The sequence below is a fragment of the Somniosus microcephalus genome, unplaced genomic scaffold (assembly GCF_052327205.1).
Source record: "Somniosus microcephalus isolate GS21.2 unplaced genomic scaffold, FLI_Smic_1.0 unresolved_chr3, whole genome shotgun sequence".
Classification (NCBI taxonomy): domain Eukaryota; kingdom Metazoa; phylum Chordata; class Chondrichthyes; order Squaliformes; family Somniosidae; genus Somniosus; species Somniosus microcephalus.
The window spans coordinates 23,884,703-23,956,597 of record NW_028225181.1 but is presented as its reverse complement, the minus strand read 5'-3'; the positions used below and the strand labels follow the sequence as shown (position 1 = coordinate 23,956,597).

At 53.9% G+C, this 71,895-nt stretch overlaps 1 protein-coding gene across 1 annotated transcript; it reads left to right on the top strand.

Annotated features, from left to right (window-relative positions):
- Window positions 1-35,407: 35,407 nt before the first annotated feature.
- Window positions 35,408-68,994, top strand: LOC147091319 (haptoglobin-like). Its single transcript, XM_085976738.1, has 7 exons — window positions 35,408-35,642; window positions 45,776-45,843; window positions 47,067-47,201; window positions 49,158-49,232; window positions 65,429-65,563; window positions 67,127-67,201; window positions 68,219-68,994. The coding sequence occupies exons 1-7, from the start codon at window positions 35,638-35,640 to the stop codon at window positions 68,992-68,994; spliced, it is 1,269 nt and encodes a 422-aa protein (XP_085832864.1). The 5' UTR covers window positions 35,408-35,637.
- Window positions 68,995-71,895: the final 2,901 nt, after the last annotated feature.

Genomic DNA, 71,895 nt, shown 5'->3' with positions numbered 1-71,895 from the left:
TGGTGGTCGCTTAGTCTGTACCTGGTGAGGGTCTGTCTCTGTTTTGTGTCTCTGATGGTCGTGAGGTAGTCTGCCAGTTTATATTCTCTTTTTAGGGCCCGGTAACATTCTAATCTGCTTTGGCTTTCGGTTATTTTGTTCCAATGTTCCAGGTAGGTTTCTTTGCATTTTTTAATGATTTGGTTCACTCGGATTGGTGTTTGGACGGCTGTGTTGGTCTGGGGCTGGTCAGGGTCCGGCTGAGTACTTAGTTTCAGTAGCAGCTGACTCAGGGGACTCTTTTCTGGGTTTAGCTCTTGGGTCTGAAAGGCTTTGAAATGAAGGGTGTCTGGGGAGCTAGATTTGAGGTGATTTAGGAAGTTTAGTGCTCGTTTTTGGATGTTTATTATCAGTGGGTATCTGCCTAGTTCGGCTCTGCATGCATTTGTTGGCGTTTTTCTTTGGGTGCGAAGGATGCTTCGGCAGAATTCTGCATGTAGGGCTTCTATTGTGTGTTTTTCCCATTTAGTGTAGCTTTGGTGATTTAGCGGGCCCCATACTTCACTACCGTACAGTGCAATGGGCAGGATTATGCTGTCAAAAATTTTGAGCCAGATTTTGATTGGGATTTGGATGTTGTAGAATTTTCTTTTTATTGCATATAGGGCTCTTCGGGCTTTTTCTTTTAGTGCATTCACTGCTATGCTGAAGCTCCCTGATGCTGTAATAGTTAGACCAAGGTAGGTGTAGCTCATAGTGTGTCCTATAGTGGTATCACTGAGGGTAAACTGGTATTTGTTTTCCTGACATCTGGGTCTTTTCTGAAAAATCATGATGTTGGTTTTCTTTAGATTTACTGTTAGAGCCCAATTTTGGCAGTATTTGTCGAGTAGGTCTAGTTGTTGCTGTAATCCCTGTTCTGTGGGAGACAGCAGAACCAGGTCGTCCGCATAGAACAGGGACTTCACTTCTCCATCCAGGAGACGGAGACCTGGTGACTCGCTTTGCTCCAGCATGTCTGCTAATTCATTTATGTATATGTTGAACAGGGTCGGGCTCAAATTGCAGCCCTGCCGGACGCCTCTTCTCTGGGTGAAGAAATCGGTGCGTTTGTCTCCAATTTTGACCCCGCATTTGTTTTTCAGATACATTGATTTAATAAGGTCATAGACTTTGCCCCCTATTCCACACTGAAGAAGTTTATAATAGAGCCCTTCGTGCCATATAGAGTCAAAGGCTTTCTTGAAGTCGATGAAACAGGCGAATATTTTCCCATTTTTTGTTTGGTGTTTATGTTTTTCAATGAGGGTGTGAAGGGTATAGATATGGTCGGCGGTGCGGTGTTTTGGAAGAAAGCCTATTTGGTTTTTTCTGAGGATATTATGTTTGTTAAGAAAATCAAGTAATCTACTATTTAGAATACTGCAGAATAACTTCCCTAGACAACTGTTGACACAGATGCCGCGGTAGTTATTTGGGTCTGATTTGTTTCCGCTTTTATATATGGGGTAGATTAGTCCTTGGCACCAGATATCGGGAAAACAGCCTGAACGTAATATGATGTTGAATAATTTGAGTACCGCACCCTGCATCTCCATATTGCTGAACTTGAGCATTTCATTTTTGATGTTGTCTGGGCCACAGGCTTTCTTTAGGTGGAGAGATTTTGTTTTTGTGGCCATTTCTTTCCATGTGATTGGGGAGTCTAGAGGGTTTTGGTTGTCTTTGATTGTTGCTTCTAATGTGTGGAGTTTTTCTGTGACCTGATGTTGACTTGGGTTTGTTTCGTTTATTGGGATGTCTTTGTAGAGGTTTTCAAAATGTGTTCTCCAGATGTCGCCATCTTGGATTGGTAATGCTTGCAATTGTGTTGTACTCAGGTTATTCCACATTTCCCAGAATTGTTTTGGGTTGGTGGAGTTTTCAATTTCTTCTAGTATTTTGTGGGTATAGTTTTGTGTTTTGTTCCTAATGGTGTGTTTATATCTTTTGAGGGTTTCATTGTATCTAGTACGTAGGTCCGGATTGTTTGGTTGGCGATGCTTTTGGTTTGATATTTTTCTCAGGTCTTTTCTGGCATTTTTGCATTCGTGGTCAAACCATTTCTTATTTTTATTTTGTCTTTTGTGACTCTTCCTCTTCTGTTTCACGAGGTCGGCTTTTACAGCTGCCTCATGAAAGATCATATTTATATCCTCTATGGCCATGTTTACCCCATCTCTGGTGATCTCATATAGATTTTCTTTAAATTTTGAAATTTTACTTGTGAGATCAGGTGAATTTAGTGCTGTGATGAATTTATCTCCACTGTCTGGGGCCCATCTGTATGTCTGGTTTATTTTATGTAGCTTACTGGGTTCCTTTTTTGTGTCTGTAGTTTGGGCAGAAAGTTTAAGGTACACATTTATTTGGTTATGGTCTGAGAGGGGGGATTGCTGCCTGACAGTGAATGCGTTGATATCGCAGGGGTCCAGGTCAGTGATTGTATAATCCACCACACTAGACCCAAGAGTTGAGGAATATGTGAGTCTCCCTAAGGAGTCCCCTCTGAACCTACCGTTAACTATGTACAGGCCTAAGGCTCGGCAGAGTTGCACTACCTCCCTACCGCTTTTATTTATTTCACAATCGAGGTTGTTTCGGTTTGCGATGGCTGGTGTGACATATAGAGGGGTCTGGCCAAACACATGGTTGTTGCCCTGTGGGTCTATGAAGTCAGGTTCACATCCTGTCCTTGCATTTAGGTCCCCACATAGTAGCACCTTTCCTTGGGCCTGGAAATGGCTGATTTCCATGTGGAGAGTGTCAAATATCTCCTCTTCAAAATATGGCGATTCTATTGGAGGTATGTAGATCGCACATAAGTAAACATCGTTTTTTGCTATTCCTATATTTTTATCTAATTTTAGCCATACGTGTGATTTTCCCTGTTTTATCGGTGAGATGTGTTTGTTCAGTTCTCCTTTATACCACACCAGGATTCCCCCGGAGGTTCTGCCCTTGCGTGTCTTAATGTTCTTTACTGAAGGCACAATAATTTCATGGTACATTGGGGGACAGTGGGTCGGCATGTCCTTTTGGCACCATGTTTCTGTTAACACAATTATATCAATGTCTTTTATAGCTTTTAGGAATTCAGGGTCTGTACTCTTCATCCCAAAAGTTGAGGAGCGGAGGCCCTGGATATTCCAGCAGCTTATGTGGAAAGAACGCATTTATATAGTTCAATAAAACGAAATAAAATGGACCTATTTTGTGGGATGAGTGTGGAAACACTATTTTCTATACTGCTAAATGATGATTTAGTATAAATTTCATGAGGCATGCACATATATCTATCTAATAGTAGTAATAATACTGATAAGATAACAATAATGATAATGATAAATAACAATATTAATAATTTCTCCGGCTTTCTATCAGGCTGTTCAGCATCGTCATGATCTTTCTCAGTTCTTGGTCTACAGTCTGTGGTCTAGAGGGTGGTCTTGGGTCAGGTATAAAAGCACGGTTCTGTTGTTGGTTTTGTAAAGGGGGGTGGGGGACATTGGTGGTCCTGTTTGGGTTACGGCTCCCAATGGTAGAGGGGGTGGGAGGGCTGCGTCTTTTGGCAGTGTTTATGAGGTTTTTTGCAAAGACCCACATCCGCTGTTTGAGTAGATGTATTTCGTCATAGAGGTCCCTTGTGTTGATGTTTGGATGATGGGCCAGGTAGACGTTGGGGAAGACAGAATATCTCGTGTCGATCTCCCTGTTGGTGTTGTGGATTATATAGGCTGGGGTGTCCTTTCTGGGCAGTAGTGTGGAGATCACGATCCGCGCCTCGGGGAATTCCTTGCTGGCCTTTTCCGCCATCCTGCTCACCGCCCTAGCAGTGCCTTCCCGTAGGGTGCGTAGGTCGTTTGTGCCTGTGTGGATCACAAGCCATTTGGGGCTTCCAAGGGATTCTTTGTTCAGGATCTTCATTGCATGTTCTGTGTTGCTGCACCATTTTTTCAGGACTTGATGACCTGGGAACAGCCTCTGGGGGTCCAGAAACTTTCCGTTGGAGTCGGTCAGCAGGACCGCCTGAGGGGCTGGTTTTTCAGACTGGGTAGCAGTAGTCTGGGCAGGACTCGACTGATGGCTGGTTGTTGGCTGGGTTTCTGGGATATGTTGTGTGGCAGGAGCGGGGTTTGAGGCTTTCGGTGTGTCCTCGTGTGGGGGGGCATCTGACGGGTTCTGCGTCCCTGTGTGTGAGGACTGGGTAGCGGTAGTCTGGGCAGGACTCGACTGAGGGCTGGTTGTTGGCTGGGTTTCTGTGGTGAGCTGTGTGGCAGGAGCGGGGTTTGTGGCTTTCGGTGTGTCCTCGTGTGGGGTGGCATCCGACATTCTCTGTCTCTCTCTCACGCTTTCTCTGTCTCTCTCTCGCCAGCTTTCTCTGTCTCTCTCTCTCCAGCTTTCTCTGTCTCTCTCTCGCCAGCTTTCTCTGTCTCTCTCGCTCCAGCTTTCTCTGTCTCTCTCTCGCCAGCTTTCTCTCTCTCTCTCTCCAGCTTTCTCTGTCTCTCTCTCTCCAACTTTCTCTGTCTCTCTCTCTCCAGCTTTCTCTGTCTCTCTCTCTCTCCAGCTTTCTCTGTCTCTCTCTCTCCAGCTTTCTCTGTCTCTCTCTCTCCACCTTTCTCTGTCTCTCTCTCGCCAGCTTTCTTTGTCTCTCTCTCGCCAGCTTTCTCTGTCTCTCTCACCAGCTCTCTCTCTCTCTCTCTCCAGCTTACTCTGTCTCTCTCTCCAGCTTTCAATTCAATTCAATTCAATTTCAATTCAAATGCTTTATTGGCACGAAAGTTTACAGAGAACCATATTGCCAAAGCTTACATTGCAAAAAGGTACAGATTTCTAACATTCTGTCGGTGTCAATCGATTTGACATTTGTTGGGTACATACAATATTACTTTTAAACAATATTAATTTTAAACAGTCTTTGTACCTCATTTGGTACGTTCAATATTAATTTTAAACAGTCTTAATTTTAAACAGTCCTCAGGTTGTGACATGTTGTTACATATTTGGCCCCAAGGTATGGTCTGTCTCCTTCTCCTAGGACTAATCTCAATTTTGACAGATCATCCAATTCCTTGAAATCTGGGGTTGTTTGGCTTAGCTTGTTGAATAATATGTTTCTTGATGTGTTGAATTTTTCGCATTTTAGGAGGAAATGCATTTCTGTTTCAACCTCGCCAGCCAGACATTGATCGCATATTCTATTCTCTCTAGGCTGCCAAGATTTCTTGTATCTGCCTTTTTCAATTTCCAGTTGGTGGTCGCTTAGTCTGTACCTGGTGAGGGTCTGTCTCTGTTTTGTGTCTCTGATGGTCGTGAGGTAGTCTGCCAGTTTATATTCTCTTTTTAGGGCCCGGTAACATTCTAATCTGCTTTGGCTTTCGGTTATTTTGTTCCAATGTTCCAGGTAGGTTTCTTTGCATTTTTTAATGATTTGGTTCACTCGGATTGGTGTTTGGACGGCTGTGTTGGTCTGGGGCTGGTCAGGGTCCGGCTGAGTACTTAGTTTCAGTAGCAGCTGACTCAGGGGACTCTTTTCTGGGTTTAGCTCTTGGGTCTGAAAGGCTTTGAAATGAAGGGTGTCTGGGGAGCTAGATTTGAGGTGATTTAGGAAGTTTAGTGCTCGTTTTTGGATGTTTATTATCAGTGGGTATCTGCCTAGTTCGGCTCTGCATGCATTTGTTGGCGTTTTTCTTTGGGTGCGAAGGATGCTTCGGCAGAATTCTGCATGTAGGGCTTCTATTGTGTGTTTTTCCCATTTAGTGTAGCTTTGGTGATTTAGCGGGCCCCATACTTCACTACCGTACAGTGCAATGGGCAGCATTATGCTGTCAAATATTTTGAGCCAGATTTTGATTGGGATTTGGATGTTGTAGAATTTTCTTTTTATTGCATATAGAGCTCTTCGGGCTTTTTCTTTTAGTGCATTCACTGCTATGCTGAAGCTCCCTGATGCTGTAATAGTTAGACCAAGGTAGGTGTAGCTCATAGTGTGTCCTATAGTGGTATCACTGAGGGTAAACTGGTATTTGTTTTCCTGACATCTGGGCCTTTTTTGAAAAATCATGATGTTGGTTTTCTTTAGATTTACTGTTAGAGCCCAATTTTGGCAGTATTTGTCGAGTAGGTCTAGTTGTTGCTGTAATCCCTGTTCTGTGGGAGACAGCAGAACCAGGTCATCCGCATAGAACAGGGATTTCACTTCTCCATCCAGGAGACGGAGACCTGGTGACTCGCTTTGCTCCAGCATGTCTGCTAATTCATTTATGTATATGTTGAACAGGGTCGGGCTCAAATTGCAGCCCTGCCGGACGCCTCTTCTCTGGGTGAAGAAATCGGTGCGTTTGTCTCCAATTTTGACCCCGCATTTGTTTTTCAGATACATTGATTTAATAAGGTCATAGACTTTGCCCCCTATTCCACACTGAAGAAGTTTATAATAGAGCCCTTCGTGCCATATAGAGTCAAAGGCTTTCTTGAAGTCGATGAAACAGGCGAATATTTTCCCATTTTTTGTTTGGTGTATATGTTTTCCAATGAGGGTGTGAAGGGTATAGATATGGTCGGCTGTGCGGTGTTTTGGAAGAAAGCCTATTTGGTTTTTTCTGAGGATATTATGTTTGTTAAGAAAATCAAGTAATCTACTATTTAGAATACTGCAGAATAACTTCCCTAGACAACTGTTGACACAGATGCCGCGGTAGTTATTTGGGTCTGATTTGTTTCCACTTTTATATATGGGGGAGATTAGTCCTTGGCACCAGATATCGGGAAAACAGCCTGAGCGTAATATGATGTTGAATAGTTTGAGTATCGCACCCTGCATCTCCATATTGCTGAACTTGATCATTTCATTTTTGATGTTGTCTGGGCCACAGGCTTTCTTTAGGTGGAGAGATTTTGTTTTTGTGGCCAGTTCTTTCCATGTGATTGGGGAGTCTAGAGGGTTTTGGTTGTCTTTAATTGTTGCTTCTAATGTGTGGAGTTTTTCTGTGACCTGATGTTGACTTGGGTTTGTTTCGTTTATTGGGATGTCTTTGTAGAGGTTTTCAAAATGTGTTCTCCAGATGTCGCCATCTTGGATTGGTAATGCTTGCAATTGTGTTGTACTCAGGTTATTCCACATTTCCCAGAATTGTTTTGGATTGGTGGAGTTTTCAATTTCTTCGAGTATTTTGTGGGTATAGTTTTGTGTTTTGTTCCTAATGGTGTGTTTATATCTTTTGAGGGTTTCATTGTATCTAGTACGTAGGTCCGGATTGTTTGGTTGCCGATGCTTTTGGTTTGATATTTTTCTCAGGTCTTTTCTGGCATTTTTGCATTCGTGGTCAAACCATTTCTTATTTTTATTTTGTCTTTTGTGACGCTTCCTCTTCTGTTTCACAAGGTCGGCTTTTACAGCTGCCTCATGGAAGATCATATTTATATCCTCTATGGCCATGTTTACACCATCTCTGGTGATCTCATATAGATTTTCTTTAAATTTTGATATTTTACTTGTGAGATCAGGTGACTTTAGTGCTGTGATGAATTTTTCTCCACTGTCTGGGGCCCATCTGTATGTCTGGTTTATTTTATGGAGCTTACTGGGTTCCTTTTTTGTGTCTGTAGTTTGGGCAGAAAGTTTAAGGTACATATTTATTTGGTTATGGTCTGAGAGGGGGGATTGCTGCCTGACAGTGAATGAGTTGATATCGCAGGGGTCCAGGTCAGTGATTGTATAGTCCACCACACTAGACCCAAGAGTTGAGGAGTATGTGAGTCTCCCTAGGGAGTCCCCTCTGAACCTACCATTAACTATGTACAGGCCTAAGGCTCGGCAGAGTTGCACTACCTCCCTACCGCTTTTATTTATTTCGCGATCAAGGTTGTTCCGATTTGCGATGGCTGGTGTGACATCTAAAGGGGTCTGGCCAAACACATGGTTGTTTCCCTGTGGGTCTATGAAGTCAGGTTCACAACCAGTCCTTGCATTTAGGTCCCCACATATTATCACCTTTCCTTGGGCCTGGAAATGGCTGATTTCCATGTGGAGAGTATCAAATAACTCCTCTTCGAAATATGGCGATTCTATTGGAGGTATGTAGATCGCACATAAGTAAACATCTTTTTTTGCTATTCCTATATTTTTATCTAGTTTTAGCCATACGTGTGATTTTCCCTGTTTTACCGGTGAGATGTGTTTGTCCAGTTCTCCCTTATACCACACCAATATTCCCCCGGAGGTTCTGCCCTTGCGTGTTTTAGTGTTCTTTACTGAGGGCACAATGATTTCATGGTACATTGGAGGACAGTGGGTCGGCACGTCTTTTTGGCACCATGTTTCTGTTAACACAATTATATCAATGTCTTTTATAGCTTTTAGGAATTCAGGGTCTGTACTCTTCATCCCAAAAGTTGAGGAGCAGAGGCCCTGGATTTTCCAGCAGCTTATGTGGAAAGAACGCATTTATATAGTTCAAAAAAACGAAATAAAATGGACCTATTTTGTGGGATGAGTGTGGAAACACTATTTTCTATAATGCTAAATGATGATTTAGTATAAATTTCATGAGGCATGCACATATATCTATCTAATAATAGTAATAATACTGATAAGATAACAATAATGATAATGATAAATAACAATATTAATAATTTCTCCGGCTTTCTATCAGGCTGTTGAGCATCATCATGATCTTTCTCAGTTCTTGGTCTACAGTCTGTGGTCTAGAGGGGGTTCTTGGGTCAGGTATAAAAGCACGGTTCTGTTGTTGGTTTTGTAATGGGGGGTGGGGGACATTGGTGGTCCTGTTTGGGCTCCCAATGGTAGAGGGGGTGGGAGGGCTGCGTCTTTTGGCAGTGTTTATGAGGTTTCTTGCGAAGACCCACATCCGCTGTTTGAGTAGATGTATTTCGTCATAGAGGTCCCTTGTGTTGATGTTTGGATGATGGGCCAGGGAGACGTTGGGGAGGACAGAACATCTCGTGTCGATCTCCCTGTTGGTGTTGTGGATTATATAGGCTGGGGTGTCCTTTCTGGGCAGTAGTGTGGAGATCACGATCCGCGCCTCGGGGAATTCCCTGCTGGCCTTTTCCGCCATCCTGCTCACCGCCCTAGCAGTGCCTTCCTGTAGGGTGCGTAGGTCTTTCGTGCCTGTGTGGATCACAATCCATTTGGGGCTTCCAAGGGATTCTTTGTTCAGGATCTTCATTGCTTGGTCTGTGTTGCTGCACCATTTTTTCAGGACTTGATGGTCTGGGAACAGCCTCTGGGGGTCCAGAAACTTTCTGTTGGAGTCGGTCAGCAGGACCGCCTGAGGGGCTGGTTTTTCAGACTGGGTAACAGTAGTCTGGGTAGGACTCGTCTGGTGGCTGGTTGTTGGCTGGGTTTCTGGGATATGTTGTGTGGCAGGAGCGGGGTTTGGGGCTTTCGGTGTGTCCTCGTTTGGGGGGGTATCTGTCGGTTTTTGTGTTCCTGTGTGTGAGGACTGGGTAGTAGTAGTCTGGGCATGACTCGACTGAGGGCTGGTTGGAGCGGGGTTTGTGGCTTTCGGTGTGTCTTCGTGTGGGGTGGCATCCGGCGGGTTCTGTGTCCTTGTGTGTGTTGTTTTTGTGTCCTCAGGTTTTTGGACCTTAAGAGGTTTGTGTTGCCTGCTGAGCCTTTCTACGGTCTCCTTCGTTTTATTTAGTTGAGTACGGAGTTCTTTGATCTCATTTCTTTGCTCCTCTATGGTCTTTCTCAGCTTGTGGATGGTGGACTCGTGTTCCGTTTTTAGCTGTTTGAATTCCTCCTTCAAATTCTTGGCCAGTGTTTCTCTGTATTCGTTGAAATCAAGTTCTAGTTTGGCCAGATTCTCTTTCATCATTTTGTTTTCGTTGAGAGGTGTGGGGGGGGTGGAGATGGTCAGGGAGGTGTGTGTCTCTGCTGGACTCTCTTCTTCTTCTTCCGCTTGGCTCTCATCATCCTCTGTTCGACTCTCTTTTGCCTCCTGTCCATTGGTCCTATTTGTGTCTGCCTTAGTTTTCAACTGGGGGAATTCCTTTTCGAAGGAGTCCAGATTTTCTACATTCCCCTGTATCATGATCTTTCCTTTTTTGTTGTAGTAGCTTATGGTTAGCAGGGGGTCATCTTTATCTAGATTTCCATCTTTACATATTTTCAGTCTGCCTCCACTGCCAATACCTTCGCTGGAGACGTATGCGTAGTATTTTTGTAAAGTCTCCTTCCATGAGGGAACGGAGTCGGTGTAGAATATGAGGTTGTTCTTCGTCTTAATCCCTTTGTGTGTGGTATAGTCAATGTAGAGGACCTCCGGGTTACTTTTTAGTGTTATGTCCTTGTGTTTTTCCTTTGCTTTATTTTTTGTGCATTGCTCAGGATATTTCATTTCCCTGCTCATTGTAGTCGTTTGTTTTTGTCTCAGGTAGATAACTTTTTTTCTCTTTTTTGTGTCGTGTTCCACCTTATCCCACTTTTAGGTCCAAAATTGAGAGTTTTTCAGGGGTTCATCTTTGATATAGCTGCTCTTAAAAGTTTCTCTCTCTCTCTCTCACAGGTTCCTGGTTCGGGTTGTTTATCGTTTCTCTCGGGTTTCTATTCCTTTTTTCTCGCGGGTTTGTTGTTCTTTTTCTAGGTTAATTAAATTTAGGTAGATTTAGGTAAAGCTTTTTCCCTCCGGACCCGGAGTTTTCCTCTCTCTCCTCGCGTCGGTCTCAGGCTGTTTCTGCCCTGGTCCCAGCCCCTCGGCTCGGCTGTGCAGTCCCGGCCCGGTGTTTGTCCGAGTTTCTCCGACCCCGGAGTTTCTCGGGTTTCAGGCCCCGGGCTTGCTCTCTCTCCGGGCTTCTGCCCTGGTCCCAGCCCCTCGGCTTGGCTGTGCAGTCCCGGCCCGGCCCGGTGTTTGTCCGAGTTTCTCCGACCCCGGAGTTTCTCGGGTTTCAGGCCCCGGGCTTGCTCGCTCTCCAGGCCCGACAGTCCCGACCCGATCCGGCACCCCTACCTCTCCACTCGCCTCTTTGACTGGCTCGGGCCGCTCCTCCCGGTCTGGGTCTACTCCTGTTGCTGCTCGCTCTCCTTCTCTCCGGTGCCTCGCTCGGCCCGGTTCCTCGGGCCTTTCTCCGGCTTCAGGCTCTCTCTCTCTCACACTCCCAATCTCTCTCTCTCTCACACTCCCAATCTCTCTCTCTCTCTGTCTCTCTCTCCAGCTTACTGTCTCTCTCTCGCCAGCTTTCTCTGTCTCTCTCTCGCCAGCTTTCTCTGTCTCTCTCCAGCTTTCAATTCAATTCAATTTTCAATTCAAATGCTTTATTGGCATGAAAGTTTACAGAGAACCATATTGCCAAAGCTTACATTGCAAAAAGGTACAGTTTTCTAACATTCTGTAGGTGTCAATCGATTTGACATTTGTTGGGTACATACAATATTACTTTTAAACAATATTAATTTTAAACAGTCTTTGTACTTCATTTGGTACGTTCAATATTAATTTTAAACAGTCTTAATTTTAAACAGTCCTCAGGTTGTGACATGTTGTTACATATTTGGCCCCAAGGTATGGTCTGTCTCCTTCTCCTAGGACTAATCTCAATTTTGACAGATCATCCAATTCCTTGAAATCTGGGGTTGTTTGGCTTAGCTTGTTGAATAATATGTTTCTTGATGTGTTGAATTTTTCGCATTTTAGGAGGAAATGCATTTCTGTTTCAACCTCGCCAGCCAGACATTGGTCGCATATTCTATTCTCTCTAGGCTGCCAGGATTTCTTGTATCTGCCTTTTTCAATTTCCAGTTGGTGGTCGCTTAGTCTGTACCTGGTGAGGGTCTGTCTCTGTTTTGTGTCTCTGATGGTCGTGAGGTAGTCTGCCAGTTTATATTCTCTTTTTAGGGCCCGGTAACATTCTAATCTGCTTTGGCTTTCGGTTATTTTGTTCCAATGTTCCAGGTAGGTTTCTTTGCATTTTTTAATGATTTGGTTCACTCGGATTGGTGTTTGGACGGCTGTGTTGGTCTGGGGCTGGTCAGGGTCCGGCTGAGTACTTAGTTTCAGTAGCAGCTGACTCAGGGGACTCTTTTCTGGGTTTAGCTCTTGGGTCTGAAAGGCTTTGAAATGAAGGGTGTCTGGGGAGCTAGATTTGAGGTGATTTAGGAAGTTTAGTGCTCGTTTTTGGATGTTTATTATCAGTGGGTATCTGCCTAGTTCGGCTCTGCATGCATTTGTTGGCGTTTTTCTTTGGGTGCGAAGGATGCTTCGGCAGAATTCTGCATGTAGGGCTTCTATTGTGTGTTTTTCCCATTTAGTGTAGCTTTGGTGATTTAGCGGGCCCCATACTTCACTACCGTACAGTGCAATGGGCAGGATTATGCTGTCAAATATTTTGAGCCAGATTTTGATTGGGATTTGGATGTTGCAGAATTTTCTTTTTATTGCATATAGGGCTCTTCGGGCTTTTTCTTTTAGTGCATTCACTGCTATGCTGAAGCTCCCTGATGCTGTAATAGTTAGACCAAGGTAGGTGTAGCTCATAGTGTGTCCTATAGTGGTATCACTGAGGGTAAACTGGTATTTGTTTTCCTGACATCTGGGCCTTTTTTGAAAAATCATGATGTTGGTTTTCTTTAGATTTACTGTTAGAGCCCAATTTTGGCAGTATTTGTCGAGTAGGTCTAGTTGTTGCTGTAATCCCTGTTCTGTGGGAGACAGCAGAACCAGGTCGTCCGCATAGAACAGGGATTTCACTTCTCCATCCTCTCTCTCCAACTTTCTCTGCAGCACTCTCTGTCTTTCACGATCTCCAACTCTCTATTTCTGCATCTCTCTCTCTCTCTGCCTGCCACTCTCTCCGTCTCTCTTTGTCCATCAGCCTGTCTCTTTCTATTTTGAATCTCTCCGTTTCTCTGCCTTCTGCTCTCCGCTCCTCTCAGTGGTTTTGGCTCCCTGTCTGTCTCTCTTATTCCCTGTCTCGCTCCCTCTCACACTCAGTTCTGCCTCTTTGTCCTTCTCTCTTTGTTTCTCTGCTTCCTGCTCCTCAGTCCCTCTCACTGGGCCAGATGTTGACACGATGCCACAGTGTGAACCCGCTGATAATAAACCGGGATCCTGCGTCACATCTCTCCCGAGGCTTATTTCCATCAATGTTACAATCGGGAGAGATGTGAAACGGGAGGCTGATTCACCATCACCCGGTTTGTTGTATAGCGCCAATTCAAAACCTACCCCAGTGTTATTTCCCTCTCTACGTCTCGGCCTCTCTCCTGTGGGCAAATGGAGTCGAGGTGCAGATCTCAGCCACAATCCAACATTGTTGTGACAGGCTGGAAGGGCTGAATGGCCTCCTAGGTCACCCAAATGTTTGTGTGTCTTTTCTCTGTTCAGGGGTCAGGGGCACCCAGCTCAGGTTTTGTTTCCCTGTACACTGATGGGGGGCGGCGGGGGGGGAAACACCTTCCTGCAGTGAGGAATATATCCGGAGCTGGAATGGTCCTGTGTGTGAAGGTTGGGAATGCCCGTCAGCCTCTGCATGTCTCCATCTCTTGCTCCACGTCTGCCCCCCACCCCCCACTCTGATCTCTAATGCCCCCCCATCTCACCCCCCTATATTCCCAGGCTTCTCAATCTCTCTCCAATTAGGTTCCAGACACTCATTATACAGCCACCGACTGAGTGAGCGGCCACAGCCATTTTGTGCTCGGTGCGGGGCAGCCATTTTGTGCTTGGTGCGGGAAGAGTGTTTTACACTGTTTGTGTTTGTTTGGACGTGAATTAAAGCAAATTAAAAAGAGTTGTGATTTGGAGCCACATCAGGTAAGTGAGTCACACACGGGGCAAAATAAGAGTTTCACCAGCGGTGGGGAGGGAGATTGACAGGGTGGGCGGGATTATACATGGATGGAGATATATGGGGGGTCTTATACAGGGGGGGTGCTGTGGAGTTTCACCAGCGGTGGGGAGGGAGATTGACAGGGCGGGCGGGATTATACAGGGATGGAGATATATGGGGGTCTTATACAGGGGGTGCTGTGGAGTTTCACCAGCGGTGGGGAGGGAGATTGACAGGGCGGGCAGGATTATACAGGGATGGAGATATATGGGGGGTCTTATACAGGGGGTGCTGTGGAGTTTCACCAACGGTGGGGAGGGAGATTGACAGGGCGGGCGGGATTATACAGGGATGGAGATATATGGGGGGTCTTATACAGGGGGGGTGCTGTGGAGTTTCACCAGCGGTGGGGAGGGAGATTGACAGGGCGGGCAGGATTATACAGGGATGGAGATATATGGGGGGTCTTATACAGGAGGGGCTGTGGAGTTTCACCAACGGTGGGGAGGGAGATTGACAGGGCGGGCGGGGGGATTATACAGGGATGGAGATATATGGGGGGTCTTATACAGGGGGGGCTGTGGAGTTTCACCAGCGGTGGGGAGGGAGATTGACAGGGCGGGCAGGATTATACATGGATGGAGATATATGGGGGGTCTTATACAGGGGGTGCTGTGGAGTTTCACCAACGGTGGGGAGGGAGATTGACAGGGCGGGCGGGATTATACAGGGATGGAGATATATGGGGGGTCTTATACAGGGGCTGCTGTGGAGTTTCACCAACGGTGGGGAGGGAGATTGACAGGGCGGGCAGGATTATACAGGGATGGAGATATATGGGGGGTCTTATACAGGAGGGGCTGTGGAGTTTCACCAACGGTGGGGAGGGAGATTGACAGGGCGGGCAGGATTATACATGGATGGAGATATATGGGGGGTCTTATACAGGGGGGGTGCTGTGGAGTTTCACCAGCGGTGGGGAGGGAGATTGACAGGGTGGGCGGGATTATACATGGATGGAGATATATGGGGGGTCTTATACAGGGGGGGCTGTGGAGTTTCACCAACGGTGGGGAGGGAGATTGACAGGGTGGGCGGGATTATACATGGATGGAGATATATGGGGGTTCTTATACAGGGGGGGTGCTGTGGAGTTTCACCAGCGGTGGGGAGGGAGATTGACAGGGCGGGCAGGATTATACATGGATGGAGATATATGGGGGTTCTTATACAGGGGGGGCTGTGGAGTTTCACCAGCGGTGGGGAGGGAGATTGACAGGGTGGGCGGGATTATACATGGATGGAGATATATGGGGGGTCTTATACAGGGGGGGTGCTGTGGAGTTTCACCAGCGGTGGGGAGGGAGATTGACAGGGCGGGCGGGATTATACATGGATGGAGATATATGGGGGTTCTTATACAGGGGGGGTGCTGTGGAGTTTCACCAGCGGTGGGGAGGGAGATTGACAGGGCGGGCGGGATTATACAGGGATGGAGATATATGGGGGGTCTTATACAGGGGGGGCTGTGGAGTTTCACCAGCGGTGGGGAGGGAGATTGACAGGGCGGGCGGGATTATACATGGATGGAGATATATGGGGGGTCTTATACAGGGGGGGTGCTGTGGAGTTTCACCAGCGGTGGGGAGGGAGATTGACAGGGCGGGCAGGATTATACATGGATGGAGATATATGGGGGTTCTTATACAGGGGGGGCTGTGGAGTTTCACCAGCGGTGGGGAGGGAGATTGACAGGGCGGGCGGGATTATACATGGATGGAGATATATGGGGGGTCTTATACAGGGGTGCTGCTGTGGAGTTTCACCAGCGGTGGGGAGGGAGATTGACAGGGCGGGCAGGATTATACATGGATGGAGATATATGGGGGTCTTATACAGGGGGGGCTGTGGAGTTTCACCAACGGTGGGGAGGGAGATTGACAGGGCGGGCAGGATTATACATGGATGGAGATATATGGGGGGTCTTATACAGGGGGGGCTGTGGAGTTTCACCAACGGTGGGGAGGGAGATTGACAGGGCGGGCAGGATTATACATGGATGGAGATATATGGGGGGTCTTATACAGGGGGGGCTGTGGAGTTTCACCAACGGTGGGGAGGGAGATTGACAGGGCGGGCGGGATTATACAGGGATGGAGATATATGGGGGGTCTTATACAGGGGGGGCTGTGGAGTTTCACCAGCAGTGGGGAGGGAGATTGACAGGGCGGGCAGGATTATACAGGGATGGAGATATATGGGGGTCTTATACAGGGGGGGGCTGTGGAGTTTCACCAACGGTGGGGAGGGAGATTGACAGGGTGGGCGGGATTATACAGGGATGGAGATATATGGGGGGTCTTATACAGGGGGGGCTGTGGAGTTTCACCAGCAGTGGGGAGGGAGATTGACAGGGCGGGCAGGATTATACAGGGATGGAGATATATGGGGGTCTTATACAGGGGGGGCTGTGGAGTTTCACCAGCAGTGGGGAGGGAGATTGACAGGGTGGGGCGATTATACAGGGATGGAGATATATGGGGGGTCTTATACAGGGGGGGTGCTGTGGAGTTTCACCAGTGGTGGGGAGGGAGATTGACAGGGCGGGCAGGATTATACATGGATGGAGATATATGGGGGGTCTTATACAGGGGGGGCTGCTGTGGAGTTTCACCAGCGGTGGGGAGGGAGATTGACAGGGCGGGCAGGATTATACATGGATGGAGATATATGGGGGGTCTTATACAGGGGGGGTGCTGTGGAGTTTCACCAACGGTGGGGAGGGAGATTGACAGGGCGGGCAGGATTATACATGGATGGAGATATATGGGGGGTCTTATACAGGGGGGGCTGTGGAGTTTCACCAGTGGTGGGGAGGGAGATTGACAGGGCGGGCAGGATTATACATGGATGGAGATATATGGGGGGTCTTATACAGGGGGGGTGCTGTGGAGCTTCACCAGTGGTGGGGAGGGAGATTGACAGGGCGGGCGGGATTATACATGGATGGAGATATATGGGGGTTCTTATACAGGGGGGGCTGTGGAGTTTCACCAGCGGTGGGGAGGGAGATTGACAGGGCGGGCGGGATTATACATGGATGGAGATATATGGGGGGTCTTATACAGGGGGGGCTGTGGAGTTTCACCAGCGGTGGGGAGGGAGATTGACAGGGCGGGCAGGGCGATTATACAGGGATGGAGATATATGGGGGGTCTTATACAGGAGGGGCTGTGGAGTTTCACCAGTGGTGGGGAGGGAGATTGACAGGGCGGGCAGGATTATACATGGATGGAGATATATGGGGGGTCTTATACAGGGGGGGCTGCTGTGGAGTTTCACCAACGGTGGGGAGGGAGATTGACAGGGCGGGCAGGATTATACAGGGATGGAGATATATGGGGGGTCTTATACAGGAGGGGCTGTGGAGTTTCACCAGCGGTGGGGAGGGAGATTGACAGGGCGGGCAGGGCGATTATACAGGGATAGAGATATATGGGGGTCTTATACAGGAGGGGCTGCGGAGTTTCACCAGTGGTGGGGAGGGAGATTGACAGGGCGGGCAGGATTATACATGGATGGAGATATATGGGGGGTCTTGTACAGGGGGGGCTGTGGAGTTTCACCAGCGGTGGGGAGGGAGATTGACAGGGCGGGCAGGGCGATTATACAGGGATGGAGATATATGGGGGGTCTTATACAGGAGGGGCTGTGGAGTTTCACCAGTGGTGGGGAGGGAGATTGACAGGGTGGGCAGGATTATACATGGATGGAGATATATGGGGGGTCTTGTACAGGGGGGGCTGTGGAGTTTCACCAGTGGTGGGGAGGGAGATTGACAGGGTGGGCAGGATTATACATGGATGGAGATATATGGGGGTCTTATACAGGAGGGGCTGTGGAGTTTCACCAGTGGTGGGGAGGGAGATTGACAGGGCGGGCAGGATTATACATGGATGGAGATATATGGGGGGTCTTGTACAGGGGGGGCTGTGGAGTTTCACTAGTGGTGGGGAGGGAGATTGACAGGGTGGGCAGGATTATACATGGATGGAGATATATGGGGGTCTTATACAGGAGGGCTGCGGAGTTTCACCAGCGGTGGGGAGGGAGATTGACAGGGCGGGCAGGGCGGGGGGATTATACAGGGATGGAGATATAGGGGGTCTTATACAGGAGGGGCTGCGGAGTTTCACCAGCGGTGGGGAGGGAGATTGACAGGGCGGGCAGGGCGGGGGGATTATACAGGGATGGAGATATAGGGGGGGCTGTGGAGTTTCACCAAGAGGGAGGAGTTTCGAAGAGGGAGAGAGATACAGGGGCAGAGTGTACAGGGAGATGGGGTGAATTATACAGGTGGAGTTATTGTACAGGAGTACCACACGGGTGGATAATACAGCAGGGGGGGCGCAGGAGATAAGCGAGGGGGATGTCACGGAGCTATAGTCACAGGGGTATTAGACGGGGGAGAAGAGAGTATCACAGGGGTATTAGACAAGGGAGTGAAGAGAGTATCACGGGGGTATTAGACGGGGGAGCAGAGAGTATCACGGGGGTATTAAACGGGGGGAAGTGAGTAGCGGGGGGGAAATTCAGCAGGGGGGGAAATTCAGCAGGGGGGAAATTCAGCAGGGGGGGAAATTCAGCAGGGCTCCTCGGACGAAACACACCACCGGGCTCGTCGGACGAAAAACCCCACCGGGCTCGTCGGACGAAACACCCCCCCGGGCTCCTCGGACAAAACACCCCCCCGGGCTCGTCGGACGAAACACCCCCCCGGGCTCGCCGGACGAAACACACCCCCGGGCTCGTCGGACGAAACACCCCCCCGGGCTCCTCGGACAAAACACCCCCCCCGGGCTCGTCGGACGAAACACCCCCCCCGAGCTCCTCGGACAAAACCCCCCCCGGGCTCCTCGGAAGAAACACCCGCCCGGGCTCCTCGGACGAAACATCCCCCCGGGCTCCTCGGACGATACACCCCCCCCGGGCTCGTCGGACGAAACAGCCCCCCGGGCTCCTCGGAAGAAACAGCCCACCGGGCTCCTCGGTCGAAACACCGCCCCGGGCTCGTCGGACGAAACACCCCCCCCGGGCACCTCGGACGAAGCAGCCCACCGGGCTCCTCGGATGAAACACCCCACCGGGCTCGTCGGACGAAACACGCCCCCGGGCTCGTTGGATGAAACACCCCCCCGGGCTCCTCGGACGAAACACCCCCCCGTGCTCCTCGGACGAAACAGCCCCCCGGGTTCGTCGGACGAAACACCCATCCGGGCTCGTCAGACGAAACACCCCCCCGGGCTCGTCGGACGAAACACCCCCCCGGGCTCCTCGGACGAAACACACCCCCGGGCTCCTCGGACAAAACACCCCCCCCCGGGCTCCTCGGACGAAACACCCTCCCGGGCTCCTCGGACTCCTCGGACGAAACACCCCCCCGGGCTCCTCGGATGAAACACCTGCCCGGGCTCCTCGGACGAAACAGCACCCCTGGCTCCTCGGACGAAACACCCCCCCCGGGCTCCTCGGACGAAACACTCCCCCGGGCTCATCGGACGATACACCCCCCCGGGCTCCTCGGACGAAACACCCCCCCGGGCTCCTCGGACGAAACACCCCCCCGGGCTCGTAGGACGAAACAACCCCCCGGGCTCGTCGGACGAAACACCCCCTCGGGCTCCTCGGAAGAAACACCCCCCCGGGCTCTTCGGACGAAACATCCCCCCGGGCTCCTCGGACGAAACACCCCCCCGGGCCCTTCGGACCAAACACCCCTCCGGGCTACTCGGAGGAAACACCCCCTCGGGCTCATCGGACGAAACACCCCCCCAGGGCACCTCGGACGAAACACCACCCCGGGCTCCTCGGACGAAACACCCCCCGGGCTCCTCGGAGGAAACACCCCCACGGGCTCCTCGGATGAAACACGCCTCCGGGTTCCTCGGACGAAACACCCCCGCCGGGCTCGTCGGACAAAACTCTCCCCCGGGCTCCTCGGACGAAACACCCCCCCGGGCTCCTCGGACGAAACACCCCCCCGGGCTCCTCGGACGAAACACCCCTCCGGGCTCCTCGGACGAAACACCCCCCCGGGCTCGTCGGAGGAAACTCCCCCCCCGGGCCCCTCGGACGAAACACCCCGCCGGGTTCCTCGGACGAAACACCCCCCCAGGCTCCTCGGTCGAAACACCGCCCCGGGCTCGTCGGACGAAACCCCCCCCCCGGGCACCTCGGACGAAGCAGCCCACCGGGCTCCTCGGACGAAACAGCCCCCCGGGTTCGTCGGACGAAACACGCCCCCGGCTCGTCGGACGAAACACCCCCCCGGTCTCCTCGGACGAAACACCCCCCCGTGCTCCTCGGACGAAACACCCCCCCGGGCTCGTCGGACGAAACACCCATCCGGGCTCGTCGGACGAAACACCCCCCTGGGCTCGTCGGACGAAACACGCCCCCGGGCTCGTCGGACGAAACACCCCCCCGGGCTCCTCGGACGAAACACCCCCCCGTGCTCCTCGGACGAAACACCCCCCCCGGGCTCGTCGGACGAAACACCCCCCCGGGCTCCTCGGACGAAACACCCCCCCAGGCTCCTCAGACGAAACGCCCCCCCGGGCTCCTCGGACGAAACACCCCCCCGGCCTCCTCGGACGAAACACTCCCCGGGCTCGTCGGACGAAACACCCCTCCGGGCTCTTCGGACGAAACATCCCCCCGGGCTCCTCGGACGAAACACCCCCCCGGGCTCCTCGGACGAAACACCCCCCCGGGCTCCTCGGACGAAACACCCCCCCAGGGCACCTCGGACGAAACACCACCCCGGGCTCCTCGGACGAAACACCCCCCGGGCTCCTCGGAGGAAACACCCCCCCGGGCTCCTCGGACCAAACACCCCCCCGGGCTACTCGGACGAAACACCCCCCCCGGGCTCCTCGGACGAAGCACCCCCCCAGGGCACCTCGGACGAAACACCACCCCGGGCTCCTCGGACGAAACACCCCCCGGGCTCCTCGGAGGAAACACCCCCCCGGGCTCCTCGGATGAAACACGCCTCCGGGTTCCTCGGACGAAACACCCCCCCGGGCTCCTCGGACGAAACACCCCCCCAGGCTCGTCGGACAAAACACCCACCGGGGCTCGTCGGACGAAACACCCCCGCAGGCTCCTCGGACGAAACAGCCCCCCGTGCTCCTCGGACGAAACACCCCCACGGGCTCGTCGGACGAATCATCCCCCCGGGCTCGTCGGACGAAACACCCACCCCCGGGCTCCTCGGACAAAACACCCCCCGGGCTCCGCGGACGAACCCCTCCACCCCCCGGGCTCCTCGGACGAAACACCACACCGGGCACCTCGGATGAAACACCACCCCGGGCTCCTCGGACGAAACACCCCCCCGGGCTCCTCGGACGAAACACCCCCCCGGCATCCTCGGACGAAACACCCCCCCGGGCTCCTCGGACGAAACACCCCACCGGGCTCCTTGGACGAAACACCCCCCCGGGCTCCTCGGACGAAACCCACCCCCCGGGCTCCTCGGACGAAACACCCCCCCAACTCCTCGGACGAAACACCCCCCCGGGCTCCTCGGACGAAACACCCTCCCGGGCTCCTCGGAAGAAACACCCCCCCGGGCTCCTCGGACGAAACACCCCCCCGGGCTCCTCGGACGAAACACCCCCCCGGGCTCCTCGGACGAAACACCACCCCGGGCTCGTCGGACGAAACACCCCCCCGTGATCCTCGGACGAAACACCCCCCCAGGCTCCTCGGACGAAACACCCCCCCGGGCTCCTCGGAAGAATCACCCCCCCGGGCTCCTCGGACGAAACACCCCCCCGGGCTCCTCGGACGAAACCCACCCCCCGGGCTCCTCGGACGAAACACCCCCCCGGGCTCCTCGGACGAAACACCCACCCGGGCTCCTCGGACGAAACACCCCCCCGGGCTCCACGGACCAAACACCCCTCCGGGCTCCTCAGACGAAACACCCACCCCCGGGCTCCTCGGACGAAACACCCCACCGGGCTCCTCGGACGAAACACCCCCCCGGGCTCGTCGGACGAAACACCCACCCAGGCTCCTCGGACGAAACACCCCCCCAACTCCTCGGACGAAACATCCCCCCCGGGCTCCTCGGACGAAACACCCTCCCGGGCTCCTCGGAAGAAACACCCCCCCGGGCTCCTCGGACGAAACACCCCCCCGGGCTCCTCGGATGAAACACCCCCCCGGGCTCCTCGGACGAAACACCACCCCGGGCTCGTCGGACGAAACACCCCCCCGTGATCCACGGACGAAACACCCCCCCAGGCTCCTCGGACGAAACACCCCCCCGGGCTCCTCGGAAGAATCACCCCCCCGGGCTCCTCGGACGAAACACCCCCCCGGGCTCCTCGGACGAAACACCCCCCCGGGCTCCACGGACGAAACACCCCCCCGGGCTCGTCGGACGAAACACCCCACGGGCTCCTCGGACGAAACACCCCCCGGGCTCGTCGGACGAAACACCCCCCCGGGCTCCTCGGACGAAACACCCCCCCGGGCTCCTCGGACGAAACACCCCCCCAGGCTCTTCGGACGAAACATCCCCCCGGGCTCCTCGGACGAAACACCCCCCCGGGCTCCTCGGACGAAACCCCCCCCCCCCCGGGCTCCTCGGACGAAACACCCCCCCCGGGCTCCTCGGACGAAACACCCCCCCGGGCTCCTCGGACGAAACACCCCCCCGGGCTCCTCGGACGAAACACCCCCCCCGGGCTCCTCGGACGAAACACCCCCCCGGGCTCCTCGGACGAAACACCCCCCCAACTCCTCGGACTAAACACCCCACCCCCGGGTTCCTCGGAAGAAACACCCCCCCAACTCCTCGGACGAAACACCCCCCCGGGCTCCTCGGACGAAACACCCCCCCGGGCTCCTCGGACGAAACACCCCCCCCCCCCGGGTTCCTCGGAAGAAACACCCCCCGAACTCCTCGGACGAAACACCCCCCCCGGGCTCCTCGGACGAAACAACCCCCCCGGGCTCCTCGGACGAAACAACCCCCCCGGGCTCGTCGGACGAAACAGCCCCCCGGGCTCCTCGGACGAAACACCCCCCCCGGGCTCCTCGGACGAAACACCACCCCGGGCTCCTCGGACGAAACACCCCCCCGGGCTCCTCGGACGAAACACCCCCCCGGGCTCGTCGGACGAAACACCCCCCCGTGATCCTCGGACGAAACCCCCCCCCCGGGCTCCTCGGACGAAACACCCCCCCCCGGGCTCGTCGGACGAAACACCCCCCCGGGCTCCTCGGACGAAACACCCCCCCGGGCTCCTCGGACGAAACACCCCCCCCCGGGTTCCTCGGAAGAAACACCCCCCCCGGGCTCCTCGGACGAAACACCCCCCCCCGGGTTCCTCGGAAGAAACACCCCCCCCGGGCTCCTCGGACGAAACACCCCCCCGGGCTCCGCGGACGAAACACCCCACCCGGGCTCCTCGGACGAAACACCCCCCCGGGCTCCTCGGACGAAACATCCCCCCGGGCTCCTCGGATCAAACACCCCCGCGGGCTCCTCGGACAAAACACCCCCCCGGGCTCCTCGGACGAAACACCCCTCCCGGGCTCCTCGGACGAAACCCCCCCCCGGGCTCCTCGGACGAAACACCCCCCCCGGGCTCCTCGGACGAAACACCCCCCCGGGCTCCTCGGACGAAACAACCCCCCCGGGCTCCTCGGACGAAACACCCACCCGGGCTTCTCGGACAAAACCCCCCCCCAACTCCTAGGACGAAACACCCCCACGGGCTCCTCGGACGAAACACCCCCCCGGGCTCCTCGGAAGAAAAACCCCCCCCGGGCTCCTCGGACGAAACACCCCCCCGGGCTCCTCGGACGAAACACCCCCCCGGGCTCCTCGGACGAAACACCCCCCCGGGCTCGTCGGACGAAACACCCCCCCGTGATCCTCGGACGAAACACACCCCCGGGCTCCTCGGACGAAACACCCCCCCGGGCTCCTCGGAAGAAACACCACCCCGGGCTCCTCGGACGAAACACCCCCCCGGGCTCGTCGGACGAAACACCCCCCCGTGATCCTCGGACGAAACACCCCCCCGGGCTCCTCGGACGAAACACCCCCCCGGGCTCCTCGGAAGAAACACCCCCGCGGGCTCCTCGGACGAAACACCCCCCCGGGCTCCTCGGACGAAACACCCCCCCGGGCTCCTCGGACGAAACACCCCCCCGGGCTCGTCGGACGAAACACCCCCCCGTGATCCTCGGACGAAACACCCCCCCGGGCTCGTCAGACGAAACACCCCTCCCGGGCTCCTCAGACGAAACACCCCCCCCGGGCTCCTCGGACGAAACACCCCCCACCGGGCTCCTTGGACGAAACACCCCCCCGGGCTAGTCGGACGAAACACCCCACGGGCTCCTCGGATGAAACACCCCCCCGGGCTCGTCGGACGAAACACCCCGCCGGGCTCCTTGAACGAAACACCCCCCCGGGCTCCTCGGACGAAACACCCCCCCGGGCTCCTCGGACGAAACACCGCCCCGGGCTCCTCGAACGAAACACCCCCCCCGGTCTTCTCGGACTTCTCGGACGAAACACCCCCCGGGCTCCTCGGACGAAACACCCCCCCGGGCCCGTCGGACGAAACACCCCCCCGGGCTCCTCGGACGAAACACACCAGCCGGGCTCCTCGGACGAAACACCCCCCCGGGCACCTCGGACGAAACACCCCCCCGGGCTCCTCGGACGAAACACTCCCCCGGGCTCCTTGGACGAAACACCCCCCCGGGCGCCTCGGACCAATCACCCCTCCGGGCTCCTCAGACGAAACACCCCCCCACCGGGCTCCTTGGACGAAACACCCCCCCGGGCTCCTCGGACGAAACATCACCCCGGGCTCCTCGGACGAAACACCCCCCCGGGCTCCTCGGACGAAACACCCCCCCGGGCTCCTCGGACGAAACACACCCCCGGGCTCCTCGGACGAAACAACCCCCCCGGGCTCCTCGGACGAAACACTCCCCCAGGCTCCTCGGACGAAACACCCTCCCAACTCCTCGGACGAAACACCCCCCCGGGCTCCTCGGACGAAACACCCCCCCAGGCTCTTCGGACGAAACATCCCCCCGGGCTCCTCGGACGAAACACCCCCCGGGCTCCTCGGACGAAACACCCCCCCGGGCTCCTCGGACGAAACATCCCCCCGGGCTCCTCGGACTCCTCGGACGAAACACCCCCCCCGGGCTCATCAGACGAAACACCCCACCGGGCTCCTTGGACGAAACACCCCCCAGGGCTCCTCGGATGAAACCCACCCCCCGGGCTCCTCGGACGAAACACCCCCCCGGGCTCCTCGGACGAAACACCCCCCCGGGCTCCTCGGACGAAACACCCCCCCGGGCTCCTCGGACCAAGCACCCCTCCGGGCTCCTCAGACGAAACAGCCCCCCCCGGGCTCCTCGGACGAAACACCCCACCGGGCTCCTCGGACGAAACACCCACCCGGGCTCCTCGGACGAAACACCCCTCCAGGCTCCTCGGACGAAACACCCCCCCGGGCTCCTCGGACGAAACACCCCCCCGGGCTCCTCGGACGAAACACCCCCCCGGGCTCGTCGGGCGAAACACCCCCCCGTGATCTTCGGACGAAACACTCCCCCCGGGCTCCTCGGACGAAACACCCCCCCCCCGGGCTCGTCGGACGAAACACCCCCCCGGGCTCCTCGGACGAAACACCCCCCCGGGCTCCTCGGACGAAACACCCCCCCCCGGGTTCCTCGGAAGAAACACCCCCCCCGGGCACCTCGGACGAAACACCCCCGCGCCGGGCTCCTCGGACGAAACACCCCCCCAGGCTCCTCGGACGAAACACCCCCCCAACTCCTCGGACGAAACACCCCCCCGGGCTCCTCGGACGAAACACCCCCCCAGGCTCTTCGGACGAAACATCCCCCCGGGCTCCTCGGACGAAACACCCCCCCGGGCTCCTCGAACGAAACACCCCCCCGGGCTCCTCGGACGAAACATCCCCCCGGGCTCCTCGGACCAAACACCCCTCCGGGCTCGCCGGACGAAACACTCCCCCGGGCTCGTCGGACGAAACACCCCCCCGGGCGAGTCGGACGAAACACCCCCCTGGGCTCCTCGGACGAAACAATCCCCCGGGCTCCTCGGACGAAACACCCCCCCGGGCTCCTCGGATGAAACATCCCCCCGGGCTCCTCGGATCAAACACGCCCCGGGGCTCCTCGGACGAAACACCCCCCCGGGCTCCTCGGACGAAACACCCCCCCCGGGCTCCTTGGACGAAACACCCCCCCCGGGCTCCTCGGACGAAACACCCCCCCAACTCCTCGGACGAAACACCCCCCCAACTCCTCGAACGAAACACCCCCCCGGGCTCCTCGGACGAAACACCCCCGCGCCGGGCTCCTCGGAAGAAACACCCCCCCAACTCCTCGGACAAAACACCCCCCCGGGCTCCTCGGACGAAACAACCCCCCCGGGCTCCTCGGACGAAACACCCCCCCAGGCTCCTCGGACGAAACACCCCCCCAACTCCTCGGACGAAACACCCCCCCGGGCTCCTCGGACGAAACACCCCCCCAGGCTCTTCGGACGAAACATCCCCCCGGGCTCCTCGGACGAAACACCCCCCCGGGCTCCTCGAACGAAACACCCCCCCGGGCTCCTCGGACGAAACATCCCCCCGGGCTCCTCGGACCAAACACCCCTCCGGGCTCGCCGGACGAAACACTCCCCCGGGCTCGTCGGACGAAACACCCCCCCGGGCGAGTCGGACGAAACACCCCCCCAGGCTCCTCGGACGAAACAATCCCCCGGGCTCCTCGGACGAAACACCCCCCCGGGCTCCTCGGATGAAACATCCCCCCGGGCTCCTCGGATCAAACACCCCCCCGGGCTCCTCGGACGAAACACCCCCCCGGGCTCCTCGGACGAAACACCCCCCCCGGGCTCCTTGGACGAAACACCCCCCCGGGCTCCTCGGACGAAACACCCCCCCAACTCCTCGGACGAAACACCCCCCCGGGCTCCTCGGACGAAACACCCCCCCAGGCTCCTCGGACGAAACACCCCCCCGGGCTCCTCGGACGAAACATCCCCCCGGGCTCCTCGGACCAAACACCCCTCCGGGCTCCTCAGACGAAACACCCCCCCCGCCCGGGCTCCTCGGACGAAACACCCCCCCGGGCTCCTCGGACGAAACACCCCCCCGGGCTCCTCGAACGAAACACCCCCCCGGGCTCCTCGGACGAAACACCCCCCCGGGCTCCTCGGACGAAACACCCCCCCGGGCTCCCCGGACGAAACACCCCCCCGGGCTCGTCGGACGAAACACCCCCCCGTGATCCTCGGACGAAACACCCCCCCGGGCTCCTCGGACGAAACACCCCCCCGGGCTCGTCGGACGAAACACCCCCCCGGGCTCCTCAGACGAAACACCCCCCCGGGCTCCTCGGACGAAACACCCCCCACCGGGCTCCTCGGACGAAACACCCCCCCGGGCTAGTCGGACGAAACACCCCACGGGCTCCTCGGACGAAACACCCCCCCGGGCTCGTCGGACGAAACACCCCCCCGGGCTCCTCGGACGAAACACCCCCCCGGGCTCCTCGGACGAAACACCCCCCCGGGCTCCTCGGACGAAACACCCCCCCGGGCTCCTCGGACGAAACACCGCCCCGGGCTCCTCGAACGAAACTCCCCCCCGGTCTTCTCGGACTCCTCGGACGAAACACCCCCTCGGGCTCCTCGGACGAAACACCCCCCCAGGCCCCTCGGACGAAACACCCCCCCGGGCTCCTCGGACGAAACACCCCCCCCGGGCTCCTCGGAATAAACACCCCCCCGGGCTCCTCAGACGAAACACCCCCCCGGGCTCCTCGGACGAAACACTCCCCCAGGCTCCTTGGAGGAAACACCCCCATGGGCTCCTCAGACCAAACACCCCTCCGGGCTCCACAGACGAAACACCCCCCCACCGGGCTCCTCGGACGAAACACCCCCCCGGGCTCCTCGGACGAAACATCATCCCGGGCTCCTCGGACGAAACACCCCCCCGGGCTCCTCGGACGAAACACCCACCCGGGCTCCTCGGACGAAACACACCCCCGGGCTCCTCGGACGAAACACCCCCCCGGGCTCGTCGGACGAAACACCCCCCCGTGATCCTTGGACGAAACACCCCCCCCGGGCTCCTCGGACGAAACACCCCCCCCCCGGGCTCGTAAGACGAAACACCCCCCCGGGCTCCTCGGACGAAACACCCCCCCGGGCTCCTCGGAAGAAACACCCCCCCGGGCTCCTCGGACGAAACACCCCACGGGCTCCTCGGACGAAGCACCCCCCCGGGCTCGTCGGACGAAACACCCCCCCGGGCTCCTCGGACGAAACACCCCCCCGGGCTCCTCGGACGAAACACCCCCCCGGTCTCCTCGGACGAAACACCCCCCCCGGTCTCCTCGGACGAAATACCCCCCCGGGCTCCTTGGACGAAACACCCCCCCGGGCTCCTCGGACGAAACCCCCCGCCCCCGGGCTCCTCGGATGAAACACCCCCCCCGGGCTCCTCGGACGAAACACCCCCCCGGGCTCCTCGGACGAAACACCCCCCCGGGCTCCTCGGACCAAACACCCCTCCGGGCTCCTCAGATGAACACCCCCCCGGGCTCCTCGGACGAAACACCCCCCCGTGATCCTCGGACGAAACACCCCCCCCGGGCTCCTCGGACGAAACACCCCCCCCCGGGCTCGTCGGACGAAACACCCCCCCGGGCTCCTCGGATGAAACACCCCCCCGGGCTCCTCGGACGAAACACCCCCCGCCGGGCTCCTCGGACGAAACACCCCGCCGGGCTCCTCGGACGAAACACCCCCCCGGGCTCCTCGGACGAAACACCCCCCCGGGCTCCTCGGACGAAACACCCCCCCGGGCTCCTCGGACGAAACACCCCCCCGGGCTCCTCGGACCAAACACCCCTCCGGGCTCCTCGGACGAAACACCCCCCCCCCGGGCTCCTCGGACGAAACACCCCCCCGGGCTCCTCAGACGAAACACCCCCCCGGGCTCCTCGGATGAAACACCCCCCCGGGCTCCTCGGACGAAACACCCCCCCGGGCTCCTCGGACGAAACACCCCCCCGGGCTCCTCGGACGAAACACCCCCCCGGGCTCGTCGGACGAAACACCCCCCCGTGATCCTCGGACGAAACACCCCCCCGGGCTCCTCGGACGAAACACCCCCCCGGGCTCCTCGGACGAAACATTTCCCTCCGGGTTCCTCGGAAGAAACACCCCCCACGGGCTCCTCGGACGAAACACCCCCCCCCGGGCTCCTCGGACGAAACACCCCCCCGGGCTCCTCGGACGAAACACACCCCCGGGCTCCTCGGACGAAACACCCCCCCGGGCTCCTCGGACGAAACACCCCCCCGGGCTCCTCGGACGAAACACCCCCCAAGGCTCATCGGACGAAACACCCCCCCGGGCTCCTCGGACGAAACCCCCCCCCCCGGGCTCCTCCGACGAAACACCCCCCCGGGCTCCTCGGACGAAACACCCCCCCGGGCTCCTCGGACGAAACACCCCCCCGGGCTCCTCGGACCAAACACCCCTCCGGGCTCCTCAGACGAAACCCCCCCCCCGGGCTCCTCGGACGAAACACCCCCCCGGGCTCCTCGGACGAAACACCCCCCCGGGCTCCTCGGACGAAACACCTCCCCGGGCTCCTCGGACGAAACACCCCCCCGGGCTCCTCGGACGAAACACCCCTCCGGGCTCATCGGACGAAACACCCCCCCCCCCGGGTTCCTCGGAAGAAACACCCCCCACGGGCTCCTCGGACGAAACACCCCCCGCCGGGCTCCTCGGACGAAACACCCCCCCCGGGCTCCTCGAACGAAACACCCCCCCGGGCTGCTCGGACGAAACACCCCCCGGGCTCCTCGGACGAAACACCCCCCCGGGCTCCTCGGACGAAACACCTCCCCGGGCTCCTCGGACGAAACACCTCCCCGGGCTCCTCGGACGAAGCCCCCCCCCCCGGGCTCCTCGGACGAAACTCCCCCCCGGGCACCTCGTACGAAACACCCCCCCGGGCTCCTCGGATGAAACACCCCCCCGGGCTCCTCGGACGACACACCCCCCCGGGCTCCTCGGACGAAACACCCCCCCGGGCTCCTCGGACGAAACACCCCCCCCGGGCTCGTCGGACGAAACACCCCCCCAGGCTCCTCGGACGAAACCCCCCCCCGGGCTCCTCGGATGAAACAGACCCCCGGGCTCGTCGGACGAAACACCCCCCCGGGCTCCTCGGATGAAACACCCCCCCGGGCTCCGATAGAGAGAGAGACAGATAGAGAGAGAGAGACAGACAGATAGAGAGAGAGAGACAGAGAGAGAAAGAGAGAGACAGATAGAGAGAGAGACAGATAGAGAGAGAGAGACAGATAGAGAGAGAGAGACAGGCAGAGAGAGAGAGACAGATAGAGAGAGAGAGACAGATAGAGAGAGAGAGAGACAGATAGAGAGAGAGACAGATAGAGAGAGAGAGACAGATAGAGAGAGAGAGACAGATAGAGAGAGAGAGACAGATAGAGAGAGAGAGACAGATAGAGAGAGAGAGACAGAGAGAGAGAGAGAGAGACAGATAGAGAGAGAGACAGATAGAGAGAGAGAGACAGATAGAGAGAGAGACAGACAGATAGAGAGAGAGAGACAGATAGAGAGAGAGAGACAGATAGAGAGACAGACAGACAGAAAGAGAGACAGACAGACAGAGAGAGAGAGGGAGACAGGGAGAAAAACAGACAGACAGACAAAGAGAGAGGGAGAAAAACAGAGAGACAGATAGAGAGAGAGACAGACAGATAGAGAGAGAGACAGACAGATAGAGAGAGGGAGACAGGGAGAAAAACAGACAGACAGACAAAGAGAGAGTGAGAAAAACAGAGGGACAGATAGAGAGAGAGAGAGACAGATAGAGAGAGACAGATAGAGAGACAGAGAGACAGACAGATAGAGAGAGGGAGACAGGGAGAAAATCAGACAGACAGACAAAGAGAGAGGGAGAAAAACAGAGAGACAGATAGAGAGAGAGAGAGACAGATAGAGAGAGACAGATAGAGAGACAGAGAGACAGACAGATAGAGAGAGGGAGACAGGGAGAAAAACAGACTGACAGACAAAGAGAGAGGGAGAAAAAGAGAGAGAGAGATAGAGAGAGAGACAGACAGATAGAGAGAGGGAGACAGGGAGAAAAACAGACAGACAGACAAAGAGACAGGGAGAAAAACAGACAGACAGGGAGAGACACAGAAACAAAGAGACAGACAGTGAAGAAGAGATAGAGGGAGATGGCGACAGTGAGAGAAAGACGCAGAGACGGTGAAAGACAGATAGAGAAAGTGAGAGAAAGGGGCCATCTCTGGAGTCTCTGTGCTGTCATCACCGAAACACCCTTCTTAGGGTTAAAAATGGATACCAACGGCTGGTGGTCTGTCAGAAGTGTAAACTTTTGGCCTTGCAGGTAATGATTAAACTTCTTTACTCCCCACACAAGGCTGAGAGCCTCCCTATCTATCTGAGCATAGTTGCGCTCCGCGGAGGTCAATGATCTGGATGCGAACGCGACTGGCCTCTCCAGGCCATTTGGCAACTTGTGTGAGAGTACTGCCCCAATACCATATGGAGAAGCATCACAAGCCAAACAAATAGGCAGCGTTGGGTTGAAGTGAGCCAACACTTCCTCTGAGGTGATCAATGCCTTGCTTTTGCGAAAGGCCCTCTTACAGTCCTCGCTCCACTTCCATGGTACTCCCTTCTGCAAAAGAGCGTTCAGCAGGTGCAGCACCGTGGATAAATTTGGCAGAAACTTATGGTAATAGTTAATCAACCCTAGGAACGACCTAAACTGGGATACATTATCCGGAGCGGGTGCCTTCACAACAGCTTCGATCTTGTAAGGAGACTTATGAAGCCCCTCCTGGTCATGACATGACCACAGTACGAGATCCGCTTCTGAAAGAACTCACATTTCTGGCGATTAACTCGAAGTCCATATTCTTTCAATCTGGTGAGCACCAGTTCCAAATTTGCAAGGTGTTCCTCGTCATCATCTCCTGTAATCAGAATATCGTCCAGGTAACATTGTGTGCCTGGAATTCCCTGTAATACCTGCTCCATGGCCCTCTGCCAAATTGCTGGAGCCGATGCCACTCCAAAAACCAGTCTATTATACAAGCCTCTATGCGTGTTGATCGTGAGATACTGGCGTGACTCTTCCTCAACTTCCATCTGTAAGTACGCCTGCGCCAGGTCTATCTTGGTGAAGTGTTTCCCGCCAGACAACGAAGCGAAGATATCCTCAATCCACGGAAGCGGATACTGCACCTTGTGAAGCACCGGATTAACAGTGATCTTGAAATCTCCACAGATGCGAACCTTCCCTGGTTCCCCCGGCTTGTTGCTTGATGAACGCTTCATGACGGGAACAATGGGCGTAGCCCACTCACTCCAGTCTACCTTAGACAGTACTCCTGAACGTTCTAGCCCTTCCAGCTCAGCTTCCACAGCAGGTCGTATCGCATAAGGTACCGGTCTGGCTTTGAAAAATTTCGGGTTTGCATGTTCTTCAACCTTGATGTTTGCCGTAATTCCTCTCAGTGTTCCCAGTCCCTGTTGGAACACCTCTTTAGCATCGTCCAATATTCTGGACAATCGTTTAGGTTTGACATCTTTTTTACCGGAATCTACCGTTAGTGCTTTTAAGGAATGCCAGTCCATATTTATTTTCCTAATCCACTCCCGTCCCAGTAGTGGTGGACCTCCCTCAGGTAGCACATATAAGTCCATTCCTCGGCTTTCTTTGCCCTTGTGGACCACCTTTACCTCTATCTTCCCGATGGGGTATACTCTTTGCCCCGTGTATGTTTTCAATACAATCTCCGTATCCCGTCGGGGAATATGTGGGAATAACCTTTTGTAATCTTGCTTATTCATGACCGTCAATGCCGATCCAGTGTCCAATTCCATCTTCACTTGGACTCCTGCTATCTGAAGTGTGACCCAAATTGTTTGGAGGTCTGCTTCCTTACCAACTTTGTGTACTCTTAGACTACCCAGTTCATCACTGCTGGAGTCTGAATCTGACTTCTGTTCGTTCGAACTGTTCTCTGTCACCTTGTGTACCTTTCTGTACTTTTCTTGCGGTGACTTTTTGTTGCTGGTCTTCTTTCCTGACCGGCATACTTTAGCTATGTGACCAAGCCTGCCACATTTTCTGCATTCCTGATTTTTGAACCAGCACTGGTTCTGATCGTGCGTTGTCTTTCCACAACGATAACATTTTACTGTACCCAAGACCATTTGATTGGTGCTGAGTTCCGGTGACCGTAGCTGCATTTCCGCCGTGCCTCTCGCTGCGGCTTCTTGCGATGCTGCAATAGTGACAGCTTTATCAAGCGTAAGATCATTCTCCTCAAGCAGTCGCTTTTGTGTTCCTTCTTTTAACAATCCACACACAAATTTATCTCTCAGCGCATCTTCTAGTCCTGTTCCAAACTGACAGTACTTCGATAGCTTACGCAGTTCAATTAAAAATTCAGCGTTGCTTTCGTCTTTCAGCTGCGTTCTTCTGTAAAATTTAAATCGTTCCGCTATCATCAGCGGCGTGGGGTTTAAATGATTTTTCAGGACAGTAACAATGTTCGCGAAAGTCTGATCCGCCGATTTATTTGGTGATAGAAGGTGCTTCAATAGCCTGTATGTCTTCGCACCCATTGAGCTTAATAAGGTTAGTGTTTTCTCATCATCTGGTACCTTATTTGCTTTACAATAAACTTCCATGCGTTCTACATACGTGGTCCAATCTTCGATATCGCTATCAAAGGTATTAATGTTCCCATGTTTAGGCATCCTTGCAAGTTTTTAAATTTTTCTTTTTCTCAAAATGGCGGCTTCCCGCGCTTGTCTTCTTCCCCCGCCTACTAAAATGGCGGCTTCCCGCGTTTGCCTTCTTCCCCCGCTGGCTGCAATGGCGATTGCCGTGCTGCTGCCGTTCTCGCCTCCCCAGCGGTTCTCAATTCCCCGACGCTGCTTTGCCTCGCAGCCCCGCTTGCAGCCCGGTCCTTTACACCGGCTGCGTTTGAGTTCTCCGCAGCTCTCGTGCCTTAAGCTGTCCCAGTCGCTGCGCCTCTCAGCCTCGATTGCAGCCCAGCCCTTTTTACCGGCCGTGGTCGAGTTCTCCGCCCTTATTCCTCCGTTTTCCCTCCCCTACTCCACAGCCAACGCGGCCGACTTTCTGCTCGTGTCGCTGATCGGCTTACCCACCACCGTGGTAGAAGGGATGATCACTGCCTGTCGCTGATGGAGGGCTTCGTGGTCAGAATTTTTCTTTTTAACACGGGTCCTCGATGCCTCCCGTGCGATGGTGCTCAGCAGGATGATGAGGGCAGATGCCTCTTCTTGACGCCCGTTCTGAGGACGAAGCTGCCTTGGATGTAAAACTGCCGCAGGGTAAGATCGGACTCGTCGCCACTGTTGAGTCTGTGTGTCTCAGTTATGCTTAGGATCAATCACTGGACACAGACAACAAGAATAACTTTTAACAGGTCTTTACTATTCGGAGGTCAGGGCTGAACTGCCCAGCTGATCCCTACACAACACTTATATACCGGTGTGGTCACCACCGGTATTACAGTATACAGCAGCCAAGAGAAAGTAGTACATCTCTTAAGGTAGTTCTCTTAAGGTGGAACAGGTTACATACACCACAAACCTCTCCTCATATGTCCATCCCCTCATCCCCGGGATTAACCGAGTGAACCTTCTTTGTACTGACTCGAGAGCAAGTATGTCCTTTCTTAAGTATGGACACCAAAACTGTACGCAGTATTCCAGGTGCGGTCTCACCAATACCTTGTACAACTGAAGCAATACCTCCCTATTTTTATATTCTATCCCCCTAGCAATGAAAGCCAACATTCCATTGGCCTTCTTAATCACTTGCTGCACTTGCATACTAACCTTTTGAGTTTCAACTTGAATTTATAGAAACATAGAAGATAGTAGCAGGAGTAGGCCATTCGGCCCCTCGAGCCTGCTCCGCCATTCAATGCGATCATGGCTGATCATCCAAATTCAGTACCCTGTCCCTGCCTTCTCCCCATACCCCTTGATCCCTTTAGCCTTAAGAAATATATCCAACTCCTTTTTGAATATATTTAATGAATTGGCCTCAGCTGCCTTCTGTGGTACAGAATTCCACAGGTTCACCACTCTCTGGGTGAAGAAATTCCTCCTCATCTCTGTCCTAAATGGCTTATCCCTTATCCTTAGACTTTCCACCATCTACAAGGCACAAGTAAGGAGTGTGATGGAATACTCTCCACAGCTGGCCAAGGTTCGGTTTGCATAGCCTCACAGATTTTACCTTAAAATTGGCTGTCCGCCCCCACACACCGTTAGCTCCGCTGGTGTGTGTTCCGATGGTGACCTCTGTCGTCACACAAAGTTCATGGTGTTTGGAGATAGGACGCATTTGCTTTTCGAGTCAGTGGAGGCGGAGGGAAGGACGGAGTGGAGGGCGGAGCAATTGGGATCACTGCTCCAGAGAACAGCCGGGTGGAAAGTTACCAGGGTTTTCCAAGGCGGGACAGGGACCTCTATAAGAACGTTCCTTCAGCCAGCAGAGACGCCAGCCGGACACTCAAGCTCTTCACGCTCTGAAGCAGTCCCGGCCCCTCATCGGACAGACGGAAGGTCTTTGAGTGACAACGCGGGATTCAGCTGCCATCATGTGGTAAGCAGATCTTTCGTGTTTAGAGGGAGCTTTACTCTGTATCTAACCGGTGCTGTACCTGTCCTGGGAGTGTTTGATGGGACAGTGTAGAGGGAGATTTACTCTGTATCTAACCTGTGCTGTACCTGCCCTGGGAGTGTTTGATGGGACAGTGTAGAGGGAGCTTTACTCTGTATCTAACCCGTGCTGTACCTGCCCTGGGAGTGTTTGACGGGACAGTGTAGAGGAAGCTTTACTCTGTATCTCACCCATGCTGTACCTGCCCTGGGAGTGTTTGATGGGACAGTGTAGAGGGAGTTTTACTCTGTATCTAACCCATGCTGTACCTGCCCTGGGAGTGTTTGACGGGACAGTGTAGAGGGAGCTTTACTCTGTATCTAACCCGTGCTGTACCTGCCCTGGGAGTGGTTGATGGGGCAGTGTAGAGGGAGCTTTACTCTGTATCTAACCCGTGCTGTACCTGCCCTGGGAGTGTTTGATGGGACAGTGTAGAGGGAGCTTTACTCTGTATCTAACCCGTGCTGTACCTGCCCTGGGAGTGTTTGATGGGACAGTGTAGAGGGAGCTTTACTCTGTATCTCACCCATGCTGTACCTGCCCTGGGAGTGTTTGACGGGACAGTGTAGAGGTAGCTTTACTCTGTATCTAACCCGTGCTGTACCTGCCCTGGGAGTGGTTGATGGGGCAGTGTAGAGGGAGCTTTACTCTGTATCTAACCCATGCTGTACCTGCCCTGGGCGTGTTTGACGGGACAGTGTAGTACGAATGCTCCGTCTGCACCGATCAGCAAGTTATTACCTAAGCGGTCTCTGGGACAATTTCCAAGGTGGAACAGTCTGAAGTTCATTCCCTTACGATCTATGTTGACATCAGACAGCATGAGGTCGTTGACATCCATCTGGGTTCGATTTGAAACAGTGCCCCGAGCTGAAAGGTCAAAGTTTAACACTTCCTGTTGACTTTTGTCCAAGTACATCGCTGGCCCCCTTCAGCGGGACATGAGAAATAGAAAGAACGAATTGCATTGTTACAGTGCCTTTCAGAACCACAGGGCGTTCCAAAGCACTTCACAACCAATGAAATACCTTAGAAGTGTAATCACTGCTGTGATGTAGGAGAGGCGGCAGACAATTTGGGCACAGTGAGATCCCATGAACCGCAATGGGATAATGACCAGTTCATCTCATTATTGGTTCAGAGAGAAATAGTGGCCGCCGGACATGGAGAACTTCCGTGCTCCTCCTCCAATTGTGGTCGAGGGAACTTTTACGTCTGCCTCAGAGGACAGATTGGGATTCGGGTCAACATCGCATCGCAAAAGACGGCAAATCCGAGAGTGCAGCACTCCCTCAGTACTGTCCCTCCGACAGTGCAGCACTCCCTCAGTACTGCCCCTCCGACAGTGCAGCGCTCCCTCAGTACTGCCCCTCTGACAGTGCAGCACTCCCTCAGTACTGTCCCTCCGACAGTGCAGCACTCCCTCAGTACAGCCCCTCTGACAGTGCAGAGCTCCCTCAGTACGGCCCCTCTGACAGTGCAGCGCTCCCTCAGTACTGCCCCTCCGACAGTGCAGCGCTCCCTCAGTACTGACCCTCCGACAGTGCAGTGCTCCCTCAGTACGGCACCTCTGACGGTAGAGCGCTCCCTCAGTACTGCCCCTCCGACAGTGCTGCGCTCCCTCTGTACTGCCCCTCTGACAGTAGAGCGCCTCCTCGGTACTGCCCCTCTGACAGCGCAGCGCTCCCTCAGTACTGCCCCTCCGACACAGTGCTCCCTCAGATCTGCCCCCCGACAGTGCAGTACTCCCTCAGTACTGCCCCTCCGACAGTGCAGCGCTCCCTCAGTCCTTCCCCTCCGACAGTGCAACGCTCCCTCAGTACTGCCCCTCTGACAGTGCAGTACTCCCTCAGTACTGCCCCTCCAATAATGCAGTGCTCCCTCAGTACTGCACCTCAGACAGTGCTGCACCCCCTCAGTACAGCCCTTTCCGACAGTGCAGTGCTCCCTTAGTACTGCCCCTCCGAGAGTACAATGTTCCCATAGTACTGCTCCTCTGAAAGTGAAGCGCTTTCTCAGTACAGGCCCTCCGACAGTGCAGCACTCCCTTACTACCGCCGTTCCGGCACTGCAGCGCTCCCTCAGTACTGCCCCTCCAACGGTACAGAACCACCTCAGTACTACCCCTTTGACAGTGCAGTGCTCCCTCAGTACTGCCCCTCTGACGGAGCAGCATCCCCTCAGTAACGCCCCTCCGAAAGTGCCGCGCTCCTTCAGTACTGCCCCTCCAACTGTGATGTAATCCCTCAGTACTGCCTCTTCGCCAGTGCAGAGCACCCTCAGTACTGCCCCTCCGACAGTGCAGCGCTTCCTCAGTACTGCCCCCCGACAGTGCTGCGCTCCCTCAGTACTGCCCCTCTGACAGTGCAGCGCTCCCTCAGTACTGCCCTTCCAACAGTGCAGCATTCCCTCAGTACTGCCCCTCTGTGATGCAGTGCTCCCTCAGTACTGCCCCTCCAAAAGTACAGCGCTCCCTCAGTACTGCCCCTCCGACAGTGCAGTGCTCCCTCAGTACAGTCCCTCCAACAGTACGGTGTTCCCATAGTACTGCTCCTCTGACATTGAAGCGCTCCCTCAGAACAGGCCCTCTGGCAGTACAGTGCTCCCATAGTACTGCCCATCTGACAATGCAGCGCTCCCTCAGTACTGCCCCTCCGACAGTGCAGTGCTCCCTGAGTCCTGCCCCTCCGACAGTGCAGTGCTCCCTCAGTACTACCCTTCCTACAGTGCAGCACTCCCTCAGTACTGCCCCTCCGACAGTGAAGCGCTCACTCAAAACAGGCCCTCTGGCAGCACAGTGTTCCCTCAAATCTGCCCATCTGACAATGCAGCGCTCGCTCAGTACTGCCCCTTCGACAGTGCAGCACTCCCTCAGTACTGCCCCCCCACAGTGCAGTGCTCCCTCAGTACTGCCCCTCCGACAGTGCAGTGCTCCCTCAGTACTGCCCCTCCGACAGTGCAGCGCTCCCTCAGTACTGCCCCTTCGACAGTGCAGTGTTCCCTCAGTACTGCCCCTCCGACAGTGCAGCGCTCCCTCAGTACTGCCCCTCCGACAGTGCAGCGCTCCCGCAGTTCTGCCCCTCTGACAGTGCAGCGCTCCCTCAGTCAAATCAAATCAAATCAAATCAAATCAAATCAAATCAAATCAACTTTTATTGTCATTGTTAGTGCACAAGTGCAGTACAACGAAATGTAGGCTTGCGGCTCCCGAGAGTGTACAATTTGGATTAGGACACTTAAACATTCAACATACATTTATGCATTTGGCTTGCAGTATATTAGCATAAATATGACCATAATAAAGTGCATTGGCAGATGTGCAGGCTTTAGTGTTTATTTGTGGAGTTCAGTAGGATGACAGCCCTGGGAAAGAAGCTGTTCCTAAATCTGGTCGTACGGGTGCGAATGCATCTGTAGCATCTTCCAGATGGTAGGAGGGCGAACAGACTGTGGCTGGGGTGGGTAGGGTCTTTGATGATGGACCGTGCCCTCCGTAGGCAGCGTTTCTGATATATATGCTCTATGGTCGGTAGCCGGGTGCCGGTAATGCGTTGGGCAGTTTTGACTACCCGCTGCAGGGCTTTCCGGTCATGGGAGCTACAGCTGCCATACCATACCGTGATACAGTTTGTCAGGATGCTCTCTATAGTGCAGCGGTAGAAGTTAGAGAGGATCAGGGGTGACAGATTACATCCCTTCAGCCTCCTCAAGAAATATAGGCGCTGCTGGGCCTTCTTCACCAGAGAGGAGGTATTGAGGGACCAGGAGAGGTCTTCCGTGATATGGGCTCCAAGGAACTTAAAGCTGGCCACCCTTTCCACCTCCGCCCCATTGATGTGGATGGGGGTGTGACTTCCGCCATTGGACTTCCTGAAGTCCACGATTATTTCCTTTGTTTTCTTGGTGTTAAGGGCCAGGTTGTTGTCGGCACACCACTTCACGAGATGCTGGACCTCCTCCCTGTAGGCTGACTCATCGTTGTTGGTGATCTGGCCTACTACCGTGGTGTCATCTGCAAACTTGATGATGGTGTTGGAACCATTAACAGCCACACAGTCGTGGGTGAAGAGGGAGTAGAGGAGGGGGCTCAGCACACATCCTTGTGGGGCCCCCTTGTTCAGGGTCGGCGGGGGGAGGTGTGGTTACCTAATTTGACAGACTGGGGTCTGTTTGTTAGGAAGTCCAGGGTCCAGTTGCAGAGGGAAGTGTTCAGGCCAAGAGTTTGGAGTTTGGTGGCCAGCTTGTTGGGGACGACAGTGTTGAATGCTGAGCTGTAGCCTATAAACAACATTCTGATGTAGGTCTCCTTACCATCTAGGTGATTCAGTGCCGAGTGTAGAGCAGTTGTGATTGCATCCTCCGTTGATCTGTTTGCACGATAGGCAAACTGGTGTTGGTCAAGGGAGGCAGGAACAGTGGCTTTGATGTGGGCTAAGACCAGTCTCTCGAAACACTTCATTATGATGGGTGTGAGTGCGACAGGTCGATAGTCATTCAGACACGTCACAGCCGCTTGTTTAGGCACAGGAATGATGGTGGCGCTCTTGAAGCATGTAGGGACTACTGCCTGGGCCAGTACTGCCCCTCTAATAGTAGCGCACCCCCTCAGTACTGCCCCTCTGACAGTGCTGCGCTCCCTCAGTACTGCCCCTCTGACAGTGCAGCGCTCCCTCAGTACTGCCCCTCTGACAGTAGCGCGCCCCCTCAGTACTGCCCCTCTGACAGTGCAGCGCTCCCTCAGTACTGCCTGCTCCGACAGTGCAGCGCTCCCTCAGTACTGCCCCCCCACAGTGCAGGGCTCCCTCAGTACTGCCACTCCAACAATACAGCGCTCCCTGAGTACTGCCCCTCCGACAGTGCAGCGCTCCTGCTGTACTGCCCCTCCGACAGTGCAGCGCTCCCTCAGTACTGCCCCTCCGACAGTGCCGCGCTCCATCAGTACTGCCCCTCTGACAGTAGAGCGCTCCCTCAGGACTGCCCCTCTGACAGTAGAGCGCCCCCTCAGTACTGCCCCTCCGACAGTGCAGCGCTCCCTCAGTACTGCCGCTCCGACAGTGCAGCGCTCCGACAGTGCAGCGCTCCCTCAGTACTGCGCCTCTGACAGTACAGCCCCCGTCAGTGCAGCCCCTCCGACAGTACAATGATCCCTCAGTACTGCTCCTCCTACAGTGCAGCGCTCCCTCTGCAATGCCCCTCCGAATGTGCAGCCCTCTCTCAGTACTGCCCCTCCGACAGTGCAGCACTCCCTCAGTACAGCCCCTCTGACAGTACAATGTTCCCATAGTACTGCTCCTCTGACAGTGAGGCGTTTTCTCAGTACTGCCCCTCCGACAGTGCAGCGCTCCCTCAGTACTGCCCCTCCAACAGTACAGAACCACTTCAGTACTGCCCCTTTGAGAGTGCAGCGCTCCCTCAGTACTGCCCCTCTGGCGGAGCAGTGTCCCCTCAGTATCGCCCCTCTGACAGTGCAGTGCTCCCTCAGTACTGCCCCTCCGACAGTGCAGCGCTCCCTCAGTACTGCCCCTCCGAAAGTGCAGCGCTCCGTCAGTACTGCCCCTCTGACAGTGCAGCACACCCTCAGTACTGCCCCTCTGAGATGCAATGCTCCCTCAGTACTGCCGCTCTGACATTCCAGGGCTCCCTCAGTACTGCCCCTCCGACACTGCAGCGCTCCCTCAGTACTGCCTCTCTGACAGTGCTGCACTCCCTCATTAAGGCACCCCTGACAGCGCGGCGTCCTTCAGTACTTCGCTTCTGACAGTGCAGCACTGCCTCAGTACTGCACCTCTCAAAGTGCAGCGCTCCCTCTGTACAGTCCCTCCGACAGTACAGTGTTCCCATATTACTGCTCCTCTGACAGTGAAGCACTCCCTCAGTACAGGACTTCTGGCAGTAAAATGTTCCCTCAGTACTGCCCCTCCGACAGTGCAGCGAGCCCCAGTACTGCCCCTCCGACAGTGAAGCACTCCCTCACTAATGCCCCTCCAACAGTGCAGCGCTCCCTCAGTACTGCCCTTCCAACAGTGCAGCACTCACTCAGTACTGCCCTTCCAACAGTGCAGCGCTCCCTCAGTACTGCCCCTCCGACAGGGCAGCGGTCCCTCAGTACTGCCCCTCTGACAGTGCAGCACTCCTTCATTAAGGCACGTCTGACAGTGCAGCGCTCCCTCAGTACTGCCACTCCGACAGTGCAGCACTCCCTCAGTACTGCCCCTCTGACTGTGCCGCGCTCCCTCAGTGCTGCCCCTCTGACAGTAGAGCACCCCCTCAGTCCTGCCCCTCCGACAGTGCAGCTCTCCCTCAGTACTGCTCCTCCTACAGTGCAGCGCTCCCTCAACAATGCCCCTCCGAATGTGCAGCCCTCCCTCAGTACTGCCCCTCTCACAGCGCAGCGCTCCCTCAGTACTGCCCCTCCGACCGTGCAGCGCTCCCTCAGAACTGCCCCTACGACAGTGCAGCACTCCCCCAGTACTGCCCCTCCGACAGTGCAATGCTCCGTCAGTACTGCCCCTCTGACAGGGCGGCACTCCCTCAGTACTGCCCCTCCGACAGTGCAGCGCTCCCTCAGTGCTGCCCCTCAAACAGTGCAGCGCTCCCTCAGTACTGCCCCTCTGACAGTGCAGCTCTCCCTCAGTACTGCCCCTCCAATAATGCAGGGCTCCTTCAGTACTGCCCCTCTGACAGTGCAGCGCTCCCTCAGTACTGCCCCTCCAATAATGCAGCGCCCCCTCAGTCCAACCCCTCCGACACTGCAGTGCTCCCTCAGTACTGCCCCTCCGACAGTGCAGCGCTCCCTCAGTACTGCCCCTCTGATGGAGCAGTGTCCCCTCAGTACCGCCCCTCTGACAGTGCAGCGCTCCCTCAGTACTGCCCCTCCGACAGTGCAGCGCTCCCTCAGAACGGCCCCTACGACAGTGCAGCACTCCCCCAGTACTGCCCCTCCGACAGTGCAACGCTCCATCAGTACTGCCACTCTGACAGGGCAGCACTCCCTCAGTACTGCCCCTCCGACAGTGCAGCGCTCCCTCAGTGCTGCCCCTCCGACAGTGCAGCGCTCCCTCAGTACTGCCCCTCTGACAGAGCAGAGCACCTTCAGTACTGCCCCTCCAATAATGCAGCGCCCCCTCAGTACAACCCCTCCGACACTGCAGTGCACCCTCAGTACCGCCCCTCCGACAGTGCAGCGCTCCCTCAGTACTGCCCCTCTGACGGAGCAGTGTCCCCTCAGTACCGCCCATCTGGCAGTGCAGCGCTCCCTCAGTCCTGCCCCTCCAACAGTGCAGTGCTCCCTCAGTACTGCCCCTCCGACAGTGCAGCGCTCCTGCAGTACTGCCCCTCCGACAGTGCAGCGCTCCCTCAGTACTGCCCCTCTGACAGTGCCGCACTCTCTCCGTACTGCCCCTCTGACAGTGCAGCGCTCCCTCAGGACTGCCCCTCTGATAGTAGAGCGCCCCCTCAGTACTGCCCCTCCGACAGTGCAGCGCTCCCTCAGTACTGCCGCTCCGACAGTGCAGCGCTCACTCAGTACTGCCGCTCCGACAGTGCAGCGCTCATTCAGTACTGCACCTCTGACAGTGCAGCCCGCCTCAGTAGAGTAGAATGATCCCTCAGTACTGCTCCTCCTACAGTGCAGCACTCCATCAGTACTGCCCCCCCACAGTGCAGCGCTCCCTCAGTACTGCCGCTCCAACAGTGCAGCGCTCCCTGAGTACTGCCCCTCCGACAGTGCAGCGCTCCCGCAGTACTGGCCCTCCGACAGTGCCGCGCTCCCTCAGCACTGCCCCTCCGACAGTGCAGCGCTCCCTCAGTACTGGCCCTCCGACAGTGCAGCGCTCCCTCAGTACTGCCCCTCCGACAGTGCCGCGCACCCTCAGTACTGGCCCTCCGACAGTGCAGCGCTCCCTCAGCACTGCCCCTCTGACAGTGCCGCGCTCCCTCAGTACTGCACCTCTGACAGTGCCACGCTCCCTCAGTACTGCCGCTCCGACAGTGCAGCGCTCCCTCAGTACTGCACCTCTGACAGTGCAGACCCCTCAGTTGAGCCCCTCCGACAGTACAATGATCCCTCAGTACTGCTCCTCCTACAGTGCAGCGCTTCCTCAGCAATGCCCCTATAAAAGTCCAGCCCTCCCTCGGTACTGCCCCTCTGACAGTGCAGCGCTCCCTCAGTACTGCCCCTCCCATAATGCAGCGCCCCCTCAGTACAGCACGTCCGACAGTGCAGTGCTCCCTCAGTACTGCCCCACCGACAGTACAATGTTCCCATAGTACTGCTCCTCTGACAGTGAAGCGTTTTCTCACTACAGGCCCTCCGACAGTGCAGTGTTCCCTCACTACGGCCACTCCGACAGTGCAGCACTCCCTTACTACCGCCCCTTCGGCATTGCAGCGCTCCCTCAGTACTGCCCCTCCAACAATACAGAACCACCTCAGTACTGCCCCTTTGACAGTGCAGCGCTCCCTCAGTACTGCCCCTCTGATGGAGCAGTGTCCCATCAGTACCACCCCTCTGACAGTGCAGCACTCCCTCAGTACTGCCCCTCCAACAGTGCAGCACTCCGTTAGTACTGCCCCTGTAAGATGCAGTGCTCCCTCAGTACTGCCCCTCTGACATTCCAGCACTCCCTCAGTGCTGCCCCTCTCACAGTGCAGCACTCCCTCATTAAGGCACCTCTGACAGTGCGGCATCCTTCAGTACTGCCCCTCCGACAGTGCAGCACTGCCTCAGTACTGCACCTCTCACAGTGCAGCGCTCCCTCAGTACAGTCCCTCCGACAGTACAGTGTTCCCATAGAACTGCTCCTCCGACAGTGCAGTGCTCCCTCAGTACTGCCCCTCCAACAGTGCAGCGCTCCCTCAGTACTGCCCTTCCAACAGTGCAGCGCTCCCTCAGTACAGCCCCTCCGACATTGCAGCATTCCCTCAGTACTGCCCCTCCGAAAGTGCAGCACTCCCTCAGTACTGCCCCTCCGACAGTGCGGCGCTCCCTCAGTACTGCCCCTCCGACAGTGCAGTGCTCCCTCAGTACTGCCCCTCCGACAGTAGAGCGCCCCCTCAGTACTGCCGCTCTGACAGTGCAGCGCTCCCTCAGTACTGCCCCTCCGACAGTGAAGCGCCCCCTCAGTACTGCCGCTCCGACAGTGCAGCGCTCCCTGAGTACTGCACCTCTGACAGTGCAGCTCCCCTCAGTACAGCCCCTCCGACAGTACAAAGATCCCTCAGTACTGCTCCTCCTACAGTGCAGCGCTCCCTCAGCAAGGCCCATCCGAAAGTGCAGCCCTCCCTCAGCACTGCCCCTCTGACAGCGCAGCACTCCCTCAGCACTGCCCCTCCGACAGTACAGCGCTCCCTCAGACCTGCCCCTCCGACAGTGCAGCACTCCCTCAGTACTGCCCCTCCGGCAGTGCAGCGCTCCCTCAGTACTGCCTCTCCGACAGTGCAACGCTCCATCAGTACAGCCCCTCTGACAGTGCAGCGCTCCCTCAGTACTGCCCCTCCGACAGTGCAGCGCTCCCTCAGTACTGCCCCTCCGACAGTGCAGTTCTCTCTCAGTACTGCCCCTCCGACAGTGCAGCGCTCCCTCAGTACTGCCCCTCCGACAGTGCAACGCTCCGTCAGTACTGCCCCTCCGACAGTGCAACGCTCCCTCAGTACTGCCCCTCCGACAGTGCGGCGCTCCCTCAGTACTGCCCCTCCGGCAGTGCAACGCTCCCTCAGTACTGCCCCTCCGACAGTGCGGCGCTCCCTCAGTACTGCCCCTCCGACAGTGCAGCGCTCCCTCAGTACTGCCCCTCCGACAGTGCAACGCTCCGTCAGTACTGCCCCTCCGACAGTGCAGCGCTCCCTCAGTACTGCCCCTCCGACAGTGCAACGCTCCGTCAGTACTGCCCCTTTCAAATTCCCGAGGTTTTTTTCTAACCATGTTGACCCTCGGCCTGAGGGCCTTTTGCGGGGGATGGTCGGGGAGGGCGCTGGATGGAAGAAGAGCAAGTAGCATCATGTGACAAACGTAGATATGGAAAACCAAGCGATTCTGGGTGTGCCAGTGATGTCTCTTCTTTTCCGTTCACTTCCAGGGTTGTTCTGCTCCAGTCGATCCTTCTCTGTACACTGGTGACCCTTTCGGAGCAACATCACAAACGAGGTGACCAACTCCAGGCAGACGGTCAGTCAGTTTAACATGCAGGACAGCTGTGGCTTAGTTGGTCGCTCCCTGTCTCTAGCCTCCGAGTCAGAAAGGTCACGGGTCAGAGGGTCATTGCTGAGGGAGCGCCTCACTGTCAGAGGGTCAGTGCTGAGGGAGCGCCTTACTGTGGGAGGGGCAGTGCTGAGGGAGCGCTGCACTGTCAGAGGGTGAGAGGTGAGGGAGCACTGCACTCTCAGAGGGGCTGTACCGAGGGAGCGCGGCACTGACAGAGGGTCAGTACTGAGGGAGTGCCTCACTGTCGGAGGGTCAGTGCGGAGGGAGTGCCTCACTGTCGGAGGGGCAGTACTGAGGGAGCGCTGCCCTGTCAGAGGGACAATACTGAGGGAGCGCTGCACTGTCAGAGGGGCAGTACTGAGGGAGTGCTGCACTGTTGGAGGGGCAGTACTGAGGGAGTGCCTCACTGTCAGAGCGGCAGTACTGAGGGAGCGCCTCACTGCCAGAGTGTCAGTGCTGAGGGAGTGCCTCACTGCCAGAGGGGCAGTACTGATGGAGCGCTGCATTGTCAGAGGGTGAGAGGTGAGGGAGCACTGCACTGTCGGAGGGGCAGTACTGAGGGAGAGCCTCACCGTCAGAGTGTCAGTGCTGAGGGAGTGCCTCACTGCCAGAGGGGCAGTACTGAGGGAGCGCTGCATTGTCAGAGGGTGAGAGGTGAGGGAGCACTGCACTGTCGGAGGGGCAGTACTGAGGGAGCCCTGCATTGTCGGAGGGGCAGTACTGAGAGAGCGCTGCACTGTCGGAGAGGCAGTACTGAGGGAGGGCTGCACTGCTGCAGGGTCAGTACTGAGGGAGCACTGCACTGTCGGAGGGGCAGTGCTGAGAGAGGGCTGCACTGTCAGAGGCGCAGTACTGAGGGAGCGCTGCACTGTCAGGGGGCAATACTGAGGGAGTGCTGCACAGTCGGAGGGGCAGTACTGAGAGTCACTGCACTGTCAGAGGGGCAGTACTGAGGGACTGCTGCACTGTCGGAGGGGCAGTACTGAGGGAGCGTTGCACTGTCGGAGGGGCAGTCCTGAGGGAGCGCTGCACTGTCGGAGGGGCAGTACTGGAGGAGTGCTGCACTGTCAGAGGGACGGTACTGAGGGAGGGGCAGGTGAAGGGGGGGGATACGAAATTCGTGTGACTGCTGTACTAAATCTATCTCAACACTTGCCCTCCTCCAGTTCACTGCGGTGTCCCAGAAAAGATCGTACACGGTCACTTCGACTACCTGACCGCCCTTGACAAAAACTCTTACTTGGCAGTCATCAAGTACGACTGTGACCACCCCATCTATTCCCTCGCAAACAGTAATGAAGGTGAGTTCTGCGTTTCTCTCTGTGAGGGTTGGGTTGAGGGGAGGGTCTTTCCTTGTCCTGGGTGGAGGGGAGGGTATGAGTGGGGTGTGTTAGCCTTCAGCTGAATGATGAGACGTTGGGTGGGCCACCTTCATCAGGAACTCACGCCCTCCCCTCCGTTGGACCTCCCCAACTCCCCCCACACCTCCTTCCATCTCTCCACTCCCTTCCCCCTCCCTCCTCAATCTCAAGTCCTGGGCTCTCGTGGTACAGGTTGGGAATGTGATTCTTCAGGGAAATGCTAGCTGGTGTAGTCCCTGCTGTCACACTCTCTGTCTCACCTTCTCACCCTCTCTCTCCATTCCACCTCTATCACTCCCCACCCTCCCCGTCACTCCCACCTCCCCACCTTCTCCCATATCCCTCACTCCCACCTCCCCACCTTCTCCCCATATCCCTCCCTCCCACCTCCCCACCTTCTCCCCATATCCTCACTCCCACCTACCCACCTTCTCCCCATATCCCTCACTCCCACCTCCCCACCTTCTCCCCATATCCCTCACTCCCACCTCCCCACCTTCTCCCCATATCCCTCACTCCCACCTCCCCACCTTCTCCCCATATCCCACACTCCCACCTCCCCACCTTCTCCCCATATCCCTCACTCCCACCTCCCCACCTTCTCCCATATCCCTCACTCCCACCTCCCCACCTTCTCCCCATATCCCACACTCCCACCTCCCCACCTTTTCCCCATATCCCTCACTCCCACCTCCCCACCTTCTCCCCAAATCCCTCACTCCCACCTCCCCTCCTTCTCCACATATCCCTCACTCCTACCTCCCCACCTTCTCCCCTAATCCCTCAATACCACCTCCCCACCTTCTCCCCATATCCCTCACTCCCACCTCCCCACCTTCTCCCCATATCCCTCACTCCCACCTCCCCACCTTCTCCACATATCCCTCACTCCCACCTCCCCACCTTCTCCCCATATCCCTCACTCACACCTCCCCACCTTCTCCCCATATCCCTCACTCCCACCTCCTCACCTTCTCCCATATCCCTCACTCACACCTCCCCACCTTCTCCACATATCCCTCACTCCCACCTCCTCACCTTCTCCCATATCCCTCACTCCCACCTCCCCACCTTCTCCACATATCCCTCACTCCCACCTCCTCACCTTCTCCCATATCCCTCACTCACACCTCCCCACCTTCTCCCCATATCCCTCACTCCCACCTCCCCACCTTCTCCCGATATCCCTCACTCCCACCTCCCCACCTTCTCCACATATCCCTCACTCCCACCTCCTCACCTTCTCCCATATCCCTCACTCACACCTCCCCACCTTCACCCCATATCCCTCACTCCCACCTCCCCACCTTCTCCCCATATCTCTCAATCCCACCTCCCCACCTTCTACCCAAATCCCTCACTCCCATCTCCCCACCTTCTCCCCATATACTTATCTCCCACCTCCCTACCTTCTCCCCAAATCCCTCAATCCCACCTTCTCTCCCTATCCTTGAATTCAGTCTCTCTCCACAAATAGATCTAATTGGTTCTTAACCCCCATTACACTTTAATGCCTCAGTATCCTTCCCTGTTAACTCACTGAAACAATCAGTGACACTTTGGGTAACATTCCATCTTGAGGAAGATACCAGGAAAGAGTTAGAGAGAGGTGGGTGGTGGGGGAGGGTGGGTGGGGGTGGTGGGGGGAGAAGGAATACTAAAGTTATTGAGTTTGTGGCACAGAATGTGTTAGAATTATGCAGTCGTGGGGTGTGGCCATGAGGGGAGGAAAGCATCTGTGACGCCTCCCATGGTCAAACGACCATGTCAAATTCATGAGATTGGAGGGGGCGAGGGGCAAGGGGTGAGGGGGATGAAAGAGATTTGTGCGTGAGATGCGGTGGGGGTCTGATGAGTGAACGTTTCTCTAAACTCTGGTCTCTTCCCCTCCTGCAGCTGTCTACGTCTGCACAGACCAGAACAGGTGGGAAAACGCAGTGTTGGGAGACAGGCCCCCGGAGTGCCCCAAGGGTAAGCAAGAGACCGCACTCAACACATGGCCAGTGAGCCCTACTGCCTTGCTCCAGAAGTCTCACCAGCACTGGCCCCAGCTGGAATACTGTGTCCAATTCAGGAGCACCGCACATTAGGAAGGATGTCCAGCCCTCGGAGAGGGTGCGGAGGAGATTTACCAGAATGGTACCAGGGGATGAGGGGCTTGAGTTACGTGGAGAGTCTGGAGAAGCTGGGATTGTTCTCCTTGGAGCAGAGAAGGTTCAGGGGAAATTTACCAGACTGGTACCAGGGGATGAGGGGCTTGGGTAACGTGGAGAGTCTGGAGAAGTTGGGATTGTTCTCCTTGGAGCAGAGAAGGTTCAGGGGAAATTTACCAGACTGGTACCAGGGGATGAGGGGCTTGAGTTACGTGGAGAGTCTGGAGAAGCTGGGATTGTTCTCCTTGGAGCAGAGAAGGTTCAGGGGAAATTTACCAGGCTGGTACCAGGGGATGAGGGGCTTGAGTTACGTGGATAGACTGGAGAAGCTGGGATTGTTCTCCTTGGAGCAGAGAAGGTGAAGGGGAGATTTACCAGAATGGTACCAGGGGATGAGGGACTTGAGTTACGTGGAGAGTCTGGAGAAGCTGGGATTGTTCTCCTTGAAGCAGAGAAGGTTAAGGGGAGATTTACCAGAATGGTACCAGGGGATGAGGGGCTTGAGTTACGTGGAGAGTCTGGAGAAGCTGGGATTGTTCTCCTTGGAGCAGAGAAGGTTAAGGGGAGATTGACCAGAATGGTACCAGGGGATGAGGGGCTTGAGTTACGTGGAGAGACTGGAGAAGCTGGGATTGTTCTCCTTGGAGCAGAGAAGGTTAAGGGGAGATTGACCAGAATGGTACCAGGGGATGAGGGGCTTGGGTTACGTGGAGAGTCTGGAGAAGCTGGGATTGTTCTCCTTGAAGCAGAGAAGGTTAAGGGGAGATTTACCAGAATGGTACCAGGGGATGAGGGGCTTGAGTTACGTGGAGAGACTGGAGAAGCTGGGATTGTTCTCCTTGGAGCAGAGAAGGTGAAGGGGAGATTGACCAGAATGATACCAGGGAATGAGGGGCTCGAGTTACGTGAGAGACTGGAGAAGCTGGGATTGTTCTCCTTAGAGCAGAGAAGGTTAAGGGGAGATTGACCAGAATGATACCAGGGAATGAGGGGCTCGAGTTACGTGAGAGACTGGAGGAGCTGGGATTGTTCTCCTTAGAGCAGAGAAGGTTAAGGGGAGATTGACCAGAATGGTACCAGGGGATGAGGGGCTTGAGTTACGTGGAGAGACTGGAGAAGCTGGGGTTGTTCTCCTTGGAGCAGAGACGGTTAAGGGTAGATTGACCAGAATGATACCAGGGGATGAGGGGCTTGAGTTACGTGGAGAGACTGGAGAAGCTGGGATTGTTCTCCTTAGAGCAGAGAAGGTTAAGAGGATATTTGATAGATGTGTTCAAAATCATGAAGGGCTTTGATAGAGTAAATAAGTAGAAACTGTTTCCAGTGACAGGAGAATTGGTAACCAGAGGACACAGATTGAAGTTCATTGGCAAAAGAGCCAGAGGGAGAAGATGAGGAGAAATATTTTTACGCAGCGAGTTGTTACGGTCTGGAATGCATTGCCTGAAAGGACGCTGGAAGCAGATTCAATAGTAAGTTTCAAAAGGGAAATTGGATGAATACTTGAAGTGGGGACAGAGCAGGGGAGTGGGACTAATTGAATAGCTCCAGCAAAGAGCAGGCACAGGCACGACGGGCCGAATGGCCTCTTACTCTGCAGTATCACACCATTTGCTTATCCCAGAGAGAGTCTTGCCATCGAGAGAGTTAATAGAGGGAATGTTGGACAGTGCATTTCATCTTTAAAGCACAATTATAACAGCCACTAATAAATCCAAGAAGGAATTCAGGGGAAACTAGGGTTACAGATTACCAAAAGTAGTGATGCAGGTTAATAGGAGCACAGAAAGCAAACCAAGCACTGGGGTTCATTTCTAGAGCGATTGAATTGAAAAGCAGAGAATGTATGTTAAACTTATATAGAAGCTTGGTTAGACCACACTTGGAGCACTGTGCACAGTTCTGGTCTCTGTATGCCTTGGTTAGCTCACACAAGGAGCACTGTGCACAGTTCTGGTCTCTGTATGCCTTGGTTAGGTCACACTAGGAGCACTGTGCACAGTTCTGGTCTCTGTATACCTTGGTTAGACCACACTTGGAGCACTGTGCACAGTTCTGGTCTCTGTATAACTCGGTTAGACCACACTTGGAGCACTGTGCACAGTTCTGGTCTCTGTATACCTTGGTTAGACCACAGTTGGAGCACTGTGCACAGTTCTGGTCTCTGTATACCTTGGTTAGACCACACTTGGAGCACTGTGCACAGTTCTGGTCTCTGTATACCTTGGTTAGACCACACTTGGAGCACTGTGCACAGTTCTGGTCTCTGTATACCTTGGTTAAACCACACTTGGAGCACTGTGCACAGTTCTGGTCTCTGTATGCCTTGGTTAGACCACACTTGGAGCACTGTGCACAGTTCTGGTCTCTGTATACCTTGGTTAGACCACACTTGGAGCACTGTGCACAGTTCTGGTCTCTATATACCTTGGTTAGACCACACTTGGAGCACTGTGCACAGTTCTGGTCTCCATATACCTTGGTTAGACCACGCTTGAAGCACTGTGCACAGTTCTGGTCTCTGTGTACCTTGGTTAGACCACACTAGGAGCACTGTGCACAGTTCTGGTCTCTGTATACATTGGTTAGACCGCACTTGGAGCACTGTGCATAGTTCTGGTCTCTGTATGCCTTGGTTAGACCACACTTGGAGCAATGTGCACAGTTCTGGTCTCTGTATGCCTTAGTTAGACCACACTTGGAGCACTGTGCACATTTCTGGTCTCTGTATGCCTTGGTTAGACCACACTTGGAGCACTGTGCACAGTTCTGGTCTCTGTATGCCTTGGTTAGATCACACTTGGAGCACTGTGCACAGTTCTGGTCTCTGTATGCCTTGGTTAGATCACACTTGGAGCACTGTGCACAGTTCTGGTCTCTGTATACCTTGGTTAGATCACACTTGGAGCACTGTGCACAGTTCTGGTCTCCATATACCTTGGTTAGAGCACACTTGGAGCACTGTGCACAGTTCCGGTCTCTGTATACCTTGGTTAGATCACACTTGGAGCACTGTGCACAGTTCTGGTCTCTGTATACCTTGGTTAGATCACACTTGGAGCACTGTGCCCAGTTCTGGTCTCTGTATACCTTGGATAAACCACACTCGCAGCACTGTGCACAGTTCTGGTCTCTGTATACCTTGGTTATACTACACTTGGAGCACTGTGCACGGTTCTGGTCTCTGTATGCCTTGGCTAGACCACACTTGGAGCACTGTGCACGGTTCTGGTCTCCTTATACCTCAGTTAGACCACACTCGGAGCACTGTGCGCAGTTCTGGTCTCTGTATACCTTGGTTAGACCAGACTTGGAGCACTGTGCACGGTTCTGGTCTCTGTATGCCTTGGTTAGACCACACTTGGAGCACTGTGCACAGTTCTGGTCTCTGTATAGCTTGGTTAGACCACACTTGGAGCACTGTGCACGGTTCTGGTCTCTGTCTGCCTTGGTTAGACCACACCTGGAGCACTGTGCACAGTTCTGGTCTCTGTATACATTGGTTAGACCACACTTGGAGCACTGTGCACAGTTCTGGTCTCTGTATGCCTTAGTTAGACCACACTTGGAGCACTGTGCACGGTCCTGGTCTCTGTATGCCTTAGTTAGACCACACTCGGAGCACTGTGCTCAGTTCTGGTCTCTGTATGCCTTGGTTAGACCACACTTGGAGCACTGTGCACGGTTCTGGTCTCTGTATGCCTTGGTTAGACCACACTTGGAGCACTGTGCACAGTTCTGGTCTCTGGAAACATTGGTTAGATCACACCTGGAGCACTGTGCACAGTTCTGGTCTCTGTATACCTTGGTTAGACCACACCTGGAGCACTGCACACAGTTCTGGTCTCTGTATGCCTTTGTTAGACCACACTTGGAGCACTGTGCACAGTTCTGGTCTCTGTATACCTTGGTTAGACCACACTTTGAACACTGTGCACAGTTCTGGTCTCTGTATGCCTTAGTTACACAACACTTGGAGCACTGTGCACAGTTCTGGTCTCAATATACCTTGGTTAGACCGCACTAGGAGCACTGTGCACAGTTCTGGTCTCTGTATACCTTGGTTAGACCACACTTGGAGCACTGTGCACAGTTCTGGTCTCTGTATGCCTTGGTTAGATCACACTTGGAGCACTGTGCACAGTTCTGGTCTCTGTATACCTTGATTAGATCACACTTGGAGCACTGTGCACAGTTCTGGTCTCCATATGCCTTGGTTAGATCACACTTGGAGCACTGTGCACAGTTCTGGTCTCTGTATGCCTTGGTTAGATCACACTTGGAGCACTGTGCACAGTTCTGGTCTCCATATGCCTTGGCTAGACCACACTTGGGGCACTGTGCACAGTTCTGGTCTCCATATACCTCGGATAGACCACACTTGGAGTACTATGCACAGTTCTGGTCTCTGTATCCTTGGTTAGATCACACTAGGAGCACTGTGCACAGTTATGGTCTCTGTATACCTTGGGTAGATCACACTTGGAGCACTGTGCACAGTTCTGGTCTCTGTATGCCTTGGATAGACCACACTTGGAGCACTGTGCACGGTTCTGCTCTCTGTATGCCTTGGTTAGACCACACTTGGAGCACTGTGCATGGCTCTGGTCTCTGTATACCTTGGTTAGACCACACTTGGAGCACTGTGCGCTGTTCTGGTCTCTGTATACCTTGGTTAGACCACACTTGGAACACAGTGCACAGTTCTGGTCTCTGTATGCCTTGGTTAGACCACACTTGGAGCACTGTGCACAGTTCTGGTCTCTGTATGCCTTGGTTAGACCACACTTGGAGCGCTGTGCACAGTTCTGGTCTCTGTATGCCTTAGTTAGACCACACTTGGGGCACTGTGCACAGTTCTGGTCTCTGTATGCCTTGGTTAGACCACACTTGGAGCACTGTGCACAGTTCTGGTCTCTGTATGCCTTGGTTAGACCACACTTGGAGCACTGTGCACAGTTCTGGTCTCTGTATGCCTTCGGTAGACCACACTTGGAGCACTGTGCACAGTTCTGGTCTCTGTTTACCTTGGTTAGACCACACTAGGAGCATTGTGCACAGTTCTGGTCTCTGTATGCCTTGGTTAGATCACACTAGGAGCACTGTGCACAGTTCTGGTCTCTGTATACCTTGGTTAAACCACACTAGGAGCACTGTACACAGTTCTGGTCTCTGTATGCCTTGGTTAGATCACACTTGGAGCACTGTGCACAGTTCTGGTCTCTGTATACCTTGGTTAGATCACACTTGGAGCACTGTGCACAGTTCTGGTCTCTGTATGCCTTGATTAGATCACACTAGGAGCACTGTGCACAGTTCTGGTCTCTGTATACCTTGGTTAGACCACACTAGGAGCACTGTGCACAGTTCTGGTCTCTGTATACCTTGGTAAGACCACACATGGAGCATTGTGCACAGTTCTGGTCTCTGTATACCTTGTTTAGACCACACTTGGAGCAATGTGCACAGTTCTGGTCTCCATATACCTTGGTTAGACCACACTTGGAGCATTGTGCACAGTTCTGGTCTCCATATACCTAGGGTAGACCACACTTGGAGCACTGTGCACAATTCTGCTCTCTGTATACCTTGCTTAGACCACACTTAGAGCACTGTGCACAGTTCTGGTCTCTGTATACCTTGGTTAGACCAAACTTGGAGCACTGTGCACAGCTCTGGTCTCTGTATGCCTTGGTTAGACCACACTTGGAGCACTGAGCACAGTTCTGGTCTCTGTATACCTTGGTTAGACCACACTTGTAGCACTGTGCACAGTTCTGGTCTCTGTATACCTTGGTTAGATCAGACTTGGAGCACTGTGCACAGTTCTGGTCTCTGTATACCTTGGTTAGACCACACTTGGAGCACTGTGCACAGTTCTGGTCTCTGTATACCTTGGTTAGACCACACTTGGAGCACTGTGCACAGTTCTGCTCTCTGTATACCTTAGTTAGATCACACTTGGAGCACTGTGCACAGTTCTGGTCTGTGTATGTTTTAGTTAGACCACATTTGGAGCACTGTGCACAGTTCTGGTCTCTGTATGCCTTGGTTAGACCACACTTGGAGCACTGTGCACAGTTCTCGTCTGTGTATACCTTCGTTAGACCACACTAGGAGCACTGTGCACAGTTCTGGTCTCTGTATACCTTGGTTAGATCACACTTGGAGCGCTGTGCACTGTTCTGGTCTCAGTATACCTTGGTTAGACCACACTAGGAGCACTGTGCACAGTTCTGGTCTCTGTATGCCTTGGTTAGATCACACTTGGAGCACTGTGCACAGTTCTGGTCTCTGTATACCTTGGTTAGATCACACTTGGAGCACTGTGCACAGTTCTGGTCTCCATATGCCTTGGTTAGATCACACTTGGAGCACGGTGCACAGTTCTGGTCTCTGTATGCCTTGGTTAGATCACACTTGGAGCACTGTGCACAGTTCTGGTCTCCATATACCTCGGATAGACCACACTTGGAGCACTATGCACAGTGCCGATCTCTGTATGCCTTGGTTAGGTCACACTTGGAGCACTGTGCACAGTTCTGGTCTCTGTATACCTTGCTTAGATCACACTTGGAGCTCTGTGCACAGTTCTGGTCTCTGTATGCCTTGGTTAGACCACACTTGGAGCACTGTGCACGGTTCTGCTCTCTGTATGCCTTGGTTAGACCACACTTGGAGCACTGTGCACGGTTCTGGTCTCTGTATACCTTGGTTAGACCACACTTGGAGCACTGTGCGCTGTTCTGGTCTCTGTATACCTTGGTTAGACCCCACTTGGAAAATTGTGCACAGTTCTGGTCTCTGTATACCTTGGTTAGACGACGCTAGGAGCACTGTGCACAGTTCTGGTCTCTCTATACCTTGGTTAGACCACACTTGGAGCATTGTGCACAGTTCTTGTCTCTGTATACCTTGGTTAGACCACACTTGGGGCACTGTGCACAGTTCTGGTCTCTGTATACCTTGGTTAGACCACACTTGGAGCACTGTGCACAGTTCTGGTCTCTGTATACCTTGGTTAGACCACACTTGGAGCACTGTGCACAGTTCTGGTCTCTATTTGCCTTAGTTAGACCAAACTTGGGGAACTGTGCACAGTTCTGGTCTCTGTACGCCTTGGTTAGACCACACTTGGAGCACTTTGCACAGTTCTGGTCTCTGTATGCCTTGGTTAGACCACACTTGGAGCACTGTGCACAGTTCTGGTCTCTGTATGCCTTAGTTAGACCACACTTGGGGCACTGTGCTCAGTTCTGGTCTCTGTATGCCTTGGTTAGACCAGACTTGGAGCAATGTGCAAAGTTCTGGTCTCCATATACCCTGGTTAGACCACACTTGGAGCACTGTGCACAGATCTGGTCTCCATATACCTTGGTAAGACCACACTTGGAGCACTGTATACAGTTCAGGTCTCCATATACCTTGGTTAGACCACACTTGGAAAACTGTGCACAGTTCTGGTTTCTGTATGCCTTAGTTAGACTACACTTGGTGCACTGTGCACAGTTCTGGTCTCGGTATACCTTGGGTAGACCACACTTGGAGCACTGTGCACAGTTCTGGTCTCCATATAGCTTGGTTAGACCACACTAGGAGCACTCTGCACAGTTCTGGTCTCTGTATGCCTTGGTTAGATCATACTTGGAGCACTGTGCACAGTTCTCGTCTCTGTATACCTTGGTTAGATCACACTTGGAGCACTGTGCACAGTTCTGGTCTCCATATGCCTTGGTTAGATCACACTTGGAGCACTGTGCACAGTTCTGGTCTCTGTATGCCTTGGTTAGATCACACTTGGAGCACTGTGCACAGTTCTGGTCACCATATGCCTTGGTTAGACCACACTTGGAGCACTGTGCACAGTTCTGGTCTCCATGTACCTTGGTTAGACCACACTTGGAGCACTGTGCCCAGTTCTGGTCTCTGTATACCTTGGATAAACCACACTCGCAGCACTGTGCACACTTCTGGTCTCTGTATACCTTGGTTAGACCACACTTGGAGCACTGTGCACGGTTCTGGTCTCTGTATGCCTTGGCTAGACCACACTTGGAGCACTGTGCACGGTTCTGGTCTCCTTATACCTTAGTTAGACCACACTCGGAGCACTGTGCACTGTTCTGGTCTCTGTATACCTTGGTTAGACCAGACTTGGAGCACTGTGCACGGTTCTGGTCTCTGTATGCCTTGGTTAGACCACACTTGGAGCACTGTGCACAGTTCTGGTCTCTGTATACCTTGGTTAGACTACACTTGGAGCTCTGTGCACGGTCCTGGTCTCTGTATGCCTTCGTTAGACCACACTCAGAGCACTGTGCTCAGTTCTGGTCTCTGTATGCCTTGGTTAGACCACACTTGGAGCACTGTGCACGGTTCTGGTCTCTGTATGCCTTGGTTAGACCACACTTGGAGCACTGTGCACAGTTCTGGTCTCTGGAAACATTGGTTAGATCACACCTGGAGCACTGTGCACAGTTCTGGTCTCTGTATACCTTGCTTAGACCACACCTGGAGCACTGCACACAGTTCTGGTCTCTGTATGCCTTTGTTAGACCACACTTGGAGCACTGTGCACAGTTCTGGTCTCTGTATACCTTGGTTAGACCACACTTTGAACACTGTGCACAGTTCTGGTCTCTGTATGCCTTAGTTACACCACACTTGGAGCACTGTGCACAGTTCTGGTCTCAATATACCTTGGTTAGACCGCACTAGGAGCGCTGTGCACAGTTCTGGTCTCTGTATACGTTGGTTAGACCACACTTGGAGCACTGTGCACAGTTCTGGTCTCTGTATGCCTTGGTTAGATCACACTTGGAGCACTGTGCACAGTTCTGGTCTCTGTATACCTTGATTAGATCACACTTGGAGCACTGTGCACAGTTCTGGTCTCCATATGCCTTGGCTAGACCACACTTGGGGCACTGTGCACAGTTCTGGTCTCCATATACCTCGGATAGACCACACTTGGAGTACTATGCACAGTTCTGGTCTCTGTATCCTTGGTTAGATCACACTAGGAGCACTGTGCACAGTTATGGTCTCTGTATACCTTGGGTAGATCACACTTGGAGCACTGTGCACAGTTCTGGTCTCTGTATGCCTTGGATGGACCACACTTGGAGCACTGTGCACGGTTCTGCTCTCTGTATGCCTTGGTTAGACCACACTTGGAGCACTGTGCATGGTTCTGGTCTCTGTATACCTTGGTTAGACCACACTTGGAGCACTGTGCGCTGTTCTGGTCTCTGTATACCTTGGTTAGACCACACTTGGAACACTGTGCACAGTTCTGGTCTCTGTATGCCTTGGTTAGACCACACTTGGAGCACTGTGCACAGTTCTGGTCTCTGTATGCCTTGGTTAGACCACACTTGGAGCGCTGTGCACAGTTCTGGTCTCTGTATGCCTTAGTTAGACCACACTTGGGGCACTGTGCACAGTTCTGGTCTCTGTATGCCTTGGTTAGACCACACTTGGAGCACTGTGCACAGTTCTGGTCTCCATATACCCTGGTTAGACCACACTTGGAGCACTGTGCGCAGTTCTGGTCTCCATATACCTTGGTTAGACCACACTTGCAGCACTGTGCACAGTTCTGGTCTCTGTATGCCTTGGTTAGACCACACTTGGAGCATTGTGCACTGTTCTGGTCTCTGTATACCTTGGTTAGACCACACTTGGGGCACTGTGCACAGTTCTGGTCTCTGTATACCTTGGTTAGACCACACTTGGAGCACTGTGCACAGTTCTGGTCTCTGTATGCCTTGGTTAGACCACACTTGGAGCACTGTGCACAGTTCTGGTCTCTGTATGCCTTAGTTAGACCACACTTGGAGCACTGTGCACGGTTCTGGTCTCTGTTTCCGTTGGTTAGCCCACACTTGGAGCACTGTGCACAGTTCTGGTCTCTGTATGCCTTGGTTAGATCACACTAGGAGCACTGTGCACAGTTCTGGTCTCTGTATACCTTCGTTATATACAACTAGGAGCACTGTGCACAGTTCTGGTCTCTGTATGCCTTGGTTAGACCACACTTGGAGCACTGTGCACAGTTCTGGTCTCCATATACCTCGGTTAGACCGCACTTGGAGCACTGTGCAGAGTTCTGGTCTCTGTATACCTTGGTTAGACCACACTTGGAGCACTGTGCACAGTTCTGGTCTCCATATACCTTGGTTAGACCACACTAGGAGCACTGTGCACAGTTCTGGTCTCTGTATACCTTGGTTAGACCACACTTGGAGCACTGTGCACAGTTCTGGTCTCCATATGCCTTGGTTAGACCACACTTGGAGCACTGTGCCCAGTTCTGGTCTCCATATACCTTGGTTAGACCACACTTGGAGCACTGTGCACAGTTCTGGTCTCTGTATACCTTGGTTAGACCACACTTGGAGCACTGTGCACAGTTCTGGTCTCTGTATGCCTTGGTTAGATCACACTAGGAGCACTGTGCACAGTTCTGGTCTCTGTATGCCTTGGTTAGATCACACTTGGAGCAGTGTGCACAGTTCTGGTCTCTGTATACCTTGCTTAGACCACACTTGGAGCACTGTGCACAGTTCTGGTCTCTGTATGCCTTGGTTAGACCACACTTGGAGCACTGTGCACGGTTCTGGCCTCTGTATGCTTTGGTTAGACCACCCTTGGAGCACTGTGCACAGTTCTTGTCTCTGTATACCTTGGTTAGGCCACACTTGGAGCACTGTGCACAGTTCTGGTCTCTGTATACCTTCGTCAGACCACACTTGGAGCACTGTGCACAGTTCTGGTCTCTGTATGCCTTGGTTAGATCACACTAGGAGCACTGTGCACAGTTCTGGTCTCTGTATACCTTCGTTAGATCACACTTCGATCACTGTGCACAGTTCTGGTCTCTGTATGCATTGGTTAGATCACACTTGGAGCACTGTGCACGTTTCTGGTCTCTATATGCCTTGGCTAGACCACACTTGGAGCACTGTGCACCGTTCTGTTCTCTGTATACCTTGGTTAGATCACACTTGGAGCACTGTGCACAGTTTTGTGCTCCGTATACCTTGGTTGGAACACACTTGGAGCACTGTGCACAGTTCTAGTCTCCATATACCTTGGTAAGACCGCACTTGGAGCACTGTGCACAGTTTTAGTTTCCATGCACCTTGGATAGACCACACTTGCAGTTCTGTGCGCAGTTCTGGTCTGCATATACCTTGGATAGACCACACTTGGAGCACTGTGCACAGTTCTAGTCTCCATATACCTTGGATAGACCACACTTGGCGCACTGTGCACAGTTCTGGTCTCTGTATGCCTTGGTTAGACCACACTTGGAGCACTGTGCACGGTTCTGGTCTCCGTTTCCCTTGGTTAGACCACACTTGGAGCACTGTGCACAGTTCCGGTCTCTGTATACCTTGGTTAGACCACACTTGGAGCACTGTGCACAGTTCTGGTCTCTGTATACCTTGGTTAGACCACACTTGGTGCACTTTGCACAGTTCTGGTCTCTGTATGCCTTGGTTAGATCACACTTGGAGCACTCTGCACAGTTCTGGTCACTGTATGCCTTAGTTAGATCACAGTTGGAGCACTGTGCACAGTTCTGGTCTCTGTATACCTTGGTTAGTCCACACTTGGAGCACTGTTCACAGTTCTGGTCTCTGCATGCCTTGGTTAGATCACACTAGTTGCACTGTGCACAGTTCTGGTCTCTGTATACCTTGGTTAGATCACACTAGGAGCACTGTGCACAGTTCTGGTCTCTGTATGCCTTGGTTAGAACACACTTGGAGCACTGTGCATGGTTCTGGTCTCTGTATGCCTTGGTTAGACCACACTTGGAGCACTGTGCACTGTTCTGGTCTCTGTATACCTTGGTTAGACCACACTTGGAGCACTGTGCACAGTTCTGGTCTCTGTATACCTTGGATAGACCACACTTGGAGCACTGTGCACAGTTCTGCTCTCTGTATGCCTTGGTTAGATCACACTTGGAGCATTGTGCACAGTTCTTGTCTCTGAATGCCTTAGTTAGATCACACTTGGAGCACTGTGCACAGTTCTGGTCTCTGTATAACTTGGTTAGTCCACACTTGGAGCACTGTGCACAGTTCTGGTCTCTGTATGCCTGGGTTAGATCACACTAGGAGCACTGTGCACAGTTCTGGTCTCTGTAAAGCTTGGTAAGATCACACTTGGAGCACTGTGCACAGTTCTGGTCTCTGTATACCTTCGTTAGATCTCACTAGGAGCACTGTGCACAGTTCTGGTCTCTGTATGCCTTGGTTAGACCACACTTGGAGCACTGTGCACAGTTCTGGTCTCCATATACCTCGGTTAGACCGCACTTGGAGCACTGTGCACAGTTCTGGTCTCTATATGCCTTGGTTAGACTACACTTGGAGCACTGTGCAGAGTTCTGGTCTCTGTATACCTTGGTTAGACCACACTTGGAGCACTGTGCACAGTTCTGGTCTCCATATGCCTTGGTTAGACCACACTAGGAGCACTGTGCACAGTCCTGGTCTCTGTATACCTTGGCTAGACCACACTTGGAGCCCTGTGCACAGTTCTGGTCTCTGTATGCCTTGGTTAGATCACACTTGGAGCACTGTGCGCAGTTCTGGTCTCTGTATACCTTGGTTAGATCACACTTGGAGCACTGTGCACAGTTCTGGTCTGCATATGCCTTGGTTAGATCACACTTGGAGCACTGTGCACAGTTCTGGTCTCCATATGCCTTGGTTAGATCACACTTGGAGCACTGTGCACAGTTCTGGTCTCCATATACCTTGGTTAGACCACACTTGGAGCACTGTGCACAGTTCTGGTCTCTGTATACCTTTGTTAGACCACACTTGGAGCACTGTGCACAGTTCTGGTCTCTGTATACCTTGGTTAGACCACACTTGGAGCACTGTGCACAGTTCTGGCCTCTGTATGCCTTGGTTAGATCACACTAGGAGCACTGTGCACAGTTCTGGTCTCTGTATGCCTTGGTTAGATCACACTTGGAGCAGTGTGCACAGTTCTGGTCTCTGTATACCTTGCTTAGACCACACTTGGAGCACTGTGCACAGTTCTGGTCTCTGTATGCCTTGGTTAGACCACACTTGGAGCACTGTGCACGGTTCTGTCCTCTGTATGCTTTGGTTAGACCACCCTTGGAACACTGTGCACAGTTCTTGTCTCTGTATACCTTGGTTAGGCCACACTTGGAGCACTGTCCACAGTCCTGGTCTCTGTATACGTTGGTTAGACCACACTTGGAGCACTGTGCACAGTTCTGGTCTCTGTATGCCTTGGTTAGATCACAGTAGGAGCACTGTGCACAGTTCTGGTCTCTGTATTCCTTCGTTAGATCACACTTCGATCACTGTGCACAGTTCTGGTCTCTGTATGCCTTGGTTAGATCACACTTGGAGCACTGTGCACGGTTCTGGTCTCTATATGCCTTGGCTAGACCACACTTGGAGCACTGTGCACCGTTCTGTTCTCTGTATACCTTGGTTAGATCACACTTGGAGCACTGTGCACAGTTTTGTTCTCCATATACCTTGGTTGGAACACACTTGGAGCACTGTGCACAGTTCTAGTCTCCATATACCTTGGTAAGACCGCACTTGGAGCACTGTGCACAGTTTTAGTTTCCATGTACCTTGGATAGACCACACTTGCAGTTCTGTGCACAGTTCTGGTCTGCATATACCTTGGATAGACCGCACTTGGAGCACTGTGCACAGTTCTAGTCTCCATATACCTTGGATAGACCACACTTGGAGCACTGTGCACAGTTCTGGTCTCTGTATGCCTTGGTTAGACCACACTTGGAGCACTGTGCACGGTTCTGGTCTCTGTTTCCCTTGGTTAGACCACACTTGGAGCACTGTGCACAGTTCCGGTCTCTGTATACCTTGGTTAGACCACACTTGGAGCACTGTGCACAGTTCCGGTCTCTGTATACCTTGGTTAGACCACACTTGGTGCACTGTGCACAGTTCTGGTCTCTGTATGCCTTGGTTAGATCACACTTGGAGCACTCTGCACAGTTCTGGTCACTGTATGCCTTAGTTAGATCACAGTTGGAGCACTGTGCACAGTTCTGGTCTCTGTATACCTTGGTTAGTCTACACTTGGAGCACTGTTCACAGTTCTGGTCTCTGTATGCCTTGGTTAGATCACACTAGTAGCACTGTGCACAGTTCTGGTCTCTGTATACCTTGGTTAGATCACACTAGGAGCACTGTGCACAGTTCTGGTCTCTGTATGCCTTGGATAGACCACACTTGGAGCACTGTGCACAGTTCTGCTCTCTGTATGCCTTGGTCAGATCACACTTGGAGCACTGTGCACAGTTCTTGTCTCTGAATGCCTTCGTTAGATCACACTTGGAGCACTGTGCACAGTTCTGGTCTCTGTATAACTTGGTTAGTCCACACTTGGAGCACTGTGCACAGTTCTGGTCTCTGTATGCCTGGGTTAGATCACACTAGGAGCACTGTGCACAGTTCTGGTCTCTGTATACCTTGGTAAGATCACACTAGGAGCACTGTGCACAGTTCTGGTCTCTGTATGCCTTTGTTAGATCACACTTGGAGCACTGTGCACGGTTCTGGTCTCTGTATACCTTGGTTAGACCACACTTGCAGCACTGTGCACTGTTCTGGTCTCTGTATACCTTGGTTAGACCACACTTGGAGCACTGTGCACAGTTCTGGTCTCTGTATACCTTGGATAGACCACACTTGGAGCACTGTGCGCAGTTCTGCTCTCTGTATGCCTTGGTTAGATCACACTTGGAGCACTGTGCACTGTTCTGGTCTCTGTATACCTTGGTTAGATCACACTTGCAGCACTGTGCACAGTCCTGTTCTCCATATACCTTGGTTGGAACACAGTTGGAGCACTGTGCACAGTTCTAGTCTCCATATACCTTGGTAAGACCACACTTGGAGCACTGTGCACAGTTCTGGTCTCCATATACCTTGGATAGAACACACTTGGAGCACTGTGCACAGTTCTAGTTTCCATGTACCTTAGATAGACCACACATGGAGCACTGTGCACAGTTCATGTCTCCATATACCTTGGATATACCACACATGGAGCACTGTGCACAGTTCTGGTCTCCATATACCTTGGATAGGCCACACTTGGAGCACTGTGCACAGTTCTAGTCTCCATATACCTTGGATAGACCACGCATGGAGCACTGTGCACAGTTCAGGTCTCCATATACCTTGGGTAGACCACACTTGGAGCACTGTGCACAGTTCAGGTCTCCATATACCTTGGTAAGACCACACTTGGAGCACTCTGCACAGATCTGGGCTCCATATACCTTAGATAGACCACACTTGGCATACTGTGCACTGTTCAGGTCTCCATATACCTTGGGTAGACCACACTTGGTGCCCTGTCTACTGTTCTGGTCTGATATTACCAAAAGGATATTACATAGAGGCACTGGAAAAGGTGCAAAAGTGATTTACTTGGCTGATAACAGACTGAGAGGTTATGCCTATCAGGAAAGACTGAACAGGCTGGGGCTCTTTTCTCTAGAAAAGACATGATGCAGGGGTGACCTGATAGAGGTCTTTAAAATGATGAACGGCGTTCAATATGATAGATGTAGAGAAGATGTTTCTACTTGTGAGGGAGTCCAAAACTAGGAACCATCAATATAAGATAGTCACTAATAAATCCAATCGGGAATTCAGGAGAGACCTCTTTACCCAGAGAGGAATGAGAATGTGGAACTCGTTACACAGGGAGAGGTTGAGGTGAATCGCCTTTAAGGTGAAGCCAGATAAACACATGAGAGAGAAAGGAATAGAAGGATAGGGTGAGATGAAGTCGAGGTGGGAGGAGACTTGCGTGGAACATTAACACCAGCATGGTCCAGTTGGGCCGACTGGCCTGTTTCGGCGTAGTTCTAGACAAAGACGGTTTGGATCAGTAATGCTCTGTATGGGATCTGCTCCCGATGAGGATTTTGTCCTTACTGAATTTGACCTTTTCTCTCAGCCAAGTGTGACTTTCCCAAGGACATCGAGCATGGTCATTATGATTATGTGACGACCCACTTACAGAGGACATATCTCTCCGCGATCAAGTACGTCTGCGACCCAAACTACCATGAGAAGCATTTCAGTGACGAGGGTGAGTTTGGAACTGGGTATTAAAGGATCAGGGCCTCATCACGTTGAAAGATTCTCCTCGCAGTCACTAACTCTCCCTCTCTCTCTCTCTCTCTCTCTCACTCTCTCGCCTCTGACTCACAAGGTCCTGGGTTCGAGTGCCCCCGGTCCAGAGACTTGAGCCCCGAACTCTCAGGCATGACACTCCCCGGTGCCCAGTACTGAGGGAGCGCTGCACTGTCGGAGGGGCATCACTGAGGGAGCCCGGCACTGTCAAAGGAGCAGTACTGAGGGAGTGCTGCGCAGTCAGAGGGGCAGTACTGAGGGAGCGCTGCACTGTCGGAGGGGCAGTACTGAGGGAGCGCTGCACTGTCAGAGGGGCAGTACTGAGGGAGCGCTGCACTGTCGGAGGGGCAGTACTGAGGGAGCGCTGCACTGTCGGAGGGGCAGTAATGAGGGAGTGCTGCGCTGTCGGATGGGCAGTACTGAGGGAGTGCTGCGCAGTCATAGGGGCAGTACTGAGGGAGCGCTGCACTGTCAGAGGGGCAGTACTGAGGGAGCGCTGCACTGTCGGAGGGGCAGTACTGAGGGAGCGCTGCACTGTCAGAGGGGCAGTACTGAGGGAGTGCTGCACTGTCGGAGGGGCAGTACTGAGGGAGCGCTGCACTGTCGGAGGGGCAGTAATGAGGGAGCGCTGCGCTGTCGGAGGGGCAGCACTGAGGGAGTGCTGCGCTGTCGGACGGGCAATACTGAGGGAGTGCTGCACAGTCGGATGGGGTATTGCTGAGGTAACACTGCGCTGTCGGAGGGGCAGTACTGAGGGAGCACTGCACTGTCGGAGGGGCAGTACTGAGGGAGCGCTACACTGTTGGAGGGGCAGTACTGAGGGAGTGCTGCGCTGTCAGAGGGGCAGTGTTGAGGGAGCGCTGCACTGTCAGAGGGGCAGTACTGAGAGCGCGCTGCACTCTCGGAGGGGGAGTGGAAAGGGGAGAGAGAAGGAGAGAGGGAGAGCGTTATAGAGAGAGGGAAGGCGAGAGGACGTGGGAAGGGAGTTAGCAGGAGAGGGAGGGATAGAGAGTGGTAAGGAGAGAAGGAGAGGGAAGGAGAGAGGGAGAGGGAAGGGAGCGAAGGAGAGAGGGAGTGGGAAGGAGAAGAGGAAATGAGTATGAGGGAGAGAGGGAGGGAGGGATTGGGAAGAATGGAGGGAGGCAAAGGGATATGGAAGAAGGAGGTAGGAGAGAGGGAGGAGAAAGGGAGGGAACAAGATAGGGAGAGAGGAGAGAGAGGGAAGGAAAGAGGGAGTGGGAGAGAAGAAACTGGAGTGGGAGAGAGGGAAAGGCTGAGTGAGTTGGAAGGAGAGATAGAAGGAGGGAGGTGTAAATGGAGAGGTTGGGAGTCAAGGGGAGGGCGGGAGAGGGAGGGATGAAGAGAAAGAGAGGGAGAAGAGTAGAGCAGAAGAGGTAAAGGAGAGGGGAGCAGAGAGAGGGAGAGGGCAAGAGGGAGAGGGAGAGGGAAGGAGAGAAGAGTGGATGAAGGTGTGTTGTAATTAAGCTGGGTTCTGAGCTCAGTCTTATTCCCTCCCCAGGAGTGTATGTGTGCACAATCGAAGGCAAATGGAAGAACACGGACATGGGGGAAGAACTCCCAGTGTGTGAGAAAGGTAATGTTCCACATTTCACCAACTTGTGCAGATCAGAGGCAGTCTAGGACCCCGTTTAAAGAGGGAGTCTCTCCATTAGGGACCCCTTTAAAGAGGGAATCTCTCCATCAGGGACCACTTTTAAAGAGGGAGTCTCTCCATCAGGGACCCCTTTAAAGAGGGAGTCTCTCCCTCAGGGATCCCGTTTAAAGAGGGTGTCTCTCCATCAGGGACCCCTTTTAAAGAGGGAGTCTCTCCATCAGGGACCCCTTTAAAGAGGGAGTCTCTCCATCAGGGACACCTTTTAAAGAGGGAGTCTCTCCATCGGGGACCCCATTAAAGAGGGAGTCTCTCCATCAGGGATCCCTTTTAAAGAGGGAGTCTCTCCATCAGGGACCCCTTTTAAAGAGGGAGTCTCTCCATCAGGGATCCCTTTTAAAGAGGGAGTCTCTCCATCAGGGACCCCTTTTAAAGAGGGAGTCTCTCCATCAGGGACCCCTTTAAAGAGGGAGTCTCTCCATCAGGGATCCCTTTTAAAGAGGGAGTCTCTCCATCAGGGACCCCTTTAAAGAGGGAGTCTCTCCATCAGGGATCCCTTTTAAAGAGGGAATCTCTCCATCGGGGACCCCTTTTAAAGAGGGAGTCTCTCCATCAGCGAACCCTGTTAAAGAGGGAATCTCTCCATCGGGGACCCCTTTTAAAGAGGGAGTCTCTCCATCAGGGACCCCTTTTAAAGAGGGAGTCTCTCCATCAGGGAACCCTGTTAAAGAGGGAATCTCTCCATCGGGGACCCCTTTTAAAGAGGGAATCTCTCCATCAGGGACCCCTTTTAAAGAGGGAGTCTCTCCATCAGGGAGCCCTTTTAAAGAGGGAGTCTCTCCATCATGGAACCCTGTTAAAGAGGGAGTGTTGCGATCAGAGTCCTCCCCATGTGACGAGTCTGGAGTTGACGAACTCCTTCACGTTTTGCCTCCTCCTCCTCACCCTGCATTCTTTCTCACTCTCTCTCTCTCTCTCTCCCCCTCTCCCCTCTCTCAGTGGTGTGTGGCCAACCGCTGGAGGAGCTGCACGTCATCCAGAGGATAGTGGGCGGAAGATTCGTGCTCCATGGGGCCTCTCCCTGGAGCGTCCTGCTGGAGAACCTGGAGGGGAAGCTGAGCAACGGAGCCCTGCTCAACCACCGCTGGGTGCTGAGCAGCTACCACGCCGTGCATAGCAACCACACCGCAGAGGAGATCGAGGATGGGCTGAAGGTGTACGTGGGAGTGCAGGCCCGGAGGGAGGTCAACGCCGCTCGCCAGGTGCACAGCAAGCGCATCTTCTACCAACCCAGGGAGGTAAACACACCTGAGTATTGGGCCGACATCGCCCTGATCAAGCTCAAGGAGGAGATCGTCTTCGGCAACCACATCATGCCCGTCTGTCTGCCCGAGCACAACTACGCTGAGGAGGGCAAGCTGGGTTTCGTGGCTGGCTGGGGGATGGGGGTAACCTATGTGGCCCCCACCCACCTGCGCTACGTCGCTTTGCCCGTGGTCAACACCACCGAGTGCCAGCACTACTTCGAGGAGCACCACCCGCACCTGTTCCCCGATGACTTCAAAACCTACAGCTTCTGCACGGGGCCGTCGCAGCTTGAGGAGAACCTCTGCGACAGAGACTGCGGGGCACCCTTCGTGGTCAATGACAACGGCACCTTCTACGTGGCCGGGGTCGTCTCCTACGACAAGCCCTGCAGGGTAGGAACGTACGCCGTTTACACCAATGTCTTTAAGACCCTCACCTGGATCAACGCGGTCATTACTAATTATTGAGCAGCTCTCATTCCGTCTAATTGTGTCCGCCCAATCCATTGATCATATCTCCATCTATCTGTGTCCACAATCCATTGATCATATCTCCAACTATCTGTGTCCACAATCCAATGAACATTTCTCCATCTATCTGTGTCCACAATCCATTGAACATATCTCCATCTATCTGTGTCCACAATCCATTGATCATATCTCCATCTATCTGTGTCCACAATCCATTGATCATATCTCCATCTATCTGTGTCCATAATCCATTGATCATATCTCCATCTCTCTGTGTCCACAATCCATTGATCATATCTCCATCTATCTGTGTCCACAATCCACTGATAATATCTCCATCTATCTGTGTCTACAATTCACTGAACATATCTCCATCTATCTGTGTCCAAAATCCACTGACCATATCTCCATCTATCTGTGTCCACAATCCACTGATCATATCTCCATCTATCTGTGTCCACAATCCACTGATAATATCTCCATCTATCTGTGTCCACAATCCATTGAACATATCTCCATCTATCTGTGTCCACAACCCACTGAACATATCTCCATCTATCTGTGTCCACAATCCATTGATCATATCTCCATCTATCTGTGTCCACAATCCATTGATCATATCTCCATCTATCTGTGTCCACAATCCATTGATCATATCTCCATCTATCTGTGTCCACAATCCATTGATCATATCTCCATCTACCTGTGTCCACAATCCATTCAACATATCTCCATCAATCTGTGTCCAAAATCCATTGATCATATCTCCATCTATCTGTGTCCACAATCCATTGAACATATCTCCATCTATCTGTGTCCACAATCCATTGATCATATCTCCATCTATCTGTGTCCACAATCCATTGATCATATCTCCATCTATCTGTGTCCACAATCCATTGATCATATCTCCATCTCTCTGTGTCCACAATCCATTGAACATATCTCCATCTATCTGTGTCCACAATCCATTGAACATATCTCCATCTATCTGTGTCCACAATCCATTGAACATATCTCCAACTAGCTGTGTCCACAATCCACTGATCATATCTCCATCTATCTGTGTCCACAATCCATTGGTCATATCTCCATCTATCTGTGTCCACAATCCATTGATCATATCTCCATCTATCTGTGTCCACAATCCACTGGTCATATCTCCATCTATCTGTGTCCACATTCCATTGATCATATCTCCATCTATCTGTGTCCAAAATCCATTGAACATATTTCCATCTATCTGTGTCCACAATCCATTGAACATATCTCCAACTATCTGTGTCAACAATCCACTGATCATATCTCATCTATCTGTGTCCACAATCCATTGATCATATCTCCATCTATCTGTGTCCACAATCCATTGATCACATCTCCATCTATCTGTGTCCACAATCCACTGATCATATCTCCATCTATCTGTGTCCACAATCCATTGATCATATCTCCATCTCTCTGTGTCCACAATCCATTGATCATATCTCCATCTATCTGTGTCCACAATCCATTGATCATATCTCCAAATATCTGTGTCCACAAGCCATTGATCATATCTCCATCTCTCTGTGTCCACAATCCATTGAACATACCTCCATCTATCTGTGTCCACAATCCATTGATCATATCTCCGTCTATCTGTGTCCACAATCCACTGATCATATCTCCATCTATCTGTGTCCACAATCCATTGATCATATCTCCATCTATCTGTGTCCACAATCCATTGATCATATCTCCATCTATCTGTGTCCACAATCCATTGATCATATCTCCATCTATCTGTGTCCACAATCCACTGATCATATCTCCATCTATCTGTGTCCACAATCCATTGATCATATCTCCATCTCTCTGTGTCCACAATCCACTGATCATATCTCCATCTATCTGTGTCCACAATCCATTGAACATATCTCCATCTATCTTTGTCCACAATCCATTGATCATATCTCCATCTCTCTGTGTCCACAATCCATTGATCATATCTCCATCTATCTGTGTCCACAGTCCACTGAACATATCTCCATCTATCTGTGTCCACAATCCATTGATCATATCTCCATCTCTCTGTGTCCACAATCCATTGATCATATCTCCATCTCTCTGTGTCCACAATCCATTGAACATATCTCCATCTATCTGTGTCCACAATCCATTGAACATATCTCCATCTATCTGTGTCCACAATCCATTGAACATATCTCCATCTATCTGTGTCCACAATCCATTGAACATATCTCCAACTATCTGTGTCCACAATCCACTGATCATATCTCCATCTATCTGTGTCCACAATCCATTGATCATATCTCCATCTATCTGTGTCCACAATCCATTGATCATATCTCCATCTATCTGTGTCCACAATCCACTGATCATATCTCCATCTATCTGTGTCCACAATCCATTGATCATATCTCCATCTATCTGTGTCCACAATCCATTGAACATATCTCCATCTATCTGTGTCCACAATCCATTGAACATATCTCCAACTATCTGTGTCCACAATCCACTGATCATATCTCCATCTATCTGTGTCCACAATCCATTGATAATATCTCCATCGATCTGTGTCCACAATCCATTGATCATATCTCCATCTATCTGTGTCCACAATCCACTGATCATATTTCCATCTCTCTGTGTCCACAATCCATTGATCATATCTCCATCTATCTATGTCCACAATCCATTGATCATATCTCCATCGCTCTGTGTCCACAATCCATTGATCATATCTCCATCTATCTGTGTCTACAATCCATTGATCATATATCCATCTATCAGTGTCCACAATCCATTGATCATATCTCCATCTCTCTGTGTCCACAATCCATTGATCATATCTCCATCTATCTGTGTCCACAATCCATTGATCATATCTCCAACTAT

Coding starts and splice junctions, on each gene's coding strand:
- LOC147091319 (XM_085976738.1), top strand. Junction 47,202..49,157: donor CCTCGCAAACAGTAATGAAG/GTGAGTTCTGCG, acceptor CCCCTCCTGCAG/CTGTCTACGTCTGCACAGAC. Junction 67,202..68,218: donor ACTCCCAGTGTGTGAGAAAG/GTAATGTTCCAC, acceptor CCCCTCTCTCAG/TGGTGTGTGGCCAACCGCTG.